The sequence below is a fragment of the Glycine soja genome, chromosome 17 (genome assembly GCF_004193775.1).
Source record: "Glycine soja cultivar W05 chromosome 17, ASM419377v2, whole genome shotgun sequence".
Classification (NCBI taxonomy): Eukaryota; Viridiplantae; Streptophyta; class Magnoliopsida; order Fabales; family Fabaceae; genus Glycine; species Glycine soja.
Genome location: NC_041018.1, coordinates 16,446,089 through 16,518,177, shown reverse-complemented (window position 1 = coordinate 16,518,177; position 72,089 = coordinate 16,446,089). Strand labels below are relative to the sequence as shown.

The window sequence follows — 72,089 nt, the reverse complement described above, 5'->3', positions numbered from 1 at the left end:
TAAACTCACTCTTTCAGAAGTCAAAATACTCTTAAGAAAAAACACATTTTCTTGGATGAAATAACAACAATCACACTAGAAGGGGTTGAATAGCGTGTTTATCAAAGATATACAAAAACTTTTACAACTTTAAATGCAAATATATATATATAAATATAGAAGAATGATGGCTCGTTCACTGAAGACAAAAATAGGTTTTAATAAAGACAAGTTTGATCGTCCAAGGATTTGATAAGGAAGAGTCAAGGAAGAGTCTTTTTTAAAACAGTTGTCCAAATAAACATATGCTATAAAAGAAGTGACAAAGAGTATAAATAAAATGCTTAATAACCATAAAGGAGAGAAGTAGAAACAATTGGTTAATACTAGTTCACTCAACTTGAGCTACGTTCAGTTCTCATTTACTCAACAACAAAGAGTTCCACTAATCAAAACTTGATTACAAAATAAGTATTCTGACCTACCATTGCTAGCTTTACAAGTATTCTTAATATTACTTCTGGTACTTTCTTAGACTCTCCCTGAATCTAAGAAACTCAAGTATTGTTTAACACTAAGCCACTCCTGGCTTTCACAAACAGTAGTTTGAATGAATACAAGTATTTAACAACACTCAAAGAGTGGATAAATAATAAATCTCAAATACAAAATGACTTTTCTTGGAAAAGAATAAATACACATAAACTTTGTATGTCTAGTAATTTTAGCAAAGTTTCACTTCAGATAAGTTCTTGCTTTTCCAAAAGTTTTTCTCCATCTTTCCTTTTGGGTAAAGACTACCTTTTATAGACTTCAGCGAAAGATCCATTATGGGATCAGCGTCAATTCCTTGAAAAGACCGTTGTCTCATAGTGGAAGATAAGGCTACATGGCATGCTCTAATTTGCGAGGAATTACATGATAGTATAGACAACACCATGTGCTCCTTGTCCTTAGCAAAAGTGACCTTTAGAGAATATTATGCGAGTATCTTCTATTTTCTTCTTCTTAGTCTTTTCTTTAAATTCAAATGTTAGCAATTCAAAATAAAAAGAGGCAAATGAATTAGTATAGGGTAGAACACATGTACTTCCCTTTTTTGGTTATCAAAGACATTTTGCCCAATGCTGATCATTCCAAAAAGGTTTGTGAGTTACTTACTAGCAGGGCATGTGGAATAGCAAAAAATACTGTGTAACACTAGTTGTCATAGAGAGTGGATGCCTTTTGATTTTAGCATGTTGGACGTTGGATAGATAGTAAACAGAGCAATCTTTCTTGGACATGACAAAGTATTGTTAAGTCCTTTAATATTTGAACCTGCTCACTTGTCTAAAACTCATTAGAACCTGAGTAATTTATACTCATTATTATTCATCAAAATCCATGATAGATGAGAAGAGTAGTGTTCCAGACCTAACGATCTCCATCCTTTTGATAATGACAAACAATATAAATTTTGATGTGTTTCAAAGTTTTAAGAGAATAAGATGAATGAATGTAATGCATTTAAAATCCCTTTGAGTTCAATCAAGGAAAAAATATGATAGATGAAATATATATGACATATGTGGAAACAAAGTAATAACTATAATAAATATACACAAACAAACTACTAAAGAAAAACACATCGATGCATTCCAAAACTACTTTTATTTAATAAAGATAGCTCTTTACACTCAAAATTCCTTCTTCTCCCCTCATTTGTCATAAGAAAAATTTGGGTTTGAAGGTAGTAACAATAAGGAACATCATTGTCAGTCCTGAGCAAGTGATGATGATGGAGGTTGAAAAGGTGGAGAGGAAGATGGAGGTGGTGGTGGTGGTATTGGGCCTAAGGTTGGTGGTGGAGGTTGACGTACGAGTGCAGGTGCAGCAACAACTCCAAGCATAGACATCTGATCCTGTTCAATGTTTTGGAGGAGAACAACACCAAGATTGAAGAACTGAGTGTGATGGAATTCTGCATGGAGAGCCTGAATTGCTTATTTTCTTAACGTTGTCGTTCGGCGAAGGATTCCATTGCTAGCTCTATCTGTCCTGCACTTGATCCCCGATAATAGTAGCAGGTTGTGCATAGTTTAAAGGAGCAGGTTCTGAACTGGTGGAGTATACAATTATGACATCTGGTGCTCCCTTATCTCTAGAAGTAGCCTCATTTGAATTTTTTGACAGCTTGGATGTAAGCTCTAGAGCGTTATGTTCAACTTCATTAGCTATAGCTGCATTGGATGCCTTAGGAGTTTTGTCCATGACACCAGTGTTGGTAAGATCAATCATGAACCCATGAACAATGGTGTCATCCATAGCTTTAGCAGACGCTTAAGCTTGGACAGAGGCATCATTTTCTTTCATAACAACAACAACTTCTTCTTCTTTAACCTTTTCTTTTTCTGAGCTTCATGGAGTTGAGTCACATGAGCTATCATTTGTTCTTCAATCATTTTCTTCATATTATAAGTCCTCTCATATTGAATGGTAGGAAGTTGGAGTAGGCATTGAATGAACGAGCCGTTGTCGGCGTCCTTTATAAAGAAGATGCAAGCATCATCGAAGTAATACTTCCTAACTGGTCGTAACACTTGAAGGACGTCATGGTGCTTAGCATTGTCATTTCCATCATAACCAAAAGTGAAGGCTTTATGAGTGTCCATCCACATGACCTGGTTCTAGAAGATCTTAACATCATATGCGTCAGGAGCACGAACAAGCCTTTTCCCCCTAAACAGGGAACTCTAATTCTGAGGGTGATTAACTTTTTCCACTTTCATTTTCCTTGAAGGAATCTCCTTATTGTAGTACAACTTGAATCCTTTCTTTTTGGCCGCATCCTAAATTGGTAAACGAGGACACACCTTGTCAACAACTATCTTGACATCGGTGGCCTTTGAGATGTGCAGACCATAAGGGTAGGCAATGGTTTGATCTCTTACATGCATATGTGCATGAAGGTTTCCAAGAGATAAGCGATCTTCTTAAGATCGATTAAGATCAACTGGATGCACTGGTAAAAGCTTTGTGATTGGCGTCCATAGATGCACCTTTTTCTGAAATTCACTATTTGGAGGTACCATTTCTTGCGAGGGGTCCCTTCTGTGTTTCTCAAATAGATCGCCAAAATAAAATAAAATAATTGAATCAAAATATATTAATAGTGTAAATATTTTTGTGTTGTCATTTAATCACAATTGTTATATATGAATGTAACTTTGATGACTTTTACAATAACTACTTTAGAAGTCACATAATATAATTTATAATTAGTTAATGGTATAATTTTTTATAAGTTGTACAGTTATACTCAAGGTAAAATTATACATAATATATGAAAATGATGACTCAGTATGTTGTTTTTATTAAGGAATAACTCATTATATTCTATAAAAAAAAAATACTACATTGTGTTTCACAAATATAATTTAATTATTTAGCATTAAAGTATTAAAAAGTTATATATGGGAATGATTGTTAATTAAAAGTAACTTTAATAATTTGAAGAAGTCAAATACATTTTATTTTCTTATTTCTCACCATATTCTTCAAAACCGACTTAATTTTATTTGGAAAGAATCTCAAACTTACATAAATTTACTAAAATTGTAAATTAGTTGCACAAATTGAAATATAGTAATAAAGTTAAACTCAAATAAAATTATAGTTTATACATGAAAATTAAATTTTATTATTTTGTTAAAAATATAAAATCATATTTGACATATGCAATCTTATTTTTAATATTAAAATATCAATAAACCATATATGAGAATAATTTTTCAATGAAAAATAAAAAATAGCATTTGAAAAATAAAATTTTATTATTTAATATAAAATATTAATAAGTTTTAGATGTGAAATAGAACTTACATATGTATTAATTGTATTATCAAATTACAACTTGCTTTTATTTGGTAAAAATCTAAAACATACATAAATTTGATAAAATTTAAATTACTTGCACAAATTGAAAGCTAGAAATCAATTCACTTATACCTCAATGCCCATCCGAAGCTCTCCAATTGATTTGCAATACTATCTTGTATAGGCGGAGGGAAGGGCAACTTCTAAGGGCCAGGGTTCCCACACTTATTTTTAAGCATATTTAAATTATTATAAATATATTTTGTCCTCTTTAAGATTTGAAAAAAAAATTATTGGAAAATGATATTTGAAAATTATATATTTCTTGTCCTGCATTTCTCTCTCTTTGTCTCCTCTCTCCTTTCTCGCTCGCTCGCTCTCTCTTTGTCCATGGTAACTCTCTGTCATCCTTGACCATCTCATTTAACCATTTTCTAGCTTTTTGGCCACAATCTTGAGATAAGCATACTATAGACACTCCTACTTAAGAGATAATATTCAGAATTGAAGGCTTTTGTTTAAGTTCATAATAGAGTGTTACTCTCTTCAATTTGAGTTTCAATTGGGGCGATGATCCTCTCTCCATACCAAAAAAATTGAAGGTTTGATTTTATTGTTGATTTTTTTTTTCTATTTAGGAAAAGCCCTAGGTTTTCAATAGAGTAGGAAATCTTAAATTTGGTCTTAAAGTTGTAGAATTTTGGTGTTAATCTTGTGGAATATTGGTGCTATTTGAATTTTACTTTGATTTAGTTTTGTGCTAAGATTGTTGTCATGAACACAGTTCTTTCTGGGTGCTCAGTGCTATTAGGGTTGATTTTTATCGATGTTGTGGGATCAAAAGGGAGTCTTCAAGGATAAGAAGTAGAAGAGGTATGGATCCCCTTTGAGACAAAAACACTCATCATCTCATTGTGGTTTTCTCGAGTTTAAGAATCAGAAATCAACTCGATTTCAACATGTTGGTGAGTTTTCTTTAACATTTTTGTCCAATTCATATATAGTTTATAACTTATGATTCTTGATGCATTATGACAAGATGCTCACCAACATATAAGTGATTATTTTATTGTTTTGGTCTTAGATTTGTGATTTAAAATTTATGCACCTTGATATATCATCAATTAAGCTTTTGAATCTAAAGGGAGACTGAATATAACCTTACAAGAGGAAAGAGAAAGGGGATAACAGAATATGAGAAAAGATAAAAATGTATTGCAAGAAATCAAATTGGTACACTCATAAGTTAGAGTTTTGTTATTTATACAACACCTAAAAAATAATTTATACAATATTTTCTATCTCAATGTCTTTTCATCACACATGATACTTCCATCTCTTTCTCTATTTCTTTTTCTTCCGTTTTCTCTTTAATTGTAAAATCTTTTGTACAACAGGTCATACAAATGAAATTTCACTAGAGTTTATGCCTTATAATTTTATCAACTGAGAACTTTTGAGAAAACAACTTTATATTCAATTTTTATTAATTAAATTATGAGTAAATTAATATTTTGAATAATTTACAATTTAATTGGCTATACTTATTATTCAATTTTATCTAGGGGTAAAGGATAAATTCTTGCTCTATAGCACTGCATCCAGGGATTGATTTACCTTCAAAATTTAAACAAGACCGATGAGGGTGTGGATATTGTGGTACCCACCTTGTCCTATACCTGCGTATATTATATGATCATGTTTGGATTATTTAATAATAATAACAATAATGATAAATGTTTGTTATTATGTTGAATGGTTATGTTTGGATGATTTAAGAATAATTATTTTAATTCAACTATTGTAATTTTTCAGTTAGTATTTTGTTCTTAATTTTTTGGTTTTATTCTTAACTAAAGTGAGGATAAAATGTGCAGATAAGGGTATATAGCTGCCTAGCGACTATGGGAACAAGATAGTTGTTATCTACGCATGTATGTATATGGGAAAATATGACTATTTTTTTTTCAAACGTGGATATAGACACAATGCTTTTTTTGTGTGTGTTCTTTACTGATATACACAATGCTATAACAGAATACCTAATGTATTTAATTAAGCAAATATAAATATCAATATTATTTTTTATGGGTATCATTGAATTTCATTTACTTTCAAAGGATTAATAAAATTTAGACATACCAAGCCAACTTGAAAAACTTATTCAAGTCTCCAATTGAAAATCTTATTTCAAATAAGTGAATTTTCATGTATGCTAACACATATATTTGTTTTCTCCTTTTTTGTCCATGAGAATATATACTTAGCTTCTATTAATTTTTTTTCCTTCATCTTTTTACCAATTTTGGTTGGAATATTAATTATTTTTCTGTATAGGTCCCAGAACACATGGTGGTGGTGCTACGCACTGGTTTCCAAAGGAACCTGGCCAAGGCTCTTGCTCTGGCCATGGCATAACCTTTAGATCCTCAAGAGACCCCAGACACAAGTTCTGGGAAATTACTAACAATGCTTCTCTATGTTTGTCCTCAAAGAGGTCCGTTGATAATGTTCTAAGTACTCCCTCACATGCACGTTCTATGATCAATGGGGAGAAGCCTTACTCCAAAGAGCAATGCCATGATGATAACAATAAGAAGAAAAATAATTATGAGAGGGAGAGTTTCTCCTCAAAGAGGCACATTGATGATGTGCTAAGTAATCCCTCTCATACACATTCTATGAACACTAGGGAGAAACTTAACTCTAGAGAACAATGGCATCATAATAATAAGAAGAAGAACTATGAGAGGGAGGATTCTTTGGGCTGGAAACCACTTAATAAAGGGAACAATACTTTTGAAAGGTTTTATTCTCAGAGCACGGGAAAGGGAAGGGACAAGAACAAAAATATAGTGGAAACGGTTGTGAACAATGTGATTGAAGAGACAAGAGGCCAAGGCTGAATTAGGGTGAAGGACTTGCTAAGTTTGAGAAAAAGAAAACTAAGGGTGATGGGGTAAGTGCTGCTACTGTTACTACTCCAGCTTCTGGTGCATTCAGTTCCTTCTTAGGTATCTTGTTAGATTCTATCAACTACTCTTTATTATGGTCGTTTGAATAAACTTCTCAATAAACATGTACAGGAATTGTTGGAAAGACCTCTTAATTGTTGTCACGCCTAACCCACCTTAGTTGTGGCGAGTAACCTTGGGCAAAGAAGGGAGTGTCGAAGTCCCCCATCGACTAAAATGAGCTAAGTCCTATTTGTATATACTTCTCTTTATGTAATTATAAGAAAAAAAAAAGATTTTCATAAATTTTAATGAACTTATGTACTTCTACATTCGGTGAAGTTAGATCAGAGACCTTCCTATCTAAGTTAGGCAGGGGTGTCAATGTTGTTGGGATGCTTGTCTTTGCATGCCTATTTTGCTTAAAACTTAAGTGCATATGTTGATTTTAGCTTATAAGAGAAGTTCTATTTATTTACCTAATAGTAATTTTCTTCTTCTATGAGTACTTACAGGGAAGTTTTCTCGAATAGGACCTTAAGCTTCTGTTATAAGTTAAAATTGACTTATGCATGAACAAATTTATAGAAGCTATCATTTATGTTTTCAAAAAGCTTATTTTAACTTATAACCTGACCAATTTTTTACTTATGAGAGAAGCTTTAGCTTCTTATTTTCTCTTCTCTTATAAAGAAGCTTATTTAACCAGGCCCTTTAGTCCTTTTTAGCTAGTTATCCAAGGGATTTGGTTACAGTACAAGGCAACTTACCCTGTTGGAATGTTTATTACTACTAATATAGTGTAGCGGCATCTCATTTCTCAGGGTATTGTTGGTTTTAGATCATCTAGAATTATAATGAGCATTGGACTTTGATATCTGGTGAGTCATATTTATGAAGGTGTCTAAATGTATTATGTATGTACATGCTCATTATTTGTCCTTATGCTTGTATTACTTGTGATGCAATCCTACCTCCCAAGGGCATTGTATAGAAGACTCCAAGAAGATTGGGCCAGAGATGCAAGAGAAGGCCCTAGGGTTCTCATGAGCCTTAGGATAGATTTCGGGCCCATGGGCTAAGTATGAGCCCACTTATCTTTGTACATATTAGATTAAAATTTTATTATTTTTGGGTCTTGTATTTAGGGCTCCATAGTGTAGGTAGGGTATCCTAGAAATGCAGGATTTTTCAGCCCTTGTATTTTAGGGTACCTAGACTATAGTTTTTGTATTAGGGGTAGTTTTGTAATTTGATGTGTGTGTTGGAAATAAATTTAATTGAATTGGGAGAAGCCTAATCCAATTAAATTTTAGAAGGGGAGGTGAGAATTTGCTTGCTACACCCCATTGTCACATCATATAGTCACACTTTGTGCATGTCCTTTATGCTTTACATGTCTCATGACACCTAAACACACTTAGTGGAGAATATTGGACTTGATCTTGGATTAGTGGGCTGAACCATAGCTAAAATTCACTAATCATAATTAGTGAAATTTTGGCTCCAAAATTTGGCTCCACAAATTCAATTTAAAATTCAAGTGAAATTTGAATAGAAATTCAAATTTCACTCCAATTTTGTGTGATACTTAGGCTATAAATAGAGGTCATGTGTGTGCATTTTTTCAACTTTGATCATTTGAGAATTATACTTCAAAGTTCAGACCTCATTTGAGGCACAAAATTTCATGTTCCTTCTCTCCCTCTCCCTCTACTCATCTTCTCTTACATTTAAGCTCTTATCCATGACTTCCTATGGTGGTGAGCTTCTTCTTGACTCATCTTCTCCTTGAAGTGGCGTCTCCAACAATCTTTCTTCCTTCTCGATTCTGCTTCCATTCATCTTCAAGAAGCAAATGACTCCATTGATGAAAAAGATCTGAGGCCTACAAGCTCCACATGGAGCTACATAACCTTGTTTGTCATAACGTAATTAGTTGTGCTTTGTAGTAGGTGTGGGCGATACGTTGTGCGTAATAGCGAAAACTATGGACAATGATGTTTGTGATTTGGGAGGTTCAACTGGTCCCATGTCTCCAAAAAATCATCAGCTGAATTCTCCTTGGAGTTCACAAAGGAAAGATGCCAATACTCTTTGAACATGTTGCAGTCTTCAATTGCTGAGTTGCTACATTCTGACAAGCCTAGCTCTGTAGATTCTAGTCCAGAAGGATTCATTGCAATGACTAAGTTGCAAATATGGAAAAATGACATTTCACAAGTACTGGAGCAGACAGAAACTTAAATTTGTTCACTTGAGAATGAACTAGAGCCACTACAATCTGAATCTGGGGGATGGAATGCCATGTCACAATGCAAAATCTTGTGATAAAGAAATTGGAGACTATAATAATGTTACTCGTTGTCCAGAACCATCACAAATTAGCCCTTCTGATGATGACAATAGCATAGAGAGAATGATGTTTCTTTCAACTAACTTGCATGATATGCATGATACTACCAAGGAAAATGATATCAACAGTCTTGGGATAGAAACACCGAAATTTCAAGAAGCACAACCCTTGATAAAAATGGTTTCTTCTCTTGGTGGTGGTAGTTCATTTTCATCATTAATGGCAATTGAAAATGTGATGAAAGCTCACACTAGCGCGGGCTTTTATTCTGGTATTGACAATGATACTTTACCTAACACTATTATTTCTTCCAATAGAGAAACTCGCAAAGTGCATCATAGTATTTAAGAAGTTCTTGCATAACAAAACTAGCAAGATTATCAGTAATCGACCCTCAAGAATCAAAAACAAGACAAAAGAAACAAAAACATGCAAAATGATATGAGAAAAGGTGGGACCGCAAGAACAGATGAAACAAGATCTCTTTGTTTATTTAATAAGGTAGGTTTCACAAAACAAAAGAGAAAGGAAATCTATAGGCTCTAATTACATTGAATCAGTGGTATAGACTTCTGACTGGCTTATCACGCGCCAGTTCCCCACTTGGGAATCGGGGTGGCATGGTTGCACAAAACTTGGTGGGTCTTGAGGGAATTCCTCTTCTATTGCTGCCACCTCCTCCTCGGACACCATTCCAGCACTGGTGAAACACTGGCTAATACGGCCGGGCCATACCCTATCTGCCCGAAATCTTGACGGCACGTTCCTCCTCCCCAGCATCCCGGGTTCATACCCTAATCCATACTTGTATGGATTTCCCTTGATATCGACCACGTCGGCATTCCCGAGGCAGTCCTTGCCTAGACCCATTATGGGCTCAAATCCGTTCCTGAGCATAACGCGTGCCACCATTATGGCCGCTTTGGAGAGAGAAGGTAGCGACGAACTTGGTTCCACAGAGGCGCAGCTCACCACTTCAAAGGATTGGAAAGCTATTTCCAATGATTCTTCCGCCGCTTCTACGTATGGTGCGGAGGAAGGGCAGCTCACTAACATGTCCTCTTCACCCGACACTATCACTAAAAGTCCACCCACTGCGAACTTCAATTTCTAGTGAAGCGTTGAAGGGACCACTCCCAGGGCATGAATCCACGGTCTTCCCAAGAGGCAGCTATAGGCGGGATTTATATCCATTACTTGAAACACCACGTTGCAAGTGTGGGGGCCTATCTGAATGGGAATGTCGATTTCCCCCATCACTTCCCGCCGAGTACCATCAAAGGCTCGCACCACCATCGAGCTTGGTTTTAAACGTGACACACTAAAAGGAAGCTTTTCCAAAGTGGTCTTCCGCATTACATTTAAGCTTGATCCATTGTTGATAAGTACCTTTGCGACAACGTGGTCCATACATCTCACCGACACATGTAGAGCCTTGTTGTGTCCTCTCCCCTCAACGGGAATCTCTTCTTTCGCAAACACGATATAATTGTTGGTGGTTATATGATTAACGATACCTTCGAAACCCTCCACTGAGATATCATGTGCTACATGGGCATCGTTAAGGACCTTCATCAACAGCGCACGATGAGGCTCGGAGTTTATGAGTAGTTCAAGCAAAGAGATCCTTGCTGGAGTTTTATTTAGTTGCTCGACTACCTTAAACTCGCTTTGTTGGATGAGGCGGAGGAACTCATGGGCCTCTTCCAAAGTCACTGTTTTTCCTTGAAATCCCTCTTTCTTTTCGGCCCCTCTTACCATTGGAGGATCTACTTCTTTCGAGGGGGTGGCTACATCTGTGGGCTCTTGGACCATGGGCGCTTTCCCTTTAGAGGGCAATTCCACCAGGTGAGGGGAAGCGAACACCCGATCACTGCGGGTTACGCCACTGAGGCCGGTGATGTTGGTTACCTTAGCTGATAGGGAGTCAACTTCGGTTGCAACTCTTTCGCTGGACGCGGGAGGGGTATACTTCCACGGAACGGCCTTATTACTTTGATATGCAAATGGTGTTGGCTTGGGTGCCGTCCGGGGGTATATGGGTGTGGAGCCGATCCCTTTCCTAGTAAAACATATCACTAGGGCCTTGGGGGTTAGAGGAACCTTCTTCTCTTCCGACTGCATGCAAATCTGTGGTTCTTCCCTCCCTCCTATGGACACTTCAAGCTGCCAGCAATCCATGAGCCGCTGAAGGAATTCTTCCACCGCGGGACAGGTTTCCATGTCATGCGACTCCCCGAGGTGAAACAAACATTCATCCCTTTCGTCTCCACCTCGGGAGACCATGCACGCCGCTTGCAGTGATTGATAGATGAAGCGTCTAGAAGTAACCACCTCTCCTAACCTCTTTGCCCGCGATGGCCCGTCCTCTTCGATGGCGTTCACGCTAGCCCCTCCATGACTAGCTAGCGGGTTGGTTTTAACATTTGGGCCTTGCTCCTGAAACGCTAGCCAGCCGGCACTAATCAGGTGCTGCACTTTATACTTGAACGGGATACAGGAGTCAATATTGTGTCCGGGAGCTCCACTATGGTACACACACTTGGCACCCGGGTCGTACCACTTGGGGTAGGGTGGCTGGAAGACCTTCCCGGGTATGGCCACCACCAAATGATTCTCCAATAATGAAGGCCATAACTCGGAGTATGCCATGGGAATAGGGGAGAAGTTATCTTTCGGGGGCGGGTGCTGTGCATATTTATAGCTTGCGCCAGGGGCTGTATTATTAATTGGCCGGGGAGCGGTTGGAGCTGTGCGTTGGGCCGGCACTCTTTCTGCTGCGGGTGGTCCTTTTACTTGAGTCGGGAGAGAATTCCCGGCTCGGATTAAAAAATTTGGGGGATTGGGCTGGTATGAGCTTTTGATATTTTGGGGTGCTTTCATCCACGTCGGGGTGGTGGTGACTGCGTGGGCGTCTCCTTCTTTTTTCCTCGCGCCCACTACTGGGGCTCTTCTGTTGTTGTTGGAAGCATATTCGAACTTACCTTTCCGTAACCAGATTCAATCCTTTCTCCGGCGAAGACGAGATCCGCAAAGTTAGCTGGCATGTAGCCTATCAGGTTTTCATAGTAGAACGTGGGTAACGTATCTACCATAATCGTGATCATCTCCCTTTCCATCATGGGCGGTACGACTTGGGCTGCAAGATCTCTCCATCTTTGGGCATATTCCTTAATGGACCCGTGCTCTCGCTTAGTCATACTCTGAAGCTGGTTCCGATCGGGAGTCATGTCCGTATTGTACTGGTACTGCCTAATGAAGGCAGTTGCCAAGTCCTTCCATGATCGGATCTGGGAAGCTTCCAGATTGGTATACCATGCTATAGCTACTCTGGCCAAGCTGTCTTGAAAGAAATGGACCAACAATTTCTCGTCCGCAGAATACGCCCCCATCTTTCGGCAATACATCCGAAGATGCCCCTTCGGACATGTCGTCCCCTTGTACTTATCAAAGTCCAGTACTTTGAACTTGGGAGGAATGACGATATTGGGCACAAGACATAAATCCGCTAAATCCGAGAATGGGTAATTGCCAAGGCCCTCGACTGCTCTTAACTTCTCTTCGAGCGCCTCAATCTTTCCCTTATCTTCCGCGAAGGGAACAGATTCTTTTACGGGTGTGGGTGAGGCCGGGATATGGCGGACTATGTTCGGTTGGGGTAGTTCATGTGGGGACGGATCTTTGAGGTGGAGCAGGGGGCCGAGATGGGTATCTCCTTCCTCATCGTCTTGCCTGGGATAGTCGTCATAAGGCGGGAGTTGCCCCTCAAAAGTAGGGGCTTGGCTTAAATCTTCCGGAGTGGCACGGGGAGTGAAGTCCAGAGGCAAGCCATAAGGATAAGCTTGCGGATTTAAAGCGGGTTGCAGCACCGGCTCCGCTTCCCTAACCGTACTGGAGGCGGTTGCCGTGGCTTTGTCCTCTATGGTTTTCTGAATTTTTAACATGACCTCCGAGATGGAAGTCATTTGATCTTTTAAGGCCGATAGATCGGCCTTCATCTGTTCCTGCACGCCCTCTTCATTATCCATTTTTCTGGATCGAGTGTTATAGGGGTGCCTTGGTGTTTTCTTAGTTATGATGAATTTCCTAAAGAAATAAACAAAGGTGAGTATGCCACCCAAACATGAATATGCAAATGAATGATCGGTGCACTTGGATCCACCCAAAGGTTTTTAGGTAACGTAATGAGTCCAGAACTTCTCATTTTATAAAAAGAACAAAGCTTTCATCTAGCCAAGATTATACAAAGGTGTTATAAGAGAACCTAACGATTTCTAATTATGTGGGCCATCAAATCTATCATGTGTTGACAGTAATTGATTAGCCCATGAATCTCCTCGGGGGCCGTACACACTTTGGCCATGGCTTTCGCTTTGGCTAGTAGACGCGGGAGGTCTTGACTTCCATTCAAGGTCAAGGCGAACCTATCCATCCACATAGTCGCTTCTTGATGCAATGCATCAATCACCCTCCCTCTTGCTTCTTTTTCGGCCACTAGCTTTTGTTCATGGGCCATAGACTGGTTCAATTCTTCCTTGTATTGCCCTATGATAGCTAGCATGCTTTGCTCCGTGGCTTCCAAGTGTTGAGCCAAACTTCTTCTGGACCTCGCGCAGGCAGCTAACTCTTCTTTTAAGATCATGCCATGCACCTGTGACCGATCTCTCTCCTCTTTTCGGAGCTTGAGCTCATTGTTGCTACCCCACAATGCTCCTCGGAATTTCTCTTGGCCATATTCCTCCTTGCGGGCCCTTTTGGTTTCTTGTTCAAGGGCTTTTGCAGTGGCCGCGTTTCCCTCTTGTAACTCGGTGCACTCCTTCCGGATGTGTGTAGCAGCTGATTTGAACTTCTCCTTGGCGAGCATTGCCTTCCCTAGCTCCAATTTTAGAGCTCGGACTTCTTCATCTTCCTCCGGAGCTTCGAAGTTCTCCTCATCGATAACTTTCAACTTGGAGAGCCAATCTAACCCTCGCGTGTGAATTCTTAGCCATCCATGATAACCTCCGATGACGCCATTACGGATGCCCCTAAGCTCCTTGTCTTTCCTCAACGGACTTCTCCACGCCTTGTGGACTCTTTGTATCGCCTCGAGACTTTGCGCGCCTAGATTCCTCACAAGGAAAGGCGAGAGACTTTCTTCGGTTGGCGCTCCCCTCATGGGATACCCTAGCTGTCTTATGACGAGTGCGGGATTATAATTAATACAACCCCTAGTCCCTATCAATGGAACATTAGGGTAGTCCCCACACGAGAAGATAACTCCTTCCTTGCCATCCTTCCAACGAGGAAACCAATTGATTGCGCTGCCCCCTATCCCAGCCAAATGTTGGTCCCAATCGACTCTTCCTTTTTCGGCGCATGAGCGATACCTTTGAAGCGGACACGGGTGTCTCGTGTCTTGTTGGAATAGGTGTGAAATCAACCACACACAGAGAGCGGGTAAACAACAGACAATCCGCGCACTGTTTTTCTCACACCTCCGGTCAAAGGTGTCAAACAAATCTGCCAAGATAGCCACCACTGGACTTTCCTTGCTATGGTGATATGCGAGGAAAGCATCAATGGCAGCTAAGTCTACCAAACTGTCGACGTTCGGGAAGAGGACAACCCCAAAAATCAGCAAAGCTAAAATATCTGCAAACGTGCCCCACTTCTCTTGGCTCGCCATATCCCTTGCCTTACCTTCCAAGTATTTCCGAGGCAGGCCTACTACGCCGTTGCGAGTTTGCTTCGTGTGATCCAACTCTTTTGCCGAATCCCCAACCACAGCCGCAATCTTGCTCAAGGAAGGAAGAAAGCTGGAGAAAAGATACGATTTTCTCCCCCCAAGAGGGCATCCTAATATTTCCTCAAACTCTTCAATAGTCGGTACCATTTGGAAGTCCCCAAACGTGAAACAACTCAACGGCTGGTCGTAGTATTGGGCGAGGGATACGACAGCTTCCGTAAATAACTTCGCTGCGGTCAAATCTAGAATCTTTCTGTACACTTTGCGGAAGGCTTGCCTTTGAAGAGGTCCCATCAATCGTCCCAATTCCTTGAGGCTGGTGACATCTAGACTTTTAACCTTGACTTGATAAATCCTTTTGTCATTTTGATTTGTCCCCATCATTTACCTAAAAAAAGGGGTGGATCAAGACTCCGACATGAATGATGCAATGCGTATGCATGAAACGGAAAGAAAACAACACAACGGGGTAATTCATACATACGAGACTGCAGGGATCCAATTTTAATGCTACGTTTTGGGCATGACGGTGCCTCAATGTAGTATTAAAAAGGTCACGTATTACCCTAAAGAAACCAAACATCACTAGCAAAACTATAAACTGTTGCTATTTACCAAAAAATGCATGAGGACGAATGGCACGGAGCGTGTTTGCTCTTTGCCCCTATTTGGGAACCTATAGGACAATATCTAGGGGTCTCTAATAACCACTCCCCAACAATTCATAACTCACACGGCTGTTTTCTAGAGGTATCATCACTCAAGATAACAATATTGTGGCGGTATGGAATACCAGCGACAACACATTATAAAGAGAGAAAGCTCTAGACGAGGTTTCACCATTATCAAGCAAGTCGGAGACCTAGCATGATAATAGATTCACCTCCACTCCTTAAATTCCCATGAACCCGGGTATAGGGCCCCCTTTTTTTTTTTTACTCAAACCCGTGGGTGCTTAGAATGCAGTGTAAAGAATGCAAAATAGACAACAGTTATTTACATTTTACACAGTTCAACAAAATGCACACACAAAGTTTCACAATTCCACAATTCTTTAAAATAGGCCTAACTCCCAAAAAAGTCCCCAGTGGAGTCACCAACTGTCGTAACATGCCCTTCGCAGGCGAGCGAGGGCGAGGCTCACGAGTGCGCTTTCCAAAGGAGGAAAGATGCGCGGAGTCGCCACCAACGTTTATTTGTGGAAAACGTTAGAAAAAACGAAGGAAACCGGTCAAAATGAAAATTCTAAGTTCGGGAGTTGTATTTATGCTTGAGGAAGGTATTAGCACCTCTCACGTTTGTCTCAAAGGACAACAACCAATTTTTAGAATTGTGGAAATTGTGTTATCTTAACTTTTAGTTCTTTTTATTTTTTGAGGTCGACAAAAGCGGGGGCTCTTGCTCCTACGTACCCTCTATCAAAGAGGAAATTAGACCTACGTAGTTCTTTCTTAAGAGTGAATCAAGCGATTCTTTTTACTTGAATTTGTGATCATTTTTAAGGCGTTGGACCTTTAAAAATGATCCTTTTTACTTGGTAAGAAACTGAAATGATAAACTTTCAAACCCTATTTTTGTGGACGAGCTTGACTAGGCGAGTTGATTTTAGCCTTAGTTTCACTTTAGTTATTAGTCAATTCAATTAAGAATGAGAAATCCCAAAGAGAAAACGTCCGATTGATTTTTGTGCTTCATTTTACTAAAAGATATTTTTTTGATTATTATATTATTATTTTACCTCTTTTTTGATTTCCAACGTGGTTACGACACGAACGAATGGTCGGAATTCATTTTAACCAAAATTAACGGATGATACAATTCAAATGATCGGCGGAAATTTATTTTATTTTTAGATTAGGCGAGAAATGACTTAAATAAATGACTGAAGCACGTCAAAAGGGGGTATAGAAAGCGAATGAAAATGAAAATAAAAATACATGAAACAAAATGTGGACCACCACGGTACATAGAATAAATTGAAAAGCTCAAATTGAGGTACTTACCCGTTGAAGACTGAAGAAAACGAAGAACGAACGATGAATGTTGAAGAACGGTCGAGAATCTTCGCGTAATTACTCACGGAAACGTTACGGAAGCGCCTCGGCTTGGATTTTCTTCATGGAAATAATTTTCCTCAGCAATTTCGAGAGAATAAGAAGTGCTAAGAAGGCTGAACCCCTTCTCCCTTCACTCCTCCCCCCTATTTATAGCAAAATAGGGGAGGAGCTTGCCACCCAGCTCGCCCAGGCGAGCAAGGTTGCTTCCTCCAGAAGCAACAGCCTTCTGGAGGAAGAATCTGGAAGGCCCAAGTGGGCATGATTGCTATTTGTACCCCCCTTTTTACTAAATGCACCCCTTTACCTTTTTTGGTAATTCTTTTTCCGTAACGTTACGAAACTTTACGAATTTCGTAACGATACTTATTTTCCTTCCGCAAGGTTACGAATCCTTACGGATTATGTATTTACTCTTTTTTAGCTTTCGAAGAAGTTACGAAAACTCACGGATTGCGAAAAACATCTTCTTTCGATTTCCGTCACATTACGGAATTTTCACGAATCGCGTAAGCCTGCTTCCTTTTGATTTTCGGCACGTCTCGGGACTTCACATATTGTGCAACAAAGGGTGCCAAGTATCTCGAAGCAGCCAATCAAAGGTTGTATATCATCAAATAATAATACCCGGACGAAATTAGGGTATGACAAGAGGCTTCCTCAAGAAGCTTCCCCGTGGCTTCTTTGAGAAGCTTTCTCAAGAGGCTTCTTTGAGAAGCTAGATTCTTATCTACCCACACCCTTCTATTAACTAAATTAACCTCCTTGACAATAATTACGGATAAAAATAACACAACAAATAATCAAACATCAAACATAATTATTAATATATAGATATATATATCAGGGTGTTACACCTCTTGACAGTCCTCGTCCCAATGGACGGACTGGTTCTTGCGTAAGAGCTTGAATAGCGGCTCACAGGTAGCTGTGAGCTGCGATATGAATCTGGCAATGTATTTTAAATGCCCTAGGAAACCTCGGACCTGCTTCTCGGTACATGGTTCTGGCATCTCAAGGATGGCTTTTACCTTTTCGGGGTCCACCTCTATTCCTTTCTGACTTACCATGAAACCCAACAATTTTCTTGACTTTACCCCGAAGGTGCACTTGGCGGGTGTCAACCTCAATTGATACATCCTAAGCCTTTCGAACAACCACTATAAGTTGACGAGGTGTTCCTGCTAAGTTTTAGACTTATCGATCATGTCGTCTACGTAGACTTCGATCTCTGGGTGCATCATGTCGTGGAGCAAAGCCACCATAGCCCGTTGATAGGTTACCTTTGCATTCTTGAGCCCAAAGAACATCACCTTATAGCATAACGTTCCCTAGAGGGTGAAGAACATGGTCTTTTCCATATCCTCTGGCACCATCTTTATCTGATTGTAGCCTGAGAAACCATCCATGAAAGAAGGGGGGTTGAATTAATTATTCCTAAACCTTTACTAATTAAAAATTTACTCTTCTAGGCTTTTACTATGTTGTTAAGAAAATAAAGAATAGAGAAGAAACTTAACCAAAAGTAAAAGCGGTAATTAAAGTGCACAGCGAAAATTAAAAGAGTAGGGAAGAAGGAGACAAACACACAAGAGTTTTATACTGGTTCGGCAACAACCCGTGCCTACATCCAGTCCCCAAGCGACCTGTAGTCCTTGAGATTTCTTTTCAACCTTGTAAGAATCCTTTTACAAGCAAAGATCCACAAGGGATGTACCCTCCCTTGTTCTCTTTGAACAACCTAGTGGATGTACCCTCCACTAGAACTGATCCACAAGAGATGTACCCTCTCTTGTTCTCAGTCAATAACCCAAGTAGATGTACCCTCTACTTGTACCACAAAGGATGTACCCTCCAATGTGTTAAGACAAAGTTCTCAGGCGGTTAATCCTTTGAAACTTTGTGAATGGGGAAACAAAAGAATTCTCAGACGGTTAGTCCTTTGAAATCTTTTGTGTATGGGAAAGGGAAGAATCAAAAGAATTCTCAGACTATGTCGTTTTGAATTCTTTGACAAGGGAGAAGGGAGACACAAAAGAATTCAGGCGGTTAGTCCTTCGTTCTTTTGGAAAAGGGAGAAGAGAGACATAAAAAGAATTCAGGCAGTTAGTCCTTGGCGAATTCTTTTTGGCAAAGGGGAAAGAGAATGAAAAGATGAATAGCACAAGTTTTTGAATAAAGAACTTTTCTTGGAAGGGAAAGTTTTGATAAAAAACTTTTAGAAAGATGAAGAGAAGATGAAACTAGAAAGTTATGAAAGAAATGAAAGAAGATGTTGAAAGATAGATTGAAAGATTGAATGATTGAAAAAGATGATGGATATGAATGTGTTGTTCAAATGTTTCATGCCAAGGTCACATATTTATAGTTTCTTGATGACTCAAGTCAAAACTTGTAACTCTTGGCAATTCCTTTAAAACTAATCACTTAAAAAGATATGGCTTTTGAAAGAATCTTCAGAAACAAGTCACTTGAAGAAATGTGACTTTTGGAAATGAATTTTTCGAAATCAGTCACTGGTAATCGATTACCATAAAGGTGTAATCGATTACACATCAACAGATGTGACTCTTCATTTTGAATTTTGAAAATCTTAACGTTTTAAAACCACTGGTAATCGATTACTATAATCTGGTAATCGATTACTAAAGAGTAAAACTCTTTGGTAATGATTTTGTGAAAACTTCTTGTGCTACTCAATGTTTTGAAAAAACATTTTAATACTTATCTTGATTAATTTTTCTCTTGATTCTTGAATCTTTGAGTCTTGAGTCTTGAATCTTGATTCTTGATTCTTGAAATCAAATTTCCTCTTGATCCTTGAAGTGTTCTTGACTCAATCTTGAACTCATTCTTGAATGTCATCATCTTTGTTATCATGAAGTGATCTTGACTTTTGAGCTTTTTGTCATCATCTTTGTTATCATCAAAACTCCTTGAATCAATCTTGATTCATCATGAAGCTTGCTTCTACAGGCATGTCTTGATACGTCCAAGCAAAGACGTCTTGGTAGTCCCTCAGCAGGGCCACTAATTCTTCATGGATGGGGCGGTCATACCCGTGCCTACTTTTACTTCCTTCTTTTCACTGCCGGTACCTAAGTTTACGAGTTCTGTCTCTTCTTGATGGGCCTTATCTCTTGATCCTTATGAGTAAATATCCTCTCTAGCTCTGGGGGAAGCCCTACGTCTTCGTCTTCTTCATCCTTTGTCCAACTCGCTTCTTGCTCGAAATCGACGGCTGGGTCCCCGGTATTAGTACCTTGGTGGGACTCGTCGTTGAATCTGTACCGTTTAAGCGTAACAAGGAAATAAACATGCAAATGAATGAGAATGGGTAGAGGCGCAAGAACAGATAAAGAAAAATCTTTATATTATAAATTCGAGAACAAAAGACATAATGCCTTAACAAAAGGAAACCCTAAAGTCTAGGCCCGTCCATAGAGTTTTAAAGCTAAAAAGGTTACATTATGCTTGTCATGTAAATGTCCAGGTGTTCCTCCACCCACCAATTCCCTAGTTGGGAGTCGGGAGGGCATGGCTATACCAAATCTGATCTCCTCGGGGATTCCTCATCGTATATCGTGGCGACTTGTCCTTCGCGTCTTAAACCTGCACTCACGAAGCTTCTGCTAATGTGGCACGGCGAAACCTCTTTGGCTTGCTGTCCCAACCGCGGACCTTCGCCTTTGTTCTTCCTTCCCGAAATGTTTTTCCTTACGTCAGCCTGCGTTGGTTTATAGCCTAACCCAAATTTCCCGTGGTTTCCTTTGACACTTACTAGGTCGGCCCTGTCGCTGTTGTTCTTGCCCAAACCCATTCTGGGCTCGTAGTCGTGCCCTAACATCACCTGGGCCACCATCATTGTCGCACCAGACAGGCGGGGCTGCCTAGGGAGGGAATCTACGGAAGCGATGCTTACTACCTCAAAAGATTGGAAATTCGTTTCCAACGACTCCTCCGCAGCTTCCACATACGGCATAGAGGAAGAACAACTTACCAAGACATCTTCCTCACCTGATACTATGACCAAATGTCCATCCACTACAAACTTCAGCTTTTGGTGGAGTGTGAAGGGGAAGACTCCCACTGAGTGGATCCATGGACGCCCCAAAAGACAGTTGTAGGCCGGATTGATATCCATCACTTGGAATGTAACTCGACAGGTATGAGGCCCTATCTGTACTGGGAGGTCGATCTCTCTCCTTACCTCTCAGCGGCTGCCATGGAAGGCACAGACCACCATGGAACTCAGCCTCAGGTGGGAGGCGTTAAATGGCAACTTCTCCAACATGCTCTTGGGCATCATGTTCAGGCTTGAGCCGTTGTCGATGAGTACTTTGGCCATAACATGTTCCATGCATTTGACCGACACATGTAAAGCCCTATTATGCCCTCTCTCCTCGGCGAGGATTTCCTCTTCAATGAAAGTGAGGTAATTGTTGGCTGTGATGTTATTGCGATTCCCTCAAAGCCTTCTACGGACATGTCTTGGGCTACGTGAGCTTCATTCAAGACTTTTACCAACAAATCTCGGTGAGGCTTAGAGCTCATGAGAAGCTCCAGAAGGGAGACTCTAGTCGGGGTCTTATTGAGTTGTTCAATGACTTCGATCTCGCTTTGTTGGATAATACGGAGGAACTCGCTAGCCTCCTCGAGTGATACCTCTTTCTTGTCACAGCCCTCTCATCCCTCAGCAAATTTCTTTGTCGGAACATCCTCGCCCGGTGTGGGGATCACCTTGACATTTTGTCCTTCGATCACCTTTGCTTTCCCTTTAAAGTTTGCGGGCTGCGTTGGCAGGCCAGGGGGTGCAAACATGCGACCACTGCGGGTTATGTCGTTCAGCCCGGTGATGTTGGTTACTTTGGCCGATAATGAGCCGATATGGGTAGCTTCTTCCTTCCTACCGCCCAGAGGGGCGTACCTCCATGGAACTGCGCGACTGTTCTTGTAAGGAAACGGAATCGATCTAACGCCTGACATTGTCGAGGGGTGTGGGGGCCTTTGGGGAGTCGTATCCCTGGTGAAGTGTATTACCAAGGGTTTAGGCTTTTTAGGACCTTCCTTGTCTGCCGACTGCATGCATATATGTTGTTCCTCCCCCCCCCCTCATTGCTGACCTCAAGCCAGCCTTGGTCTATCATTTGATGTAATAGATCCCTCACCGCTGAACACGTTTCCATATCATGCAGTACACCCGAATGCATTAAACATGAATCCTCTTTGTGCTTGCCACGGGGAATCATGCCTGCCTTTTGTAAGACTTCGTAGAACATGTCGTCCTTTTGTACCTATCGAAGTTAGGTACCTTGAACTTCGAAGGGATGACGACGTCTGACACCAGGCACAGGTCGGTCATGTCTACGAACGGATAATCGCCGAATCCTTCAACGACCCTCAATCTCTCTTCGATGAGATCAAGTTTTTCCTTTCCTTCCGCTGCCGAGGGCGGCCCTCCCACGAACAGAAACATTGGTTGTGTTGGGTGGTTTCGAGACTCTCCTGTGATGTTGGGTTGAGGTAGTGCGTTGGGTGCTCTCAAGGATTCTCGTGGACCCCGTCAGGATGCCAAGGAGGCTCCCCTTCAAGGATGAGGGGAGTAATGTGACCCATGTCTTCATGCATGGCTGGTGGTGTGTACTTAGGTGGTAAATCGTAGGGGTAAGCACCTCGGTTGTACCCTGGATGGGGGTTGCTGACATGCCCCAGTGTACTTCTCTCTCGTCCCACAATGTTTGGAATGGGATGGTGCGTAGCAGTCAGGAGAGCCGGGTCTGCCTCGACAACCGTGCTAGTGGCGACGGCGGTGGCCGCGTTACTCTGCTTTAGTCGTTTCATTCCCAGCATGGCCTCCATCATAGAAGCCATTTGTTCTTTCAAAGCCGACATGTCGGCTTTCATCGGTTGCTGCACTTCCTCTAGGTCACCCATCGTCCTAGACTTGGATCTGGTGCGATAGGGATGCCTTAGGGCGCGTTTAGTTATGGCGTTGATCCTAAAGAGACCAAAATGTGAGCAGTACGTAACGAGGAATGAATGCATGCTAGAGATAAAGTGTGGGAGTCATTTGATTCGCACTGATTTTTGGAGTAAAATCATGGGATAAACTTATTTTATTCAGAAAGTTATAACTAGTCAAGATCTGAGTGACAATACAAACTCCCTAACGGCTCCTAATTATATGGGCCATCAAGTCTATCATATGCTGACAATAGCTGAGGAGCCCGTGGATTTCCTCGGGAGCAGAGTATGTGTCCGCCATTGCTTTGGCCTTTGCCAGTAATCGGGGAAGTTCTTGACTCCCGTTCAAAGTAAGAGCAAACCGGTCCATCCACATCGTCGCTTCTTGATGTAATGAGTCAATCACCCTTCCTCTCGCCTCCTTTTCCGTGTACACTCGGGCGTATTCGTCCGCCACTTTGTGCTCGTGGGCGGTGGCCAAATTTTATTCTTCTTTGTACTTGCTGATGATGGCCAACATGTTTGTTTCGATCTCGCATAACCGCTGAGACAAACTCCTCTTTGACCTTAGGCAAGTCTTCAATTCGTCCTTCAGAATCTGCAATCCACTCGCGATTGGTCCCTTTCCTCTCTTCGGAGCTTAAGTTCGGGAGCCAATCCAGACCTTGTGCGTAGGCTTTCAACCACCTATGGTAACCGCTGATGGGCCCGTTGTTACTTCCCCTAAGTTCCTCCTCCTTTTTTTGCACCATTTCCCATGCCTTGCGAACCTTCTGAAGCACCCTCATGTTGGTGCTACTGAAACCTCGCGCAATAAAAGGTGTGAGCCCTTCCTCTAATGGTGCCCCTCTCATAGGGTAGCCAAGTTGTCTTATGGCGAGGACAGGATTGTAATTAATGCAACCCCTCGTCCCCATCAAGGGAACATTTGGAAATCCTTCGCACGAAATAAGAATCCCGGTTCTTCCTTCTTTCCATCGGGGGAACCAATTGACAAACGCTTCTTCTTTGCTTGCTAAGAGTCGGTTCCAGTTTGCCTCCTTTTTCTCGGTGCATGAGCGGTGGCCTTCTAGCGGGCAAACGTGTCTCACCTCTTGGCGGAAAAGGTGTGAAACTAACCATACGTAGAGGGCTGGTGTACAAAAAATGATCCTTGCACTGTTCTTCTCACATCTTCGGTCAAATGTGTCATATAGATCGGCTAAGATAGCGACAACCGGGCTTTCCTTGCGGTCATGAAAGGCGAGAAAAGCATCAATCGTTGCCAAGTCCACCAACTCATCTATATTTGGAAAGATGACCACTCTGAAGATCGTGAGCGCCAGGACGTCCATGAACAGGGCCCATTCATCTTACCAAGGTTCTCGCCTTTGCTTCCAAACATTTCCTTGGTACTCCAACCACCCCATTTTCTACTTGCTTTCCCCGGTCCAATTCCTGTGTCGAGATTTTGACTATTTTGGAAATTCTAGCCAAGGAGGGATAGAAGCCTGAGAAAAGATATGGTTTCCTTCCTCCCAGAGGGCATCCCAGGATCTCTTCAAACTCTTCCACCGTGGGTGTTAACTGGAAGTCCCCAAAGGTGAAGCACCTCAAAGGCTGATCATAATATTGGGCAAGGGAGGCAATGGCCTCCGTGGAGACCTCCGCCATAGTTAGGTCCCAGATCTTACCATAGGTTTTGCGAAAGGTTTGTCGCTGGAGTTGATCCATCAATTGTCCTAACTCTTTCAGACTGGCGACTCCTAGGCTCTTGATCGTGACCCGATAGAACCTATTTTTAAGCCAAGGCACCTGACTCGATCCCATGTTTTAGTAAAGTGGAATAAAAAAATCTTTGCGAATCAAGACTTCGACATCTATCACGGGTAAAATGGATGAATGCATGAAGAAATGCTTATGGCACAGATGCATTTTATGGACACGAGAGCCTAGGAGATTATCTCTTTTTTAAATACAGCATTTGGGCAGCACAGTGCTCGATGCATGCATTTAAGAAGGTGACACGGACCTTCCGACTTCTCATGACAAATGAGGGGATCAAAATGCAATGCGTGCGTGATGACATGATGCAGATGCGAAAAAACGGTAACAAGGAGATGTACACAGCATGGCAATATCCACAAATAATCATAAGCAAAGGTGTACATGACATTTAAGTTACATGCATGGTAATGTTTAAAAGGCACATAGCGTGTTTGCTTCATGCCCCTATTTTAGGGGCCTAAACGGGAGGAACTAAAAGGCTTTTAGTGATAATTCCCAAGGTGGTCATATCTCTCTTGATGGTTTCTTGAGGTATCATCCTCTTCGACAAACATATTGCGGCAGTAGGGACTACCAGCAATAATATGTTATCAAAGAGAAAAACTCTAGATGAGGGTTCACTATTATCAAGCAAGTCAGAGACCTAGCATGACCACAGATTCACCTCCACTCCTTATGTTCCCATGGACCCGGGTATAGGGCCCCTTTTCAACTCACCGTGTGTGCAAAAAAGGTGTTGGTGTTGTGTGCATCAAATGAATAAATATCTATCTCATGCATACATTTCAAAAACACACTAAAAGCATCAAAGAGTTATATATAAGAACATAAGAGAAATAAAAGGAAACCGATAAAAAGGAAGTCATGATATTGCACGAGATTAGAAGACCTAACTCTCTAAAAACAGTCCCCAGTGGAGTCGCCAACTGTCGCAACCTACCCTTCGGCGGGAGGGCGACGCGAGGGCTCACGGGTGCGTCTTCCAAGGGAGGAAGGCACGCAGAGTTGCCACCAACGTTTATTTGAGGAAAACGTCAAAAAAACTGGAAAGGTGTGGTTTATGAACTTTAAGTGTGAAAGGTTCGAGAGTTGTTTTTACGCTCGGGGAAGGTATTGGCACCCCACGCGTATGTCACAAGGGACGACAGCCTTTAATCAAATGTGCAATATCATGTCTTCAATTTGTTTTATTTTCCCTTTTTATGTTTTTATGTTTTTTATGGGCTTTTTGCATTTTTTATCTTTTTGTGGTCGACAAGGGTGATTCCCTCATTCCTACGTATCCTCAATTGCGATGAGGAAATCAGACCTACGTAGTTCTTTTAGAACTAAACGTTGGTTAAGTTGTTTTGATCTTTTTTCGCAAGATCAATTTTAACCGAATAAAGGTCATTTAAGGCGTTTGGACCATTAAACGATCTTTTGATTTTGAAAGGAGAGAAATGTTAAGGCGTTGGACCATTAACAATCTTAAGGCTTTTGCTCCTACATATCCTCAATTGCGATGAGGAAATCAAACCTACGTAGTTCTTGCAAAAGCGGTAAAGTTACATGTTGGTTTTTATGCTTTTGAAAGGTCCATGTTAACCGAGAAAAGCAAAGAGGACCATTTAAGGCGTTGGACCTTAAAATGATTTTTAGTGATTTTTGCGGACAAAGCTTGATTTGTGAGTTCATTTTAGCCTTAGTTTCACTTTGGTTATTAGTCAATTCATTCAAGGAAACTTCCAAAGAAAAACGTCCGATTGATTTTTTTGATTATTTTATTCAACGATATTTTGATTATTTTATTATTATTTTTACTTTTTCTGGTTTAACCGTGGTTACAGTGTGAATGATCGGTTAGATTTTTGCTTTAATGGTGATTAAACGACGTTGCAACACAAATGATCGGTTAAAATGCATTTTTATCACTTATTAGGTAAGAAGCGGCTTAAATAAACAGTTAAAAGCTCGTTAAAAGGGGGTACGGAAAATAAACGTAATGAAAACAAAAGTACACAAAACAAGTAGGGACCACTAAGAGTGCATAGAATGAATTGAAAGATTCGATTTCGGGAACTTACCGGTTGAAGACCGAAGAACGACGAAGAACGAATGAAGAACGATGAAGAATGGTGAAGAATCTCCACGAAATCACTTATGGAAACGTCTCGAAAGCGTCACGGAAGCACCTCGACTTGGATATTTTTCACGGCAAAAATTTTTCTCACTAATTTCGAGAGATTTCTCAATACCAGAAGGGCTAAACTCATTTGCTCTATCCTCCTTCCCCTATTTATAGGAGAAAAGAGGGAGGTGGTTGCCGCCCAGCTCGCCCAGGCAAGCTGGGTTGCTTCCACCAAAAGGCACCGCCTTCTTTTGGAACACTCAAGAAGGCCCAAGTGGGTTTGGTTGCTATTTGAACCCCCCTTTTTCACTAAGTACACCCCCTCTTGGTGTTTTTTTTATTTATTTATTTCCGAAACGTTGCAGAACTTTACAGATTACGCAACGATGCTTGTTTTTCCTTTTGGAATGTTGTGAAACTTTATGGATTATGCAACAATGCTTGTTTCGAGGGTTCCGAAGGGAGAAAACAAGGTTCAAGGACCAAACGCAAGTACTCCCGGACGAAATTAGGGTATGACATGTGCAACGTCAACATTCTACATAGTTTGTGGCCTTGGGAAAAATATATGAGCGAGGGTCTACCATACATAGCGTGGCGTATACAGATGATGTCATAAGGGTTAGCGTTGAAAAAGTTATTGACAGTGATGCTGAAGTCTCGTTGCCAACGTCAAAAATTCAGTATGTCAGCCAGGTCCTTCACACATTCATTACATGGCCGACACCCATTGTAACTCTGGTATCAGATGATTGAGGTAATTTTGTTTTTATGTAAAACACATTAATACATTGATACATATTTATAAATTAGTTACTAATATTAGTTTAATTATTGTTTTCGTTAACCATATAGGATTCAGTTATTACTCCAAATAAAGTGACTAAAGTTGTTAAACAGTTGAATGATGCTGTTGTAGGTGACCCCTTGCGTGAGTTGATTAAGAGCCTGTACGACATTTATGAGAAGCCTATTCAGTTTGTGTGGGATGTTACTAAATTTGGGATTCCAACTGTAGATGCATCCTTGTTCTTAACACATGCTGATGTCAATGAATTAATATCAGGCGACAAATGTTTGAACATAGCAATACTACATCTGTGGATCATGTAAGTAAATTTCATATCATTGACTATTAAATCCATATTCATGTGCTATATACATCATGTTAAATTTTATTTTCAAATGTTCAAAATAAGTATATGGGTGAGTGGAGTTCTAGCTTGGGTCATGGTTTAGTGTATGGATTCCTTAATCCTTAGTGGATACACAATGCAAAAGATATACATGGGCAATGTCAAGATTACATCAAAAGATGGGTTAAGGAATCCCAACAGGAGGTGTACCTAGGAGCTTATTTGAATCAGTAAGTAATATTTATGGTATCACTGTAAAGAGTGTTCGTTGCATAAGAAGCCCGATGTTCATATAAAAGCTACAATTAACAAGTTCAGTTTCATATTTTAATTCATTTAATGTTTTCTAAATGTGGATACGTAAATAGTTTGCTCCTCATTTATACGTCTAAATCTTTCAATGCAGTGCATTTAAGACATTAAAGACTACTTTTGACGGAAAAATTGATCAAACTACACCCCGGTGGATTGAAGTAAAGGTTAGTCATACAATTACTGGTTATTTGGGACTGATAATGTTGTTTAACATCTGAATTGTAAGATTGAATTATTTTTCCCATTGAATGTAAAGTCACGTTCAAAGTGGAGGCTATGAGTATGGCTATTATGTCATGCATTGAATCTGAAACATAATTAGCGAGGAGTTGAAGAATGATTAGACTATGGTATATTTACTATCCCCAAAGGATTGACTTGAGTAATTCTTTTTATTCCTTTTTTAAATGAAAACGACTAATTACTTATTTTTTATAATTTGTAGTGGTTTGGTGATGGCACACCACAAGACATCAAGACCATGACAACATTATGGAAAAAATGGGTAGTATATTTTTTAAGAGTTAAAAGCATCCAATGTAGAAAGCTTTGGATGAGATCCGAACAACCACTTTGGTGTTTTACATGTATTTCTTTAAGTGTTATAAACAATTTTGTAGCTGTAATGACCATTATTTGTGAATAAAAATACATATTTGTTTATTTCATTTTGGTATGCACAAAAAGATTTGGAGAATGCATTGTATTTGCAATGGGTATTTGCATCGATAGGATATGTGTTTTTTATGCAACCAAGCTGCCCATTTTTGCAGGTGCTTGGCAAGGTACGGATTTTGATACTCCTAATGATACCAAAATATATTCAGTCTAATATGAGGTGTGGTAGGGGGTATATAAGATGACTCTCCAGCAGTAAGAGCACCTAAAAATCATTATTGGTTGTGGATTCATGATGGGCAAGTGGATTCTTGTGAAGTGAAAGTGACACTTTTACCTGAAAATCATTATTGCTTGTGTTTCGACTTTGTCATTATCGGTGTCTGATCTGAAAATCATTATTGCTTGTTGTCGCAACCTACCCTTCGGCGGGAGGGCGATGCGTGACTCGCGGGATGCGTGTTCCACGAAAGGAATACGCGCGGAGTCGCCACCAACGTTTATTTGAGGAAAACGTCGGAAAAACCGGAAAAGACGCGATCTACGAATTTTTAAGTGAAAGGTTCGGGAGTTGTATTTATGCACGGGGAAGGTGTTAGCACCCCACACGTCCGTCACAAGGGACGGCAGCCTTTAATCGAATGTGCAAACATGACTTTGATTTTTACATTCCCTTTACGTTCTTATATCTTTTATGCCCTTTTTATATTTTTCCCTTTGCTCCTACGCATTCCTCAATTGCAATGAGGAAATTAGACCTACGTAGTTCTTTCTTATGCGTGAATCAAGTGATTCTTTTTTACTTGAAAGGTGATCATTTTAAGGCGTTGGACCTTAAAAATGATCCATTTTACTTAGTAAGAAATTGAAATGATAAACTTCAAAAACCTATTTTTGTGGACGAGCTTGACTAGGCGAGTTGATTTTAGCCTTAGTTTCACTTTAGTTATTAGTCAATTCGATTAAGAATGAGAAATCCCAAAGAGAAAACGTCCAATTGATTTTTCGCTTTATTTTACTAAAGGGGTATTTTTATTTTTTTATTATTATATTATTATTTACCTCTTTTTTTGGTTTCCAATGTGGTTGCGGCACGACCGATCGGTCGGAATTCATTTCAACCAAAGTTAACGGATAATACAATTCAAACGATCGGTGGAAATTTATTTTATTTTTAGGTTAAGCGAGAAATGACTTAAATAAAATGGCTTAAGCACGTCAAAAGGGGGTATAAAAAGTGAATGAAACGAGAATAAAAATGCATGAAACCAAATGTGGACCACCACGGGTACATAGAATGAATTGAAAAGCTTGGTTTGAGGTACTTACCCGTTGAAGACTGAAGATCGATGTACAACGTCGAAGAACGGTCAAAAACCTTCGCGAAATCACTCACGAAAACGTTACGGAAGCGCTTCGGCTTAGATTTTCTTCACGGAAACAATTTTCCTAAGCAAATTCGAAAGAGAGAAAAGTGCCTAAGGGGCTGAACCCTTTTCTACTTCACTTCTCCCCCTATTTATAGAAAATTGGGGGAGAAGCTTGCCACCCAGATCGCCCAGGCGAGCAGGGTTGCTTCCTCCAGAAGCAACAGCCTTCTGGAGGAATCTTCTGGAGGGCCCAAGTGGGCCTGGTTGCTATTTGCACCCCCATTTTTACTAAATACACCCCCTGCCTTTTTTGGTGATTCTTTTTTCATAAAGTTACGGAAACTTACGAATTTCGTAACGATACTTGTTTTCTTTCCGTAATGTTACGGAACCTTGCGGATCACATAATCATCCCCTTTTTGACTTACGGAATGTTACGGAACCTCACTAATTGTGCAACAACGCTTCCATTTGATCTCCGGTGTGTCACGGAACCTTACGGATTGGGCATCAATATTTTCTTTTGATTTCCGGCATGACCCGGAACTTCACAAATTGCCTAATGATGGGTGCCAAGCACCTCACAAGGACCAAACAAAAGTTGCATGTCATCAAGCAAAGGTCCTCGGACGAAATTAGGGTATGACACTTGTGTTTCGACTTTGTCATTATTGGTGTCTGATGTGCCATCATTTTCTCCTATTTCTTAACCCTTTTTGCACCATTTTACGTACTAATTAATCTTAATTGTCAAATTAATTAGGCAGTTTTATTATTTGGGCACATTCAGCTAATTTGATGTTTTTAATCTAATTTCAAGAATTAATGAAGCATTGGGCTTGAATCCAGAATTGGGCTTGAACTTGAAGAGGACAGACTATTTTATTCTACAAAATTTTATCTTATCTAGACTTTATCTTATCTAGATATTATTTAGATTTGATCTCATCTAGATATTATTTAATCTAGATCTTATCTTATCTTATCTTATCTAGATTTGATTTCATTTTATTTATGGGCTTGAATTTAAAACAGATTTGTAAGCTTTGGGGCTGGAAAAAAAAACTATATAACAGCACCAAGGTTCTAGTTTAGGCTCTCTCTTCTCTCTCTCCTGTTTCCGTTTTTAGTTTTAGCCCTCTCATCTCTTTCTCCTTTTTTTTCGTTTTTGCAATTCCAGTTTTGGCTTTTCGTTTTAGCAATAAAATTTCGTTCTCTATTGATTAATGGAAGGCTAAGTCCCCAGCGTTGTTTTCTCTTGGGGATCAAGCATAGTTCTCTTTGAGGTTCTATTATTGCTGTTAAATTCTGTTCAGTTTTTCCTCTTCACTAATTACTTTGAATTTGTTGCTATTAATTCATGCATGCTTAGTACTTGATTAATTGTCTCTGCGCTTAAATTACGTTCATGCTTAATGATCGTTTATAAGTAATTGGTGTATGTGTAGCTTAATCACATAATGAATGCCTTATGTTAAATTTCGCTTAGTAATTTAATTTAGGGTTGGATTAAGTGGTTGAACTGATAAATGATAAATTCTCGCAACCTAGGATAAGAGACTTGCTTGTGAATCAAGGAGAAGCAACGTATTTTAATTCTGATATTTTCTAATTCAATTTTACTCGCAGTTTAATTTACAAAAGCAAACAACCCCCCTAATTTGTTACTATTTCCTACTATCTGTTATGAACATTTGGTTTATCATTGCTCGTTGGGAAACGGCCTAGGATCAGTTCCTAGTTACTGTATTTTAATGTTTATTTGATTTGGGTACGACCACGATCAAATTTGGCGCTGTTGTCGGGGAGCAGTGTCCAAAGGTTCATAATAGCTAGTGATTCGTGTTTTATGTTTAGTTGTTTTATGCTTTCATGTGTTGTGTTCGTGTTGTGTTAAGTGTGTTTAGAGTCTTTTTATTTTGTTTAGTGTGGTGTTTTGTTTTAGTTTTTCTGTTCAGCGCTTCCCCTGTTTCAGTTTTTGTGTTTTGCTGTTAATAGTGCTTTGCGACGGATTTAGCAACCACTTTTGTGAACTGGAAAACAGGGTAGTAGTGGAAATCCCTTAGCGACGGATTTTAGAGACCACACTTGCTGAATTAATTGGGATTTTTTGTTTTGGTAGCTATAGTTGTTATTTTTGGTTGAATTTTTTTGTGGTCACTTCTCTTGATCCATATTTCCTGGGAAAAATAGCTGGAGCCCTTAGTTTGGTCAGATTTGAATGTTCCAAAAAAGTAACAAATTTGATTTTTGTCAAAACTTCAAACGGTCATAACTTTTGCTCCAGTTATCAGAATCACAATTATTATATATGTATTTGGGGTAGAAAAAAATTTCCCATGTTGTGGCAGCCTACCATAGGCCGGCTGAGGTCTCCTTCTTCCAAAAATTGCAATTCTGTCAAAAGTTTTTTTGTTTTCCAAGTATTATTCTCTTATTTCTCTTAACTTATCATTTTTAGCTTCTATAGTTAGACTTTGAATTTTCTTTTGAACTTTTTTGTGCTATCTTCTCATCATTTTATAAGGTTGCTCACAAAATTTCAAGTCATTTGGATATCATTTAATGGTAGTTGTAGTTCAAACCTACACTGTTACTTGCATAAGAAGGCAACTAGTTGTGCATGCTGAATACAGTGTATGACTAGAGGCAATCCATCTGACTTACAACCCTTTGATCCTGAGATAGTTAGGACATTTCATAGATTAGTTAGACATCATTTAGTACCTTTTGAGCATCCTGAGCATTCTGTTATTGGTGATTTTGAGCATTATAGTTTTGAACATTCTAATTTTGAACATTTTGAGAACATGACACAACCTCCACCCCGTGAGAGGACTCTAAGGGAAATGGCTGCACCTGATTTCACCTACAAAAGCTTGTGCATCCAATACCTTGATGAGGATGTCCCATATGTTCTTAAAACTGGACTGATCCATTTGCTTCCAAAGTTTCATGGCCTTGCAGGTGAAGACCCGCACAAACATCTGAAAGAATTCCATATTGTCTGCTCCACCATGAAACCTCCAGATGTCCAGGAGGATCACATATTTCTGAAGGCCTTTCCTCATTCTTTAGAGGGAGCGGCAAAGGAATGGCTTTATTACCTTGCTCCGCGATCCATCACGAGTTGGGATGACCTCAAGAGAGTATTCTTAGAAAATATTTTCCCTGCTTCCAGGACCACAACCATCAGAAAAGATATTTTAGGCATTAGACAACTCAGTGGAGAGAGCTTATATGAATATTGGGAGAGATTTAAGAAACTATGTGTCAGTTGCCCTCACCACCAGATTTTTTAGCAGCTTCTCCTCCAATATTTTTATGAAGGACTCAGAAACATGAAGAGAAGTATGATAGATGCTGCCAGTGGTGGAGCCCTTGGAGACATGACTCTTGCTGAAGCCAGAAGTGTAATTGAGAAGATGGCTTCCAACTCCCAGCAATTTAGTGCCAGAAATAATGTTATTGTCTTTATAGGAGTGCATGAAGTAGCCACGAATTCATCTTCATCAGTTGAGACTAAGAAGGTTGAAGGTAAACTAGATGCCTTGGTTAACCTAGTAACCCAACTGGCCATGAATAAAAAATCTGCACCTGTCGCCAGACTCTGTGGTTTATGCTCCTCTGCCGACCACCACACAGACCTTTGCCCTTATGTGCAACAATCTGAAACAATTGAACAACCTGAAGCTTATGCTGCAAACATCTACAATAGACCTCCTCAACCTCAGCAGCAAAATCAGCCACAACAGAACAATTATGACCTCTCCAGCAACAGGTACAATCCCGGGTGGAGGAATCATCCCAACCTTAGATGGTCGAATCCTTCACAACAGTAGCAACAACAACCTTATTTTCAAAATGTTGCTGGCCCAAGCAGACCATGCGTTCCTCCACCAATCCAACAGCAACAACAGCAACATCCCCAAAAACAACAAACAGTTGAGGTCCCTCTGCAACCTTCCCTTGAAGAACTTGTGAGGCAAATGACTATGCAAAACATGCAGTTTCAACAAGAGACCAAAGCCTCTATTCAGAGCTTAACTAATCAGATAGGACAATTGGCTACACAGTTAAATCAACAATAGTCCTAGAATTCTGACAGATTGCCTTCTCAATCTTTCTAGAATCCCAAAAATGTGAGTGCCATTTCATTGAGGTCGGGAAAGCAGTGTTAAGAACCTCAACCAGCAACATCTTCCTCATCCGCAAATGAACCTGCCCAACTTCACTCTACTCCAGAAAACGATGATGACAAAAATTTAAAGAGTAAGTTACCTAACAATTTCTATGCAGGTGAATCTAAAGAGAAGCAGCATATCCTTCTTCCATTCCCTCCAAGAGAAATTTCCAACAAAAAAATGGAAGAGACAGAGAAGGAGATATTGGAAACATTTAGAAAAGTAGAGGTAAACATACCTCTGCTGGATGCAATAAAGAAAATTCCAAGATATGCTAAATTCTTGAAGGAGCTATGCACTAATAAGCGAAAGCTTAATGGAAGTGAAAGAATTAGTATGGGCAGAAATGTCTCTGCATTGATTGGTAAATCTTTTCCCCAAATCCCTAAAAAATGTAAAGATCCAGGTACATTCAGCATACCTTGTATTATAGGGAACATTAAGTTTGACAATGCCATGCTAGATTTAGGAGCTTCTGTTAGTGTTATGCCTATGTCTATTTTTAATTCTCTATCTCTTGGCCCCTTGCAGTCAACTGATGTGGTAATTCATTTAGCTAATAGAAGTGTTGCCTATCCTGCTAGTTTCATAGAGGATGTCTTAGTTAGAGTTGGTGAACTGATTTTCCCGGTTGATTTTTATATTTTGAATACGGAGGAGGGATTTTCTAAAGGATCAGTTCCCATCATTCTAGGCAGACCTTTTATGAAAACTGCTAGAACTAAGATAGATGTATATGCAGACACACTATCTATGGAGTTTGGTGATATAACTGTTCATTTTAATATTCTTGATGCTATGAAACACCCATTTGAATATCTTTCTGTATTTCGTGTTGAAATAATTGACCATATTGTTGACGAATACATGACTGATCTTCATTCTAATCTGCATTCCTGTCACTCTTCATGCATTGAATCTGAATTTGTACTTGATCATATGTCTGAATTTGATGCTGAGAGTGAATCTGAATTTGATATTGATTACATGTCTGATGTTTCACCTCTTGAGATTGATTTTATAAAGTCAGATAGAACTAACCATGTTTCGGGAAGTACACATACTTCTGACTTTCTTTATGAGGTACAGGCTGAGAAACCATCTCTTTCTACCACTATCCAGCCAGCCACACCAGAATTGAAGCCTCTACCGTCAAATTTAAAATATGCTTACTTGGATGATAGCAAAAGTTTTCCAGTAATTATATATGCCTCCCTTGCTGATAAGCAAGAGGAGAAGCTGTTATCAGTTCTCAAGAAGCATAAAAAGGCTATAGGCTGGACCCTAACGGACATTCCTGGTATTAGCCCATCCACATGTATGCATCGAATAAATTTAGAGGATGGGGCTAAACCAGTAAGACAACCACAAAGAAGACTCAACCCGATGATTCTTGATGTAGTGAAGAAGGAGGTAACCAAGCTTTTGCAAGCTAGAATCATTTATCCTATCTCCGACAGCCAATGGGTGAGTCCCGTCCAGGTAGTCCCGAAGAAAATCGGCCTCACCGTGATAAAAAATGAGAAGGAGGAGCTTATTCCTACTCGGGTGCAGAACAGTTGGAGAGTCTGCATCGACTATAGGAGGTTGAACCAAGTTACCAAAAAGGACCATTTTCCACTGTCATTCATTGACCAGATGCTTGAACGCCTGGCAGGTAAATCTCACTATTGTTTCCTTGATGGTTTTTCTGGGTATATGCAAATCACTATTGCTCTTGAGGATCAGGAAAAGACCATATTCACCTGCCCCTTCGGCACTTTTGCCTATAGGAGGATGCCTTTCGGCCTGTGCAATGCCCCTGGTACCTTCTAGCGGTGCATGATTAGTATTTTTTAGTGATTTTTTAGAAAATTGCATAGAGGTGTTTATGGATGATTTCAGTGTATATGGATCCTCTTTTGATGTTTGTTTGGATAATTTGGAAAAAGTTTTGAATAGATGTACTGAAACTAACCTTGTTCTAAATTTTGAAAAATGTCATTTTATGGTTGAGCAAGGTATAGTTTTAGGCCACATTATTTCCAATAAGGGCATTGAAGTAGATCCTGCAAAATTTTTTGATATTTCACAATTGCCTTACCCTTTTTGCGTGCGAGAGGTGTGATCTTTTCTTGGTCATGCAGGATTCTACAGGCGCTTTAAAAGAGATTTTAGCAAGGTAGCCCTTCCATTATGCAACTTGTTGCAAAAGGAGGCACCTGATTGGATAGCCCCATTTGAGCTAATGTGCGATGCATCCTGAAATTCTGATACTGGGGACAGATGTTGTACAGGATGTCACGACATCACGCTTCAGAACATGCAGATTATATTTGACAGTGTGTACAGTTTAAACAAGTAAATAACACAAGAGAATTGTTAACCCAGTTCGGTGCAACCTCACCTACATCTGGGGGCTACCAAGCCAGGGAGGAAATCCACTAAAATAGTGTTAGTTCAAGGTCTAACAGCCACTGTTTACAACCTTCTCACCTAACCACTACCCGTGCAATCTCTACCTAAGAGCCACTCTTAGATATGAGAACCCCGCTCACTCCCTCTCAATCACACTCCCGTGTTTACAAATAAATCAAAGACACACCAGAGATCAACTCTGAACAAAAGGGATCAACCCTACACACTAGAGATCAACTCTACACACAAGAGATCAACTCTACACACTCAGGTCCAACACTTGATGTTAGGGTACCATCAAGGTGGCTCACAAAATACTCAAGTCCCAAAACTCACAAAATCACTCTTCAATCCCGGACTTGGTACTCAAACCCGTGCAGCCTCCATGTTTATATAGCAGTGTGCGTATCTGGGCTGCAACTTCTTGTGCTGGATGAGATCTATCATTCTTCCTGAAAATCTGCACTTAAAGATCTAAAAGATAACGTTTGATCTTTTAGTTTGAATCTTTAATCTTTAATCTTTAATCCCTGAACGAACTCTTCTAGTTTGTAATTCGAACTTTAATGATCTTTTAATTCGTTCCTAAAGATAGATCATCTAATCTTTTGCTAACTGCACAATAATCTGTTAAAGATATAACAGATTTATGTGTCCAGTATTTTCGGGCCGGATGTCAGGACATCGTGTCCGACATCGTGGATCCTGCAGCTTCACTTCTTCACTTGACTTTTATCTTGCCTTGTGCATTGTGCAGCAACTCCAGTATTTTCGGGCAAGATGTCCAGGACATTGTATCCGACATCGTGGATCCTGCAGCTTCAATTCTTCATTTGACATTTTATCTTGCCTTGTGCATTGTGCAGCCCGATCTTATTCCTTGACATAACGTTGGACATCATGTGCAGCAACTCCAGTTTTCCTTCATTGTCTAAGTGCTTATGTTTTAACAAAATCTTAGCCAGTCTTTTAAAACTCAGTAGAGCTAAGCACTAACAATCTCCCCCTTTGGCAAATTTTGTCTAAAACATACTTAGACACTTCCTGAGCAGGTACGAGCAGTTATGCAAGTGGGATCAGCAACTTCCATTATCAGAGTAATCAAGCACAGCGGAAATTCTTCAAGTTGCAAATCTACAAGTCTTCTCCATGATCTCAAGACATCTCACGTGACATCAGCTTTCTGCTCCTGCTCCCCCTGTCTCCATGCTTACTGCAGCATCTTCTATCAGCTACTAGTCTTCTCCATCTGCTCCCCCTGCCTCCATGCTCTTACTGCAGCATCTTCTAGTAGCTTCCATCAGTCATCATCAGCAGCAGCAGTAGTCTCCCCCTCAAAATCATATACATGCAACTCCCCCTCAAAATCATGAATCATGCATACATAGTATCCTACTACTCAAAATCATGCATAATAGCAAGCATAATACTATTACTCCCCCTTTTTAGACAGAATTTGACAAAAGTAGAATGCATGAACTTAAGGTGCAAATATTACAGACCGATAGTAATCAATTGTTCAAAGGGACATGCCCCTATAACTAGTAAAAGCAAAAATAAAGGTCTGATGGTCATGGGGTGGCTTCAGAATCATCATCATCTGATTCTGTCTCTTCTGCTGCATCTTCCTCTTCCTCAGCTGCCTCTTCTTGCTCAGCTGGATCTTCTTCTTCCTCAGCTGCTTCACCATCATCAATGCCACTGTCTGTGAGTCTTTCGATCAGCCGTTCCAGCTCCATTTTCTTCTCTGTGGTGGCTTTGATGGTTGCTTCCAGCACCTTGCATGTGTCCTTGAGTTTAGCAATCAGAGCATCCTTGGACACAGCACCTGAAGCAGCAGCTTTCCCTGATGTCGAGACAATGTCTGGGACATGTGTCCCCTCAAACAGTTTGTAATGCAGGGATAGAGGAGATTCTCTCTTCATCACAGAGTCAGTGTAGTTTAAAATGTTTGGATGTTGACTCAACATAATGCCACACAATACAGTAGGGAAGGCAATGGGTAATTTGACAGCAAAAGATTCTGAATGCTTAACAGTTTGATCAAATATATAGTTTCCAAAATTAAATTTGGACTTGGTTCCAACAGCATACAGAAATTTACCCAAACCTGTGGCAACAGTGGAAGTATGATTGGTGGGTACCCAGTTTGCAGCGCCAATCCTATGCAGAATTGCATACTTCACACTTAGCTTCCCTGCAGAAAGCTTCCCTTTCTTTGGCCAGTGCTGGACTTGTTTGGCAGTGATTTCCTTGGCAATTTGATGCTCAGAGACAGCAATATCCACCACTCCATCTGTTGGTCTGTCCAGGTATTTGTTGATCACAGCAGGGGAGAATCTAACACATTTTCCTCTGACAAACACTCTTTGATACTCATCACTCTTTCTGTTTGTTAAGTCAGAGGGAATGTTGACAATGAATTCCCTGACTAGACTCTCATAGCAGTCTCCCAACTTGGTGACAGTTTTCAGTAGTCCAGCAGCCTTGATGAGGTCCATAATCTCCTTGCAATCCAAGGCAGCTCTTCCCAGTTCTCTTTCCAAGGCAAGTCTGCGTTGATACACGAATTTCCACCTTTCAGCATTGCCAATGGAGTGGAATGAGATGTTGTCCAATGGTGCATCAGGGACATTACCAGGCACCTTCTTCCCTGATGTCTTGGTCCTCTTGATGTCGGGAACATCTAGTTCGACATCATCATCAGAATCAGATGAGGAAATTTCTTTCCTCTTCTTGGAAGGAATTGCGACTTTGCTTCGTCTGGATGTGGTAGGAGTGATTGGAGTGCTTTTCTTCTGGGCCATAGTCTTGATTCGTCCAGACCTCTTAATGGGAGTTTTTCCCTTTCTGCTTTGTAACCTTTCTGCAATGCCAGGTGCCAACCTGTTGGCAATGGGTTCCTCATCAGATCCTACTTCTTCCAGGTCAATGAGGTCACCTGGAGTAGGTTCTGGTGCCCTTGGTGCAGGGGTCTCCTTTGTGGCTTGATCCTCTTCCTCTGTTGATTCCTCTTTGCTGGGTGAAGAGAGGACTTCAGTATTTGGGGTGGAAGATGTCGGAACATCTTTCTCAGCATCAGGAACAGCAACATCTGGGGTGGAAGATGTTGGAACATCTTCATCAGCATCAGGAACAGAGGCATTTTTCAGAATGTTACTTACAATACTGCGGATCTTCTTATCCATCTCTGTGTCTACTTCCCTAGGACTTGTTGCAAGGCTAGGGTTTTCAGAAATCTTCACACCCTGTTGTCGTTTGGGAACCAGTTTTTCAGGAACAGGGGCTTGACCAGGAATCACCTGTATGGGTTGGATATGGAATTCAGGTTGTTCCTGGATTGATGGTGCTTTGGTGGATGATGGAGATGATGGTACAGCGGGTGAACCAGGAGCTGAGGTTTCTTTTGGTGAGGTAGCCATGGAAAAGCAGAACGTTTGGAATGGTTTCGCAAATTTCTGAGAGCTGTTGGGGAATGCTGAAAACGAGATTATCACGAAAATATAAGTTTGAGTGAGGAATGTAGAGGGACGTGTGAAGCAACGGTCGAATTCGTTTTGGCTTAGTAGTGAACGTGCTATTAATGTTAAGTGAGACGTTTGAGCATGTTCAGATAGCAGTAGCTGCTATAATTCCTCTAGCAGACAAATGCCCAGCTTGCCCCTCAGTTTTTCAAACTGATTTGCATCCAATGCCTTTGTGAAAATATCTGCTATTTGTTCCTCAGTGTCAACATGCTCGAGTGTGATAACTTTATCATCAACAAGCTCTCTGATATAGTGATGTCTAATGTCAATGTGCTTGGTTCTGCTGTGTTGCACAGGATTTTTAGAAATATTAATAGCACTCAAGTTGTCACAGTATAATGTCATGACATCTTGTTCGACATTGTACTCCTTGAGCATCTGCTTCATCCAAACTAGTTGTGAACAGCTGCTTCCTGCTGCAATATACTCGGCTTCTGCAGTAGATAGGGACACACAGTTCTGCTTCTTGCTGAACCATGAAATAAGATTGTTGCCCAGATAGAAGCATCCACCAGAAGTGCTTTTTCTGTCATCTGCACTTCCAGCCCAATCAGCATCACAATACCCAACCAGCATTGAACCTGAACAATGACAGTACATAATCCCATAGTCACTGGTGCCATTTACATATTTCAGAATTCTCTTTACTTGATTCAAGTGACTTATCTTGGGATTGGCTTGATATCTTGCACAAACACCTACTGCATAGGTGATGTCAGGTCTGCTAGCTGTTAAATATAGTAGGCTCCCAATCATGCTTCTGTACAGACTTTGATCAACACTGGTGCCAGCTTCATCCTTTGACAGCTTCAAGTGAGTAGGTGCAGGTGTTCTTTTATGGCTGGCATTCTCCATCCCAAACTTCTTGACAATGTTCTTTGCATACTTGCTTTGTGAGAGGAATATGGAGTCTTCCATCTGCTTCACTTGGAGTCCCAGAAAATAAGTCAGCTCTCCAACAAGACTCATCTCAAATTCAGATTGCATCTGTTGGACAAAATGTCGAAGCATCTCATTCGACATCCCTCCAAACACAATGTCATCAACATATATCTGTGCTATCATCAAGTTATCAGCATCTTGTTTGACAAAGAGAGTCTTGTCAATTCCTCCCTTCCTATACCCTTGCTGAGTAAGGAACTCTGTTAGCCTTTCATACCAAGCTCTTGGAGCTTGCTTCAATCTATAGAGAGCCTTCTTGAGCCTGTATACATGATCTGGATGAGTTGGATCTACAAATCCCTTTGGCTGCTCCACATAGGCTTCTTCATTCAGGTATCCATTCAGAAACGCGCTCTTCACATCCATTTGGTACAGCTTGAAGTTGAGGATGCAAGCTACACCAAGTAACAATCTGATGGACTCAAGTCTAGCAACTGGGGCGAACGTTTCATCAAAGTCCACACCTTCAATCTGAGTGTAGCCTTGAGCAACAAGTCTGGCCTTGTTTCTGGTTATAACACCTTCTTCATTGGTTTTGTTCTTGAAGATCCACTTGGTGCCAATCACATTAGTTCCCTCGGGTCTCGGAACTAGCTCCCAGACTTCATTCCTTTTGAATTGCTCCAATTCTTCTTGCATAGCATTGATCCAGAACTCATCAGTCAGTGCCTCTTTCACATTCTTGGGCTCAATTTTGGAGACAAAACATGAGTTGGAGACAATCTCAATCTCCCTTGATCTTGTAGTGACTCCTCTGTTTGGATCTCCTATAATCAGCTCCTTGGGGTGCATCTTCTGGATTCTAATGGAGGGTCTCTTGTCAGGTTGGTTGATGTTTGATTCATCTGTAGCAGAATCAGAGTTTTCTGCATTTTCTACACTTTTAGCTGTATCTGCTACATTGTCTCCCGATGTTCTGACATCTTCTTCGACATCCTTCTTTCTTGCTGGAGTTAGATCATCAACAACCACATTGATGGATTCCATCACAGTTCTGGTTCTGGAATTGAATACTCTGTATGCTCTGCTGTTTGTAGAGTATCCCAGGAATATTCCTGCATCACTCTTGGGATCCATCTTTCTCCTTTGCTCTCTATCTGCCAAAATGTAACATGGACTTCCAAAGATGTGGAAGTGCTTGACAGTTGGCTTCCTCCCTTTCCAGATTTCATACAGTGTGGTTGGAGTCCCTCTTCTCAGTGTGACTCTGTTGTGGATGTAGCATGCTGTGTTCATGGCTTCAGCCCAGAGATTATAGGGAAGTTCTTTGGCATGAAGCATGACCCTAGCAGCCTCTTGCAAAGTCCTGTTTTTCCTCTCAACTATGCCATTTTGCTGTGGTGTAATGGCTGCAGAGAACTCATGAGTGATGCCTTCAGATGTGCAGAATTCAGTAAACCTGCTGTTTTCAAACTCTCTGCCATGGTCACTCCTGATTCTCTTGATAACACAGTCTTTTTCTCTTTGAAGTCTTAGACTCAACTCCTTGAATACTTCAAAGGTGTCTGATTTTTCTCTGATAAAGTTGACCCAGGTAAATCTAGAGAAATCATCCACAACAACATAGGCATACCTCTTTCCTCCAAGGCTTTCAACTTGCATAGGCCCCATCAAGTCCATGTGAAGTAGTTCCAGCACCCTGGAAGTGGTCTGATGTTGAAGCTTCTGGTGGGACATCTTGACTTGCTTTCCAATCTGACATTCACCACAGATTCTGCCTTCTTCTATTTTCAGATTGGGAATGCCTCTAACAGCACCTTTGTCAATGATTTTCTTCATGCCTCTTAAGTGCAGATGCCCAAATCTTTGATGCCATATTCTGACTTCATCTTCTTTGGAGAATAGACATGTGGAGGAGTAACTGGTTTCTTGAGGTGTCCATAGGTAACAGTTGTCCTTTGATCTGCTGCCCTTCATTAGAACTTCACTCTTTTCATTTGTCACCAAGCATTCTGACTTTGTGAAGTTTACATTGAATCCTTCATCACACAGCTGACTGATGCTGATCAAGTTTGCAGTCAGTCCTTCACCAGCAGTACTTTGTCCAGACTAGGAAGTCCATCATGGACTAGCTTTCCCATTCCAGTGATCTTTCCTATAGAACCATCTCCAAATGTCACATAGCTAGTGGAGCAAGGTTCAATGTTCACCAGGAATTCTTTGACTCCTGTCATGTGTCTGGAACAACCGCTATCTAGGTACCAATCTTCCTTAGCTGATGCTCTAAGTGAAGTATGAACAACAAGACTAACAGTCTTGTGTTTTGGAACCCACATCATCTTCCTTCCGCTGTTGCTGCTTTGAGTTCCATGATGTGGATGGCCATGTAGATGATAGCAAAAGGGCTTTATGTGACCATACTTGCCACAGTAGTGACGCCTCCACTTCTTTCTTTTGCTCTTTTTCTGCTGCGTTCCATGATGTCGAGACCGATGTTGTGACATCGTGGCTCCAGTGCTGTTTTTGGCAGGAACAAATCCTGTCATGGTTATTCTGCCAGCAGATTTATGATTAAACCCAAGTCCTCTCTGGTTTCCAACATTCTTCCCAAGCTGTAGCACCTCATCAAGCATATCTGAGCCTTTATTCAGCATCTTTATTGATTTGGTCATGTTTTCCAGTTTAGAGTTCAGAAAACCGACTTCTCCTTTAAGCTCAGAGATCTCCTCTTCATGTGCCTCCTTTTCAGCCTCCAGATTTGCAATGACCTTTTTCAGTTGTGCTTCTTGCTGAAGAATCTTCTCACTTCTGATGCATAGTTCTCTATAGGATGTAGCAAGCTCATCAAAAGTGATTTCACTGTCTGTATCACTTGAATCTTCAGCAGATTCAAATCTCCCAGTGAGTGCATTCACATCTCTGTCAGAATCACTTTCTTGTTCGCTCTCTGTATCATCAGATCGACATACAGAAAGTCCTTTCCTCTGCTTCTTGAGATGAGTGGGACATTCAGCTATGATGTGTCCATAGCCTTCACACCCATGGCATTGAATTCCTTTGCTGTGACTGGGCTTTTCATCTGACCTTTTCTGGTATTTACTACCTTTCCTGATGTCGAAAGGGATGTTCTGGACATGTGGTTTCTGCCTCCTGTCCATTCTGTTCATCACTTTGTTGAACTGTTTTCCAAGGAGCACAACTGCGTTAGTCAGACCTTCATCAGTGTCCAGGTCATACTCATCTTCTTCTCCTTCATCATTGGACACGAACGCCAGATTCTTGCTCTTCTTTTCAGCCCTATCCGAGAGTCCTAGCTCAAAGGTTTGAAGGGAACCAATGAGTTCTTCTACTCTCATGTTGCAGATGTCTTGGGCCTCCTCTATTGCAGTGACTTTCATGTCAAACCTCTTAGGCAAGGATCTGAGGATCTTTCTCACCAGCTTTTCATCTGTCATCCTCTCTCCCAAGGCAGTGCAAGCATTGGCAATTTCAAGAATGTTCATGTGGAAGTCATGAATACACTCTTCCTCCTTCATCTTCAGATTTTCGAATTTTGTAGCCAATAGTTGCAATCTGGACATCTTCACTTTGGAGGTTCCTTCATGAGTGGTTTTCAGGATCTCCCATGCATCCTTGGCCACTGTGCAAGTGTTGATCAGTCTGAAGATATTCTTGTCAACTCCATTGAATAGAGCATTCAAAGCTTTGGAGTTTCCAAGTGCCAATTCGTCTTCTTCTTTAGTCCAGTCTTCTTCTGGCTTCAATTCATTAGTGGGCTTTCCTTCTGTGTCCAGCATCTTGGGATGTTCCCAGCCTTTGATGACAGCTTTCCAGGTTCTGCTATCCAGTGATTTGAGGAAGGCCACCATCCTTGCTTTCCAGTATTCATAGTTGGTTCCATCCAGAATTGGTGGTCTGTTCACTGGTCCTCCTTCTTTCTCCATGTTCATCAGAATTTATCTCCCTAGATCTCACTCAGTGATTTCGAGTGCCTGCTCTGATACCAATTGAAATTCTGATACTGGGGACAGATGTCGTACAGGATGTCACGACATCACGCTTCAGAACATGCAGATTATATTTGACAGTGTGTACAGTTTAAACAAGTAAATAACACAAGAGAATTGTTAACCCAGTTCGGTGCAACCTCACCTACATCTGGGGGCTACCAAGCCAGGGAGGAAATCCACTAAAATAGTGTTAGTTCAAGGTCTAACAGCCACTGTTTACAACCTTCTCACCTAACCACTACCCGTGCAATCTCTACCTAAGAGCCACTCTTAGATATGAGAACCCCGCTCACTCCCTCTCAATCACACTCCCGTGTTTACAAATAAATCAAAGACACACCAGAGATCAACTCTGAACAAAAGGGATCAACCCTACACACTAGAGATCAACTCTACACACAAGAGATCAACTCTACACACTCAGGTCCAACACTTGATGTTAGGGTACCATCAAGGTGGCTCACAAAACACTCAAGTCCCAAAACTCACAAAATCACTCTTCAATCCCGGACTTGGTACTCAAACCCGTGCAGCCTCCATGTTTATATAGCAGTGTGCGTATCTGGGCTGCAACTTCTTGTGCTGGATGAGATCTATCATTCTTCCTGAAAATCTGCACTTAAAGATCTAAAAGATAACGTTTGATCTTTTAGTTTGAATCTTTAATCTTTAATCTTTAATCCCTGAACGAACTCTTCTAGTTTGTAATTCGAACTTTAATGATCTTTTAATTCGTTCCTAAAGATAGATCATCTAATCTTTTGCTAACTGCACAATAATCTGTTAAAGATATAATAGATTTATGTGTCCAGTATTTTCGGGCCGGATGTCAGGACATCGTGTCCGACATCGTGGATCCTGCAGCTTCACTTCTTCACTTGACTTTTATCTTGCCTTGTGCATTGTGCAGCAACTCCAGTATTTTCGGGCAAGATGTCCAGGACATTGTATCCGACATCGTGGATCCTGCAGCTTCAATTCTTCATTTGACATTTTATCTTGCCTTGTGCATTGTGCAGCCCGATCTTATTCCTTGACATAACGTTGGACATCATGTGCAGCAACTCCAGTTTTCCTTCATTGTCTAAGTGCTTATGTTTTAACAAAATCTTAGCCAATCTTTTAAAACTCAGTAGAGCTAAGCACTAACACATCCAATTACACATTGGGGGTTGTCCTTGCTCAAAAGATCTCCTTACTTCAGCTTACTTCTTTTCCACCATGACTTAGGGAGTTTTTCTTTTCCTATCTCCTTCTTTACTTTTATTACATTTGTCCGACTCTATTTGATGGTTTAATTGCTTTTAATCTTTTAATTGTGCTACATTGAGGACAATGTGTTGTTTAAGTATGGGGGGAGTGTTCTTTGGTTTTGGTTTAGTAATTTTTTTAGTTAGTTTGTGTTAAATTTGTCAGTTTTGTTAGTTTTGTTGGGTTTCTAGTTTAATGTTTTAGGTCAATTCTGTTTGCATGTACAACTTTGCATATTTTTCTTTGAATTATAGGATATGTTCAAGAAATGGGTAATTGTTCTGAAAATAAAAGTCTCTTGACATTTTGTGATTTGAAATCCTTGTTTTTCCTCTGCATGTCATGATAGTTTTGAAAGCTCAATTTAAAAGTGATAAGTTTACCTTTGTGAGAATTTGAATCATCCATCAACATAATCTTTTGGTGTGTTTTGCCCCATTGATTGCTTGCACAATAGCCTTGGCTTGATTCTTGTTGATACTTCCTAATTCACATGCATATTTGGAAATGATTTAGGCAATTTTGTTCTTATAAGCTTCTAGCCAAATGGACTTACCTTGAATTAATTCCTTTGATAGCCCCTTTGAGCCTATGTTCCCCTTTCTTTGTTTTGAAGCTCATTACAAGCCTTAAGTGAAAAACCATGATAAGCTTACCCTTAAGGAATTTTGGAGCTTTGGAATTTTTTTGGGAATAAGTGTGGGGGGATATGTTTCATTGGAAGATATGATTTTTGGCCATGCTTAATGTTTTATTTTGGCCATGCTTGATGTATATATATATTGCCTAGTTCTTGCTTTAATCTTCAAATTCGTACTGTTTTAAAAAAATTAATTAAAAAAAAGAGAAGAAGAAAATAAGTGAAGTTGAATAAATGAGGTCTTGTTATGCGAACTTGATTTAGGAGCCTTGGTTGATTTTGTTGATATTAGAGGGTTTGGGTTTACTACTTGTGCTTAATTTCCATTTATTCCCCATTGCTCCTCTATTCCTTTGGGATTTAGCTACTTATTCCATATTTTTTCCCCTACCTAGTCCTTGGCCCCATTATAACCTTTAAAGACATTTTGATCCTCATGTGCATGTGTTTGTCAAGTTGTTGTCAATTTTAGAATTTTGCCAAGTCTACGTGGTGTTTGTTTTCATGGGTGCTTCGAGAGTAAACAGTAGCCTAGACACTTGAGAGATAAAGTGTATATCTTGTGAGGCTTTATCACTTTTCATTCTTGAGCTGATTAACTATTTTGCCATAATTGGGTTGCTTGGATGATTTTCACGAATGTCTTGACTCTTTGGATCTCTTCATGTTAGATGTTACCCATTCCTTTCATTCCTTGATGTTCATTGAGAAATATGTAAATGTTTTTGTTTGTCTCTCTTTGATATCCTTGGATTTTGTTCTTTGTTTCATTTTGCCCAGGAGTGCAAAAGGCAAAGTATGGGGGGTTTTGATGTGCCATCATTTTCTCCTATTTCTTAACCCTTTTTGCACCATTTTAAGTACTGATTAATCTTAATTGTCAAATTAATTAAACAGTTTTATTATTTGGGCCCATTCAACTAATTTGATGTTTATAGTCTAATTTCAGGAATTAATGAAGCATTGGGCTTGAATCCAGAATTGGGTTTGGACTTGAAGAGGGCAAACTATTTTATTCTACAAAATTTTATCTTATCTGGACTTTATCTTATCTAGATATTATTTAGATTTGATCTCATCTAGATATTATTTAATCAAGATCTTATCTTATCTAGATTTGATTTTATTTTATTTATGGGCTTGAATTTAAAACAGATTTGTAAGCTTTGGGGCTGTGTCATACCCTAATTTCGTCCGGGGATTATTATTTGATGATATACAACCTTTGATTGGCCGCTTCGAGATACTTGGCACCCTTTGTTGCATAATATGTGAAGTCCCGGGACGTGCCGAAAATCAAAAGGAAGCAGGCTTACGCGATCCGTGAAATTCCGTAATGTAGCGGAAACCAAAAGGAGGTGTTGTTACGCAATCCGTGAGTTTCCGTAACTTCTTCGAAAGCTAAAAAAGAGTAAATACATAATTCGTAAGGATTCATAACCTTGCGGAAGGAAAATAAGTATCGTTACGAAATTCGTAAAGTTTCGTAAAATGAAGCGAAAAAATCAATCGGACGTTTTCTCTTTGGGATTTTTCATTCTTAATCGAATTGACTAATAACTAAAGTGAAACTAAGGCTAAAATCAACTCGCCTAGTCAAGCTCGTCCACAAAAAAGTCACTAAAAAAGGGTTTGAAAGTTTATCATCTCAGTTTTCCTTATCAAGTAAATGGATCATTTTTTAAGGTCCAACACCTTTAAATGATCACCTTTCAAGTAAAAATAATTTGTGTGATTCACCCTTAAAAAAGAACTACGTAGGTCTGATTTCCTCTTTGATGGAGGGTACGTAGGAGCAAGAGCCCCGCTTTTGTCGACCTCAAAAAATAAAAAGAAATAAAAGTTAAGGTAACACAATTTCCACAATTCTAAAAAATAGGTTGTTGTCCTTTGGGACAAACGTGAGAGGTGCTAATACCTTCCTCAAATATAAATACAACTCCCGAACTTAGAATTTTCATTTTGACCGGTTTCCTTCGGTTTTCCCGACGTTTTCCACAAATAAACGTTGGTGGCGACTCCGCGCATCTTTCCTCCTTTGGGAAGACACCCGTGAGCCTCGCCTTCGCTTGCCCGCGAAGGGCACGTTGCGACAGTTGGCGACTCCACTGGGGACGTTTTTGTGAGTTAGGCCTATTTTAAGGAATTGTGGATTTGTGAAACTTCGTGTGTGCATTTGTTGAACTGTGTAAAATGTAAATAACTGTTGTCTATTTCGCATTCTTTACATTGCATTCTAAGCACCCACGGGTGTGAGTAAAAAAGGGGCCCTATACCCGGGTTCATGGGAATTTAAGGAGTGGAGGTGAATCTATCATCATGCTAGGTCTCCGACTTGCTTGATAATAGTGAAACCTCGTCTAGAGCTTTCTCTCTTTATAATGTGTTGTCACTGGTATTCCATACCGCCACAATATTATTATCTTGAGTGATGATACCTCTAGAGAACAGCCGTGCGAGTTATGAATTGTTGGGGAGTAGTTATTAGAGACCCCTAGATATTGTCCTATAGGTTCCCAAATAGGGGCAAAGAGCAAACACGCTCTGTGCCATTCGTTCTCATGCATTTTTTGGTAAATAGCACCAGTTTATAGTTTTGCTAGTGATGTTTGGTTTCTTTAGGGTAATACGTGACCTTTTTAATACTACGTTGAGGCGCCATCATACCCAAAACGTAGCATTAAAATTGGATCCATGCGGTCTCGTATGTGTGAATTACCCCTTTGTGTTGTTTTCTTTCCATTTCATGCATACGCATTGCCTCATTCATGTCGGAGTCTTGATCCACCCCTTTTTTAGGTAAATGATGGAGAAAAATCAAAACGGCAAAAGGTTTTATCAAGTCAAGGTTAAAAGTCTAGATGTCACCAGCCTCAAGGAATTGGGACAATTGATGGGACCTCTCCAAAGGCAAGCCTTTCGCAAAGTGTACGGAAAGATTCTAGATTTGACCGTGGCAGAGGTATTTACGGAAGCTGTCGTATCCCTCGCCCAGTACTATGACCAGCCGTTGAGGTGCTTCATGTTTGGGGACTTCCAAATGGTACCGACTATTGAAGAGTTTGAAGAGATACTAGGATGCCCTCTTGAGGGGAGAAGACCGTATCTTTTCTCTGGGTTTCTTCCCTCCTTGAGCAAAATTGCAGTTGTGGTCGGGGATTCGGCAATAGAGTTGGATCGCATGAAGCAAACTCGCAACGGCGTAGTGGGCCTGCCACGGAAATACTTGGAAGGCAAGGCAAGGGATATGGCGAGCCAAGAGAAGTGGGGCCCGTTTGCGGATATACTAGCTTTGTTGATTTTTGGGGTTGTCCTCTTTCCGAACGTCGACGGTTTGGTGGACTTAGCCGCCATTGATGCTTTCCTCGCATATCACCATAGCAAGGAGAGTCCAGTGGTGGCTATCTTGGCAGATTTGTTTGATACCTTTGACCGGAGATGTGAGAAAAACAGTGCACGGATTGTCTGTTGTTTACCCGCTCTCTGTGTGTGGTTAGTTTCACACCTATTCCAACAAGACACAAGACACCCGTGTCCGCTTCAAAGCTATCACTCATGCACCGAAAAAGGAAGAGTCGATTGGGACCAACATTTGGCTGGAATAGGAGGCAACGCAATCAATTGGTTTCCTCGTTGGAAGGAAGACAAGGAAGGAGTTCTCTTCTTGTGTGGGGACTACCCTAATGTTCCATTGATAGGGACTAGGGGTTGTATTAATTATAATCTCGCACTCGCCATAAAACAACTAGGGTACCCCATGAGGGGAGCGCCAACCGAAGAAAGTCTCTCGCCTTTCCTTGTGAGGCATCTAGGCGCGCAAAGTCTCAAGGTGATACAAAGAGTCCACAAGGCGTGGAGAAGTCCGTTGAAGAAAGACAAGGAGCTTAGAGGCATCCGAAATGGCGTCATCGGTGGTTATCATGGATGGCTAAGAGTTCACACGCGAGGGTTAGATTGGCTCTCCAAATTGAAAGTTATCAATGAGGAGAACTTCGAAGCTCCGGAGGAAGATGAAGAAGTCCAAGCTCTAAAATTAGAGCTAGGGAATGCGAGACTCGCCAAGGAGAAGTTCAAATCAGCCACTACACACATCCGGAAAGAGTGCACCGAGTTACAAGAGGAAAACGCGGCCACTGCAAGAGCCCTTGAACAAGAAACTAAAAGGGCCCGCAAGGAGGAATATGGCCGAGAAAAATTTCGAGGAGCACTGTGGGGTAGCAACAATGAGCTCAAGCTCCGAAGAGAGGAAAGAGACTGGTCACGGGTGCATGGCATGATCTTAAAAGAAGAGTTAGCTGCGTGTGCAAGATCCAAGAGGAGTTTGGCTCAACACTTGGAAGCCACGGAGCAAAGCATGATAGCTATCATAGGGCAATACAAGGAAGAGTTGAACCAGTCTGTGGCCCATGAACAAAAGCTAGTGGAGGATTTTGCACAAGTGTACGCCGAAAAAGAAGCAAGAGGGAGGGTGATTGATGCATTGCATCAAGAAGCGACTATGTGGATGGATAGGTTCGCCTTGACCTTGAATGGAAGTCAAGACCTCCCGCGTCTATTATCCAAAGCAAAAGCCATGGCCGAAGTGTGTACGGCCCCCGAGGAGATTCGTGGGCTAATCAATTACTGTCAACACATGATAGATTTGATGGCCCACATTATTAGAAACCGTTAGGTTCTCTTGTAACACCTTTGTATAATCTTAGCTAGATGAAAGCTTTGTTCTTTTCATAAAATGAGAAGTTCTGAACTCATCATGTTATCTAAAAAACCCTTGGGGTGGATCCAAGTGCTACGATCATTCATTTGCATATTCATGTTTTGGTGGCATACTCCCCGTTGTTTATTTCTTTAGGAATTTCATCATAACTAAGAAAACACCAAGGCACCTCTATAACACTCGATCCTGAAAAATGGATAATGAAGAGGGCGTGCAGGAACAGATGAAGGCCGATCTATCGGCTTTAAAAGATCAAATGGCTTCCATCTTGGAGGTCATGTTAAAACTCCAGAAAACTATAGAGGATAAAGCCACGGCAACCGCCTCCAGTACAGTTAGGGAAGCGGAGCCGGTGCTGCAACCCGCCTTAAATCCAGGCCGAGACAGAAACACGGCAGTGTTTGGTCGAAGGTATAGCCCGCAAGCTTATCCTTATGGCTTGCCTCCGGACGATTTAAGCCAAGCCCCTACTTTCGAAGGGCAGCTCCCACCTTATGACGACTATCCCGGGCAAGGCGATGAGGAAGGAGATACCCATCTCGGTCCCCTACTCCACCTCAAAGATCCGTCCCCCCATGAACTACCCCAACCAAACATAGTCCGCCATATCCCGATTTCACCCACACCCGTAAAAGAATCTATTCCCTTTGTGGAAGATAAGGAAAAGATTGAGGCGCTTGAAGAGAGGTTGAGAGCAGTCGAGGGCCTCGGCAATTACCCATTCTCGGATCTAGCGGACTTATGTCTCGTACCCAATATCGTCATTCCTCCCAAGTTCAAAGTACCGGACTTTGATAAATACAAAGAGACGACATGTCCGAAAGGGCATCTTCGGATGTATTGCCGAAAAATGGGGGCGTATTCTGCGGACGAAAAGTTGTTGGTCCATTTCTTTCAAGACAGCTTGGCCGGAGCAGCTGTAGCATGGTATACCAATCTGGAAGCTTCCCAGATCCGATCATGGAAGGACTTGGCAACTGCCTTCATTAGGCAGTACCAGTACAATACGGATATGGCTCCCGATCGGAACCAGCTTTAGAGTATGACTAAGCGAGAGCATGAGTCCATTAAGGAATATGCCCAAAGATGGAGAGATCTCGCAGCCCAAGTCGTACCGCCCATGACGGAAAGGGAGATGATCACAATTATGGTAGATACATTACCCACGTTCTACTATGAAAAGCTGATAGGCTACATGCCAGCTAACTTTGCGGATCTCGTCTTCGCCGGAGAAAGGATTGAATTCGGACTACGAAAAGGCAAGTTCGAATATGCTTCCAATGTGGCCCCCAACAACAACAGAAGAGCCCCAGTAGTGGGCGCGTGGAAAAAGGAAGGAGACGCCCACGCAGTCACCACCGCCCCGACGTGGATGAAAGCACCCCAAAATATCCAAAGCTCATACCAGCCCAATCCCCCAAATTTTTTAATCCGAGCTGGGAATTCCCTCCCGACTCAAGTAAAAGGACCACCCGCAGCAGAAAGAGCGCCGGCCCAACGCACAGCTCCAGCCGCTCCCCGGCCAGTGAATAATACAGCCCCCTGCGCGAGCTATAAATATGCACAGCACCTGCCCCCGAAAGATAACTTCTCTCCTATTCCCATGGCATATTCCGAGTTATGGCCTTCATTATTGGAGAATCATTTGGTGGTGGCCATACCCGGGAAGGTCCTCCAGCCACCCTACCCCAAGTGGTATGACCCGGGTGCCAAGTGTGCGTACCATAGTGGAGTTCCCGGACACAACATTGACTCCTGCCACCTGTTCAAATATAAGGTACAACACCTAATCAGTGCCGGTTGGCTATCGTTTCAAGAGGAAGGCCCAAATGTTAAAACTAATCCGCTAGCTAGTCATGGAGGGGCTAGCGTGAACGCCACCGAAGAGGATGGGCCATCGCGGGCAAAGAGTTTAGGAGAGGTAGCTACTTCCAGACGCTTTATCTACCAATCGCTGCAAGCGGCGTGTATGGTCTCCCGTGGCGGAGGCGAAAGGGACGAGTGTTTGTTTCACCTCGGGGAGTCGCACGACATGGAAACCTGTCCTGTGGTAGAAGAATTGGTTCAGCGGTTCATGGATTGCGGGCAGCTTGAAGTGTCCATAGGAGGGAGGGAAGAACCACAAATTTGCATGCAGTCGGAAGAGAAGAAGGTTCCTCTAACCCCCAAGGCCCTAGTGATATGTTTTACTAGGAAAGGGACCGGCTCCACACCCATGTATCCCCAGACAGCGCCCAAGCCAACACCATTTGCATTTCAAAGTAATAAGGTCGTTCCGTGGAAGTATACCCCTCCCGCGTTCAGTGAAAGAGTTGTGACCGAAGTTGACTCCTTGTCAGCTAAGGTGACCAACATCACCGGCCTCAGTGGCATAACCCACAGTGGTCGGGTGTTCGCTTCCCCTCACCCGGCGGAGTTGCCCTCCAAGGGAAAAGCGCCCATGATCCAAGAGCCCACAGACGTAGCCACCCCCTCGAAAGAAGTAGATCCTCCAGTAGTAAGAGGGGCTGAAAAGAAAGATGGTCTTCAAGGAAAAACAGTGACTTTGGAAGAGGCCCATGAGTTCCTCCGCCTCATCCAACAAAGCGAGTTTAAGGTAGTCGAGCAACTGAATAAAACTCCAGCAAGGATCTCTTTGCTTGAACTGCTCATAAATTGCGTTTGTGGAAGAACATAATCTCGTTGAGGGGAGAGGACACAACAAGGCTCTACATGTGTCGGTGAGATGTATGGACCATGTTGTCACAAAGGTACTTATCGACAATGGATCAAGTTTGAATGTGATGCCGAAGACCACTTTGGAAAAGCTTCCTTTTAGTGCGTCACGTTTAAAACCGAGCTCCATGGTGGTGCGAGCCTTTGATGGTACTCGGCGGGAAGTGATGGGGGAAATCAACATTCCCATTCAGATAGGCCCCCACACTTGCAATGTGGTGTTTCAAGTAATGGACATAAATCCCGCCTGTAGCTGTCTCTTGGGGAGACCTTGGATTCATGCGCTAGGAGTGGTCCCTTCAACGCTTCACCAGAAATTGAAGTTCGCAGTGGGTGGAATTTTAGTGATAGTGTCGGGTGAAGAGGATATGTTAGTGAGCTGCCCCTCCTCCGCCCCATATGTAGAAGCGGCAGAAGAATCATTGGAAATGGCTTTCCAATCATTCGAGGTGGTAAGTTGTGCCTTTGTGGAACCAAGTCCGTTGCTACCTTCTCTCTCCAATGCGGCCATAATGGTGGCGCGTGTTATGCTCAGGAACGGATTTGAGCCCGAAATGGGTCTAGGCAAGGACGGCCTCGGGAATTCCGACGTGGTCGATATCAAGGGAAATCCATACAAATATGGATTAGGGTATGAACCCGGGAAGCCGGGGAGGAGGAATGTGCCGTCAAGACTTCGGGCGGATAGGGTATGGCCCGGCCGTATTAGCAAGTGTTTCACCAGCGCTGGAATGGTGTCTGAGGAGGAGGTGGCCGCAATAGAAGAGGAGTTCCCTCAAGACCCACCAAATTTCGTGCAACCGTGCCACCCCGATTCCCAAGTGGGGAACTGGCGCGTGATAAGCCAGTCAGAAGTCTATACTGCTGATTCAATGTAATTAGAGCCTATAGATTTCCTTTCTCTTTTGTTTTGTGAAACCTACCTTATTAAATAAACAAAGAGATCTTGTTTCATCTGTTCTTGCAGTTCCACCTTTTCTCATATCATTTTGCATGTTTTTGTTTCTTTTGTCTTGTTTGGTATAGATCTGAGGGTCGATTCTTTAAGGATCCTAACATCGAGGGTTTGACAATCGATTTCGATCGAGATATAAGCCAAACGATAAACGAGGAAGAGGAAGAGGACGTCTTATCACCAGAGTTGGAGAGGTTGGTTGCTCAGGAAGAACGTGAAATGAAGCCTCACCAAGAAGAAACCGAATTGGTAAACTTGGGGACCACGGAGGAAAAGAAAGAAGTAAAGGTAGGAACCGGTATGACCGCGCCTATCCGCCAAGGCTTGATAACCCTTCTTGAAGAGTATCAAGATGTCTTTGCGTGGTCATATCAAGACATGCCCGGTCTGGATTCCGACATTGTGCAGCATAAGTTGCCTTTGAATCCTGGGTCTTCCCCGGTTAAGCAAAAGTTACGAAGAATGAGACCCGAGATGTCTTTAAAAATTAAAGAAGAAGTAAGGAAGCAGTTTGATGCAGGTTTCTTAGCTGTGGCGCGGTACCCGGAGTGGGTGGCCAACATTGTCCCAGTCCCAAAAAAGGACGACAAGGTTCGAATGTGTGTAGACTACCGGAACTTGAACCGAGCCAGTCCTAAAGACAATTTTCCCCTGCCACACATTGATATATTGGTAGATAATACAGCCAAATTCGCCCTTTTCTCATTTATGGATGGTTTCTCGGGGTATAATCAAATAAAGATGGCACCCGAAGATGTAGAGAAAACCACTTTCGCCACCCTATGGGGGACATTCTGCTATAAAGTGATGGCCTTCGGGCTGAAAAATGTTGGGGCAACCTATCAGCGTGCCATGGTGGCGTTGTTCCATGATATGATGCATAAGGAAATAGAGGTCTATGTAGATGACATGATTGCCAAGTCTCGGACTGAGGACAAACACCTTGTCAATCTGCGTAAGCTGTTTGGAAGGTTGCGGAAATACCAACTAAAACTAAACCCAACCAAATGCACCTTCGGGGTAAAGTCGGGGAAGTTGCTAGGATTTATCGTAAGTTAGAAAGGGATAGAGATAGATCTCGAGAAAGTGAAGGCCATCCTTGAAATGCCAGAACCATGCACGGAGAAGCAGGTTCGGGGGTTCTTGGGCAGGTTAAATTATATCGCGAGATTTATCTCGCAACTCACCCCTACCTGTGAGCCCATTTTCAAGCTATTACGTAAGAACCAGGCGGTCCTGTGGAACAGTGACTACCAAGAGGCCTTCGAGAAGATCAAACAGAGTCTCGCAAACCCCTCGGTGCTCATGCCACCTGTAATAGGAAGACCTCTTTTCCTGTACATGACTGTGTTGGACGAATCTATGGGGTGCGTGTTGGGTCAGCACGATGATTCTGGGAAAAAGGAGCAAGCCATCTAATATCTAAGCAAGAAGTTTACTGAATGTGAGATGAATTACTCAATGCTGGAAAGGACGTGTTGTGCTCTGGTATGGGCATCACATCGGCTTAGGCAGTACATGCTCAGCCATACCACGTGGCTTATTTCCAAGATGGATCCCGTGAAATACATCTTTGAGAAACCGGCCCTCACGGGACGAATCGCTAGGTGGCAGGTACTATTATCTGAATTCGATATCGTTTACGTCACCCAAAAGGCGGTAAAGGGAAGTGCCTTAGCGGATTATTTGGCCCAGCAACCCCTTCAGGATTATCGGCCGAATCACCCTGAGTTCCCAAATGAAGATATCATGGCCCTGTTTGAAGAGAAGCGGACGCACGAGGACATAGACAAATGGATTATTTGCTTCGATGGGGCATTTAACGCTTTGGGCCACGGAGTAAGGGCAGTCCTTGTATCCCCGGATGATCAGTGTATTCCTTTCACGACTAGGCTAGGTTTTGATTGTACCAACAATATGGCCAAGTACGAAGCATGCGCCCTCGGGGTTCAGGCGGCCATTGATTTTGATGTAAAACTACTCAAGGTGTATGGAGACTCAGCTTTGGTGATACGCCAGTTGAAAGGAGAATGGGAAACTAGGGACCCGAAGTTGATACCCTATCAAACTCATATCTTGAGGTTAGCCAAGTACTTTGACGACATTTCTTTCCACCACATACCTCGGGAAGAGAATCAAATGGCTGATGCATTAGCCACCCTAGCATCCATGTTTCAACTTGCCCCACACGGGGATCTGCCGTACATCGAATTCAAATCTCAAGGCAGGCCGGCATATTGTTATGCAATAGAGGAAGAGCGGGATGAGAAACCGTGGTATTTCAACATCAAACAATATGTCGAGAACAAAGAATACTCACCAGGGATTTCTGACAATGACAAAAGGACGTTGAGGAGATTGGCTACTGGTTTCTTTATAAGTGGTACCATCCTGTACAAACGGAACCACGACATGACCCTCCTACGATGCGTAGATGCCAAAGAGGCGAACTTCATGATTGAGGAGATCCACGAGGGTTCCTTTGGGACACATGCCAATGGGCATGCTATGGCCAGAAAAATCCTTAGGGCCGGTTATTACTGGCTCACTATGGAAAGCGATTGCTGCGCTCATGTAAGGAAGTGTCATAAATGTCAGGCATACGCGGACAATGTCAATGTTCCGCCACATCCTCTGAATGTTATGTCCGCTCCTTGGCCTTTTTCCATGTGGGGAATAGATGTCATTGGGGCCATCGAACCCAAAGCGTCGAATGGTCACCGCTTCATTCTTGTGGCGATAGATTACTTCACCAAATGGGTAGAAGCAGCTTCTTATACTAATGTCACGAGGAGTGTAGTAGTCAGATTCATCAAGAGGGAGCTGATTTGTCGATACGGACTCCCTAGGAAGATCATTACTGACAATGGCACCAATCTGAACAACAAGATGATGCAGGAAATGTGCGAGGATTTCAAGATCCAGCATCATAACTCCACCCCTTATCGGCCAAAGATGAATGGGGCTATAGAGGCTGCGAATAAAAATATTAAGAAGATTGTTCAGAAGATGACAATGTCATACAAAGATTGGCATGAGATGTTGCCTTTCGCCCTGCACGGATATAGAACCTCGGTACGAACTTCTACTGGGGCAACGCCATATTCCTTGGTTTATGGGATGGAAGCAGTGCTCCCCTTTGAGGTAGAGGTTCCTTATCAGAGGATAATAGCAGAGTTAGGCCTAGAAGAGTCAGAATGGGCTCAAGCACACTACGACCAACTTAACCTTATTGAAGGTAAGCGTTTGGCAGCCATGAGCCATGGGCGTCTATATCAACGAAGGATAAAAAACGCATTCGATAAGAAGGTACGCCCGCGCAAGTTCAACGAGGGGGACCTCGTGCTGAAGAAAATGTCCCATGCTGTTAAAGATAATCGAGGCAAGTGGGCCCCGAATTATGAAGGACCTTTCGTGGTGAAAAGAGCTTTTTCTGGGGGTGCTCTGATACTCACCCACATGGATGGCGAGGAGCTGCCCTCGCCCGTGAACTCCGATGTAATTAAACGATATTACGCTTGAAGTCTGGGGCAATCGAGAGGACCATTGCATGTTTTTATTTCTGAGTTTTTCTCGTTCTTCTTGGTTTCCTCTAGGGATTCCCATTCACTGTATTTGTCTCGTTTCTTTGAAAAGAAAAGATGGGCAAGGTTTCAGTCCTCCCTTTGGTTTCAAACCTTGTGTTTTAGTTTGTTATAACCTGAGCCCTCTTCGCTTGGTTCATGGGGTGCCCCAAACGCTTATTTAAAATTGAGTTTAACCAGCCTCCACTAAGAAAATCATCGCATTAGAAACATTCATACAAGCACATGCACATGCATATCTTGTGATAGCAAGGAGCAGAATCGTCTCGGGCCACGGTCAGAAGTCTAGACAAGTCGATGGCTGAAATCAACCAAGGTAAGACGATGATCGGTCACGATTGGCCGCATATTGTTTGTCTCCTGCTTGCAGGTACTTAGGGATGGGGGCAAATGGGGGATAGGGTCGCGACCGACCAATCGTCACCCCTTCCCGGCGTTGGGCCAGCGGAGGATGTCGTTGCAAGGCAGCCCAGTATCCTTTGAATTCGCAGTATTTCACTACTATTGTTTGTTTTTAAATAAGTAATCGACGCCTAATTCTAACTTAAGTAGGTTCAAGTAGGCAAAACGCTAACCCATAAGGGGGGGGAGGCATGGTTAATGCCACCACCAAAAAAAAAAAAAAGGTACAGGTTAGCTCGCCTGGGCGAGCTGAGCTCACCTAGGCGAGCAACCCCTGCATTCAAAATATAAAAACGAGGGAGGGGAACGTTTTTTGCATCCAAAAACGCCCCCCCCCCCCCCTCATTCAAAAGAGAGGACTCACGAAGGCTTGCGGTTTTTGCTCCCCTAAGCCACTTTTGGTTGCATTTTGCTTTCATTTTTGGTGTTTCTACTCACTCCAACAAGTAAGAATTCAATCCTTGAGTTTTTAGCTTCCCATTGATGTGTTTTCTTCATCTTTTGGTGCTCTAAATTGTGAGAACGTGCTTATATTTGTGAGGCAGTTTTGGGTTGCTTTGATGCTTGATTTGTTGAGTTGAGGATTTGTGTGAGAAGGCCTTAGGCCTGTGTTGTTTTCTGAAGCAATGGGGCATGCCACATTGTCCCCATCCTCTTGCAATTTATGTCCAAACATGTGCCCACCAAGTGCTCGGTGAAATGCCCCAATGATATATGAATATGATTTTGTAAAATTGGGAGAGTGGGACTGTTTCGTATATGTAGGTACAGCATAGGAGATTCAAAATAGGTGCCCAAATGCAATTCCAAGCTTAGGAACCCAAACTTGTAGCTTCAATGCAAGGAAACATGCTTATGGCTAGGAATCCAAAATTTGGTTTTAGAATTAGAAAAGCATGAAAATTAGGACTTGCTTGTGAGAGTTTTTGCTCGAATTTGGGCTGCCCCATGTTTGATACTTTGCATAGAGGTAGCGTGGAAAACACCTTGCAATAGTGTGTATACATAGGTAAATATAAGGGGCATGAAATTCTTTGCAAAGGGTGAATGAATATTGAGGTCGCTTCCTAAATGAATGTATGATAGCACGGGATTCCCTTTTGAATGCAAGTATGTGCATAATGTAAATAGCTTGCCAATATGCATAAGTGTGAGTGAAACAATGAAAGTTTGTATGGTAGTTTGTGATAGCAAATGTTTAGGACATAGTTAAGTGTAAATTATGACGCAATGCCTTGAGCATGAGAATGTGTGTTCTTTTCAAATGCATATATATGTATGATAATTAGAATGTGTTGGATGGCCTCTATGTTGATGTAAATAGTAGGATATTCTACACATACGCATGTGCATAAATGTGTTACTTTAAACGTGCGCATGAGTTCGTTCTAAACCGAAGGGATTAGCATGACATTTTTGCGTTGAGATAAGCATTATCTTGTAAAACTAACTTCTAAATGTTTGTTCTCGCAGGAAATGGCCCCGAGGAAGCTTGCCTTAAAGAGATCTAGGAAGGATAAAGCGGCTGAAGGAACCAATTCCGCTCCCGAATATGACAGCCACCGTTTTAGGAGTGCTGAGAACTAGCAGCGCTTCGAGGCCATCAAGGGATGATCATTTCTCTGGGAGCGACGCGTCCAGCTCAGGGACGACGAGTATACCGACTTACAGGAGGAGATAGTTCTCCGGCGGTGGGCATCACTGGTTACCCCCATGGCCAAGTTCGACCCAGACATAGTCCTCGAATTTTATGCTAATGCTTGGCCTACAGAGGAGGGCGTGTGAGATATGCGATCCTGGGTGAGGGGTCAGTGGATCCCGTTCGATGCGGATGCTCTCAGCCAGTTCCTGGGATACCCTTTAGTGCTGGAAGAGGGCCAGGAATGCGAGTATGGCCAGAGGAGGAACCGGTCCGATGGGTTCGATGAGGAGGCCATCGCCCAGTTGCTATGTATACCGGGGCAGGATTTTGCTCGGACTGCTGCTGAAAGACGGGTGCGGATCATGCACACCAATATGACCACCCTGACTCAGATCTGGATGACTTTGCTGCTCAGCAACATCCAGCCCAGCGATCATAATTCCGACATCCCCCTGCCGAAGTGTCAGCTGGTGTACGCCATCCTGACACGGATGAGCATTCACGTGGCTCAGTTAATCGCTGATGCCATCTATCTATTTGCAGGTATGGCCCCTACCAGGCACCCTCTGGACCCGGATAAGTCCAACAGGGCCCTGAGATTTCCCGCTTTGATCACAGGACTCTGCTAGTCGTTCGGAGTCCCCGTCGCACCTAGCAAGGTGATTCGGCCGCCCATCACCCGAGCTTTCATTGAGAAGTATTGCACACAGAGACAGGCCCAGGGGGATGCTCCGCAGGCCGCAGACGCGTCGCCACCTCATCAGGCTAGCCTAGCTGGATCGTTTGATACGGAGCAGTATTTGCGGCATTTGGTTCGCCAGCAGGCGGCCAACCACCGGGCGTATGTACAGACCCATGATTGTCTTTACCAGTTGACCCTCATCCTGCAGAGCCAGGGTTTTACTTCTTTTTCGTGCCCTACTCCGGACCAGTTCAGGGCAGAGGTCGCATGGCCTGGAGATTGGCCTGAGGCCCAGGTAGGAGAGGCGCCAGCAGAGGCTCCCGACGAGGCAGATGAGGCCCGCAAGGACGAGGAGATGACCGATTTACTTGATTTCTTAGGAGGGAGCGGGGCCACATGATTGGGAGATCCCTTGATCCATATTTCTTTTTGTTTCCATTTTTCCTGTTATATATCATCTTATTTTTTGTTTGACAAAGGGACTAACGTTTGTTTCATGTTGATTGACTTTTGTTTTGTACATACATATCGTTTGAGTTGTTACGTCGGTACTTGTTTCGTTGTTGTCAATAATGTTTGTTGAAATTCCGGAACCGTGTAGAGTTTTTCATTTAGGAACGTCGTCCTAAAAAATAAAATGAACCAAAAATCCTAATAAAAAGAAAGAAGCGTTGTGAATAAAAGTCATGTTCGTAAAGAAAAGAAAAAGGTTTTTATTTATATATATGTGTAAAAGGAAAGTGTGTATAAAAGGATTTTTGTGTGTAAATGATGCGTGGAAAGGAATTCTTGTGTGTGTGAGCAACGAGTGTATATGAAGAAACTTTTGTATGAACCATAAGTGTGTGTGGGGAAAAATGAAAAAATCTTTGAACGTAAATAGGGTTTGTATATAGACCATGTGACGTAAAGAGAAAGGGTTCCAATGCGTGTACAGAAAAAGTTTGTCATGTATAAGAATGTAGATGTACAAAGAAAAGTTTTCCTCATAAAGGACCACAGGTGTATAATTTTGTGAATATATAAAAATGAAACAAAAAGGAAAAAGAAAGAAAGACCGTGAAGGTCGACATGTTATAGTTAAGAAGTATAAATCATTCGTAAAGAGCAAACGTATCTTCTGGAAACAAGGGACTGATGCTAAGAGTTTATTTTCCGGAATAACCGAGATAAGAATGGATGAATTCATTGAACTGATAAAAGAACATAATTGGGAAACGTTGGGTCTGTTTGTGTAAATTCCCAACCGTAGTATCACAATGCCATAAACAGGATGCTTGAGTGCCCACCTGGCTGTAGCCATGACTAATTTTGCACGTTGTTTTCAAATCATCATTGTCATGCGTGCCTTATGGAGTGATAGGGGAGTTCGGCCTGAGACCGACACCTTGACACCCAAATTTGTTTCACCCCAGATATTAAGATTGGGTTCCCACGATAAAAGACCCCATTGAAACACAACCTTAGACCTTTTTGAACCTTGGCCTGTAAAAAAGGAATCCTTATTCTTTCCCCCGAAGTAAAGGACAGCGGAATCTCCTTAAGGGAGAGCGAATAGAATGCTAAAACCCGATTTCCCAAAGAAAGGGATGGGGAAATGGGAAGAAAAAAAAAAGAACGAAGAAATGGAAAGAAAGAAAAAGAAAAAGACGAAAATAAAGAAAAGAACAAAAGAAAGAAAAGAAGGATTCCCGATCAAAGATCGAAAGGAAGTAAAAAGGGAAAAGAGGCAATTCTCGATCAATGAAAGAAAGAGAACGGAAGATCTTCAGACCAGATAAATTTTCAGCAAGGTAAGGGACTACCGGCAAAGGAAAACCCATTTTTGGTGTCTCTTCCCTTCAAATTTCCATTCAAGGTCGTTCTCGACTGGCGATATCCCACCCCACCTGAACAAAGAGGAAAAGACCGAAACACCCAGCTTCCTCTCCAAAAACACTACCCTCGAGAAAATCCTATTGGTCCGTGATCGTACGTTTGATCTTTGATTCGATAGGAAGTCCTGTGCAAAATAAAGTCATGGTGCAGTTATGGTTTGGGAATAGGATAAAACACTTGCCTGTGTGAGTTTTATACACTATGAGTGATTTATTTTCAGCTTAGCCTGATGTTTCCCCTGCATGTTCATTTAAAAGCTAAAAGTTGACATCCTGCCCTTCATTCTCGGTAACAAGGAAGATTACCCTTAGCACAAGTATATTGTTTCTCTAAGATATGGTGCTCTCGCGAATGATTTATTTTTCTTTTCAAAAAGCATGTTTTCCTTTAGGTGGAAAAACCCGGTGGACCGTTCAGTCCTGCCAACAAACCACTTTTATTCGGAGCCCCATGAATGTCATTGCCTAGCGCTGTTCATGTGCTCTCCACCTTCGAGTTTGGAGCAATGCTTCATGATTGCCTAAGTGTGGACCCTCAAGTGCAATCCTCCATTCTCCACTTTTATTCGGAGCCCCATGAATGTCATTGCCTAGCGCTGTTCATGTTTCCTCCACCTTCGAGTTTGGAGCTATGCTTCATGATTGCCTAAGTGTGGACCCTCAAGTGCAATCCTCCATTCTCCACTTTTTTCGGAGCCCCATGAATGTCATTGCCTAGTGCTGTTCATGTGTCCTCCACCTTCGAGTCTGGAGCCCCGCGAATGTCATTGCCTAGCGCTGTTCGCCAATTCTCCATTCTCCACTTTTTTCGGAGCCCCATGAATGTCATTGCCTAGCGCTGTTCATGTGTCCATCACCTTCGAGTTTGGAGCTATGCTTCATGATTGCCTAAGTGTGGACCCTCAAGTGCAATCCTCCATTCACCTCTTTTTTTCGAAGCCCCATGAATGTCATTGCCTAGCGCTGTTCATGTGTCCTCCACCTTTGAGTTTGGAGCTATGCTTCATGATTTCCTAAGTGTGGACCCTCTAGTGCAATCCTCCATTCTCCATTTTTTTCGGAGCCCCATGAATGTCATTGCCTAGCGCTGTTCATGTGTCCTCCACCTTTGAGTTTGGAGCTATGCTTCATGATTGCCTAAGTGTGGACCCTCTAGTGCAATCCTCCATTCTCCATTTTTTTCGGAGCCCCATGAATGTCATTGCCTAGCGCTGTTCATGTGTCCTCCACCTTCGAGTCTGGAGCCCCGTGAATGTCATTGCCTAGCATTCATATGTCCTTCACCTTCGAGTTTGGAGCAATGCTTCATGATTGCCTAAGTGTGGACCCTCAACTGCAATCCTCCATTCTCCACTTTTTTCGGACCCCCATGAATGTCATTGCCTAGCGCTGTTCATGTGCTCTCCACCTTCGAGTTTGGAGCAATGCTTCATGATTGCCTAAGTGTGGACCCTCAAGTGCAATCCTCCATTCTCCACTTTTATTCGGAGCCCCATGAATGTCATTGCCTAGCGCTGTTCATGTGTCCTCCACCTTCGAGTTTGGAGCTATGCTTCATGATTGCCTAAGTGTGGACCCTCAAGTGCAATCCTCCATTCTCCACTTTTTTCGGAGCCCCATGAATGTCATTGCCTATCGCTGTTCATGTGTCCATCACCTTCGAGTTTGGAGCTATGCTTCATGATTGCCTAAGTGTGGACCCTCAAGTGCAATCCTCCATTCACTTTTTTTTTTCGGAGCCCCATGAATGTCATTGCCTAGCGCTGTTCATGTGTCCTCCACCTTTGAGTTTGGAGCTATGCTTCATGATTGCCTAAGTGTGGACCCTCTAGTGCAATTCTCCATTCTCCATTTTTTTCGGAGCCCCATGAATGTCATTGCCTAGCGCTGTTCATGTGTCCTCCACCTTCGAGTCTGGAGCCCTGTGAATGTCACTGCCTAGCGCTGTTCGCCAATTCTCCATTCTCCACATTTTTCGGAGCCCCGTGAATGTCATTACCTAGCGCTGTTCATGTGTCCTCCACCTTTGAGTTTGGAGCAATGCTTCATGATTGCCTAAGTGTGGACCCTCAAGTGCAATCCTCCATTCTCCACTTTTTTCGGACCCCCATGAATGTCATTGCCTAGCGCTGTTCCTGTGCTCTCCACCTTCGAGTTTGGAGCAATGCTTCATGATTGCCTAAGTGTGGACCCTCAAGTGCAATCCTTCATTCTCCACTTTTATTCGGAGCCCCATGAATGTCATTGCCTAGCGTTGTTCATGTGTCCTCCACCTTCGAGTTTGGAGCTATGCTTCATGATTGCCTAAGTGTGGACCCTCAAGTGCAATCCTCCATTCTCCACTTTTTTCGGAGCCCCATGAATGTCATTGCCTAGCGCTGTTCATGTGTCCTCCACCCTCGAGTCTGGAGCCCCGCGAATGTCATTGCCTACCGCTGTTCGCCAATTCTCCATTCTCCACTTTTTTCGGAGCCCCATGAATGTCATTGCCTAGCGCTGTTCATGTGTCCATCACCTTCGAGTTTGGAGCCATGCTTCATCATTGCCAAAGTGTGGACCCTCAAGTGCAATCCTCCATTCACCTTTTTTTTCCGGAGCCCCATGAATGTCATTGCCTAGCGCTGTTCATGTGTCGTCCACCTTCGAGTTTGGAGCTATGCTTCATGATTGCCTAAGTGTGGACCCTCAAGTGCAATCCTCCATTCTCCACTTTTTTCGGAGCCCCATGAAAGTCATTGCCTAGCGCTGTTCATGTGTCCTCCACCTTCGAGTCTGGAGCCCCGCGAATGTCATTGCCTAGCGCTGTTCGCCAATTCACCATTCTCCACTTTTTTCGGAGCCCCATGAATGTCATTGCCTAGCGCTGTTCATGTGTCCATCACCTTCGAGTTTGGAGCTATGCTTCATGATTGCCTAAGTGTGGACCCTCAAGTGCAATCCTTCATTCACCTTTTTTTTTCGGAGCCCCATGAATGTCATTGCCTAGCGCTGTTCATGTGTCCTCCACCTTTTAGTTTGGAGCTATGCTTCATGATTGCCTAAGTGTGGACCCTCTAGTGCAATCCTCCATTCTCCACTTTTTTCGGAGCCCCATGAATGTCATTGCCTAGCGCTATTCATGTGTCCTCCACCTTCGAGTCTGGAGCCCTGTGAATGTCATTGCCTAGCGCTGTTTGCCAATTCTCCATTCTCCACTTTTTTCGGAGCCCCGTGAATGTCATTGCCTAGCATTCATATGTCCTTCACCTTCGAGTTTGGAGCTATGCTTCATGATTGCCTAAGTGTGGACCCTCAAGTGGAATCCTCCATTCTCCACTTTTTTCGGAGCCCCATGAATGTCATTGCCTAGCGCTGTTCATGTGTCCTCCACCTTCGAGTTTGGAGCTATGCTTCATGATTGCCTAAGTGTGGACCCTCTAATGCAATCCTCCATTCTCCCTTTTTTTTTCGGAGCCCCATGAATGTCATTGCCTAGCGCTGTTCATGCACCCTCCACCCGAAGAGTTTGGAACTATGCTTCATGATTGCCTAAGTGTGGACCCCCTAGTGCAATCCTCCATTCTCCCCTTTTGTTTTTCGGAGCCCCATGAAGGTCATTGCCTAGCGCTGTTCATGCACCCTCCACCCAAAGAGTTTGGAGCTATGCTTCATGATTGCCTATGTGTGGACCCTCTAGTGCAATCCTCCATTCTCCTTTTTTTTTTCGGAGCCCCATGAATGTCATTGCCTAGTGCTTTTCATGTGTCCTCCACCTTCGAGTTTGGAGCTATGCTTCATGATTGCCTAAGTGTGGACCCTCAAGTGCAATCCTCCATTCTCCACTTTTTTCGGAGCCGCATGAATGTCATTGCCTAGCATTGTTCATGTTTCCTCCATCTTCGAGTTTGGAGCTATGCTTCATGATTGCCTAAGTGTGGACCCTCAAGTGCAATCCTCCATTCTCCACTTTTTTCGGAGCCCCATGAATGTCATTGCCTAGCGCTGTTCATGTGTCCTCCACCTTCGAATTTGGAGCTATGCTTCATGATTGCCTATGTGTGGACCCTCAAGTGCAATCCTCCATTCTCCACTTTTTTCGGAGCCCCATGAATGTCATTGCCTAGCGCTGTTCATGTGTCCTCCACCTTCGAGTCTGGAGCCCCACGAATGTCATTGCCTAGCGCTGTTCGCCAATTCTCCATTCTCCACTTTTACTCAGAGCCCCATGAATGTCATTGCCTAGCGCTGTTCATGTGTCCTCCGTCATCAAGCGCGGAACCTCTGGTGACTGGGAAATATGTTTTTCTGTTATTTTCCGGATCGGTTCCTTCGCCAAATATGTGTATATGTGTATATGTATATTATATTCGTTGTTCTTGTTGTTGTTTCTATTTTGTTTTGTGTTGTACACCAAAAAGAAGGAGTAGAGACGAGAATCGTCATCACGGAGAGGGTAGGACGGACGAAATCAGTGTCTTATCTTTGCTTTCCTCTTTATCTCCGATGAGAGGTAAGTAAAGAGGGGCAACTGTCATACCCTAATTTCGTCCGAGGATTATTATTTGATGATATACAACCTTTGATTGGCCGCTTCGAGATACTTGGCACCCTTTGTTGCATAATATGTGAAGTCCCGGGACGTGCCGAAAATCAAAAGGAAGCAGGCTTACGCGATCCGTGAAATTTCGTAATGTGGCGGAAACCAAAAGGAGGTGTTGTTACGCAATCCGTGAGTTTCCGTAACTTCTTCGAAAGCTAAAAAAGAGTAAATACATAATCCGTAAGGATTCGTAACCTTGCGGAAGGAAAATAAGTATCGTTACGAAATTCGTAAAGTTTCGTAACGTTACGGAAAAAGAATCACCAAAAAAAGATAAAGGGGGGGTGTAGTTATCAAGATAGGGGTGTAAATAGAAATTCAAATCTAGGCCCTTCCGGAACATTTTGGAAGTTGGGTTGCTTAAGGAGGAAGCAACTGGGTGGCAAGCTCCTCCATGTTTTTGAAAAATGGTTTCCGGGGCTTCCGCGGCTTCCGCGGCTTCCGTAATACTTCCGTAAAATTTCCGAAAACCTTGGGTAAGCATATTCCACTTAACATTGGTGAAAGGGAAGAGAAAAAAGATGAAAATCAAATTCGAAAACACTTCCGTAAGGCTTCTGTAACTTTTCCGTTAAATACGAAAAGGGGGGTGAACTTAGTAATTCGGGTGGGCTTAGAAATCTTCTTCATTAAGTCTCTGGGCGGCAAGCACCTCCTTTTTTTTCTATAAATAGGGGAGGGGGGAGCTGTTTCAAAATGTTCAAGAGCCCTTTGGCTATGCATTTCGGCTATTTTGGGCAAAAAACACGTTTTCGTGAAGAAAAATCGAGTCGAAGTGCTTCTGTAACGCTTCCGTAAGCGATTCTGTGAAAATTCTTCATCGTTCTTCGTCGTTCTTCACCGTTCTTCATCCGTTCTTCGTTCGTTCTTCGTTCTTCAACGGGTAAGTTTTAGAATCCGAGACTCTCAATTCATTTCTTGTTTTGTGTACTTTCGCTTTAATTTCGTTTACTTTCAGATTTCTTTTCTTCCGTTTTTAACGTGCTTTAACCGTTTATTTAAGTCGTTTTCTCGCCTAATCTAAAAATAAAATAAATTTCCACCGATCATTTGAATTGTATCATCCGTTAATTTCGGTTAAAATGAATTCCGACCGTTCGGTCGTGCCGTAACCACGTTGGAAATCAAAAAAGAGGTAAAATAATAATATAATAATCCAAAAAATACCTTTTAGTAAAATGAAGCGAAAAAATCAATCGGACGTTTTCTCTTTGGGATTTTTCATTCTTAATCGAATTGACTAATAACTAAAGTGAAACTAAGGCTAAAATCAACTCGCCTAGTCAAGCTCGTCCACAAAAAAGTCACTAAAAAAGGGTTTGAAAGTTTATCATCTCAGTTTTCCTTATCAAGTAAATGGATCATTTTTTAAGGTCCAACACCTTTAAATGATCACCTTTTTTCAAGTAAAAATAATTCGTGTGATTCACCCTTAAAAAAGAACTACGTAGGTCTGATTTCCTCTTTGATGGAGGGTACGTAGGAGCAAGAGCCCCGCTTTTGTCGACCTCAAAAAATAAAAAGAAATAAAAGTTAAGGTAACACAATTTCCACAATTCTAAAAAATAGGTTGTTGTCCTTTGGGACAAACGTGAGAGGTGCTAATACCTTCCTCAAATGTAAATATAACTTTCGAACTTAGAATTTTCATTTTGACCGGTTTCCTTCGGTTTTCCCAACGTTTTCCACAAATAAACGTTGGTGGCGACTCCACGCATCTTTCCTCCTTTGGAAAGACACCCGTGAGCCTCGCCTTTGCTCGCCCGTGAAGGGCACGTTGCGACAGGCTGGAAAAAAACTATATAGCAGCACCAAGGTTCTAGTTTAGGCTCTCTATTCTCTCTCTCCTATTTTCGTTTTTAGTTTTAGCTCTCTCTTCTCTTTCTCCTCTTTTTTTTCGTTTTTGCAATTCCAGTTCTGACTTTTCGTTTTAGCAATATAATTTTGTTCTTCAATCTATAATTTCGCTCTCTATTAATTAATGGAAGGCTAAGTCCCCAGTGTTGTTTTCTGTTGAGGATGAAGCACAGTTCTCTTTGAGGTTCTATTATTACTGTTAAATTCTGTTTAGTTTTTCCTCTTCACTAATTACTCTGAATTTGTTGCTATTAATTCATGCATGCTTAGTGCTTGATTAATTGTCTCTGCGCTTAAATTACGTTCATGCTTAATGATCATTTATGAGTAATTGGTGTATGTGTTGCTTAATCACATAATGAATGCCTTATGTTAAATTTTGCTTAGTAATTTAATTTAGGGTTGGATTAAGTGGTTGAACTGATAAAGGATAAATTCTCGCAACCTAGGATAAGAGACTTGCTTGTGAATCAAGGGGAAGCAACGTATTTTAATTCTGATATTTTCTAATTCAATTTTACTCGCTGTTTAATTTACAAAAGCAAACAACCCCCCTAATTTGTTATTATTTCCTACTATCTGTTATGAACATTTGGTTTATCATTGCTCGTTGGGAAACGACCTAGGATCACTTCTTAGTTACTGCATTTTAATGTTTATTTGATTCGGGTACAACCTCGATCAGTGTCTAAATGTGTTTCTTAATTGTCGCAACGAGTCTGCAACTTATACACAACCACTAGTTACATCAGGTGATGTGGAGCACCTTGGAAATACTTTTGGGAGCCTTCTTTGACAACTACAGATGACGTAGATACTGGTTTATGTTGGGACTCTTGACCCAATCACTACTAGTTTATTGATTGTTTGTGTTGGTAAAGCAACAAAACTGGTTGACAGGTGATTAAAATACACAATTTGTTTATGTTTCAGTATCAATTAATGATGCCTATTTCACTATCCTGTGGTTTTGTTTTGGTTGAAATATTTAGATCTGAGCATCTTTTCTATTTCAGATATCAAGGGATGATTAAGGGTTATAGTGGAGTTTTCCGCTTGGAGTAGGCTACTTCAACATTGGATGCTAATTCACTAGTGAGTTTCTATACTTTTCTCATGTGTAAGTTTCTGAGCTAGAAAAAAAAATGTACTTTTGTCCATTAACTAGAACTACATAAGTTCTTGTATAGGATCAACTTGATGAGGTAATACTTATAATGGAAAAGTTTAGATGTTCTTACTTATACACGTCTTTAGTAAAAAAATCTTCTGACTAATTGTTTTAGTTGCTACATAGGCTGAAGTATAACTTAAAACAACAAAATGTATTGGTCAGTCTAAAGAGGTAAGGTTAGCTCGGGTAAGGGTGTTTCTTAAACCAATAAAATGCTCCTAATTTCTTATTATAGATGCCTGATTAATATTTCTGAATGATGCTCATCTTTGTGCTGAATTGTAATCCCGTCTTCAAGAATAAAAATCTGAAAATGCACAGTTGGAGGAACTTCTCACTTCAGAGGTGAAACACCATCACTATTTCCTGTTAAAGGAGTAAAAGGTCTCATTATATGCTTGAAATGAAAACATATTGATTATCGTATAAATTAAATTAATTTTAAATCTACAGAGAGAGCTGAGTAAATCATATGAAGCTAGCATAAAATGGCTACTGAAGGATTTGTATGAGAGTAAAAGGGAAGTGACCAGAGTTGAATCAAATATGGTTGGGGCACTTGTAAATTCTATGGATGTTATTAAGAGGCAAGCTGCATTGTCCAAATGAAATCTAGCTTCCCTGTAGGTTCCTCTTTGTTAATTTATTGATGCGTGTCTTGCATTTTATTTCCTTCAGTGCACCTGTTGTTTCCACCTAAACTATATTTTGTTCAAATTGCTTTGATTTTGTGGAAGCCTTTTGTTTAATGAATAATGAACTTGTTAGATTTTCTTCAGTGTTGGCATCATACATCTTTATACAC

The 72,089-nt window shown here is 41.7% G+C and overlaps 1 non-coding gene across 1 annotated transcript; it reads right to left on the bottom strand.

The window, feature by feature from the left end:
• Positions 1-33,397: 33,397 nt before the first annotated feature.
• On the bottom strand, positions 33,398-33,504 carry LOC114394346. Its single transcript, XR_003662746.1, has one exon. It is a non-coding gene; the product is annotated as a small nucleolar RNA R71 (small nucleolar RNA).
• Between the last annotated feature and the right edge of the window lie 38,585 nt (positions 33,505-72,089).